The sequence below is a fragment of the Dipteris shenzhenensis genome, chromosome 24 (genome assembly GCF_047967505.1).
Source record: "Dipteris shenzhenensis isolate YYH24624 ecotype China chromosome 24, Dip_SZ_1.0, whole genome shotgun sequence".
Lineage (NCBI taxonomy): Eukaryota > Viridiplantae > Streptophyta > Polypodiopsida > Gleicheniales > Dipteridaceae > Dipteris > Dipteris shenzhenensis.
In genome coordinates, this window is record NC_141619.1 from 42,310,712 (window position 1) to 42,382,800 (window position 72,089).

Below are 72,089 nucleotides of genomic sequence, written 5' to 3' on the forward strand. Positions count from 1 at the left end.
GGTATCGCATCCTTCTGCAGATTGATCCTGTGCTGATAGAATTTGGGATCGATGCCGAGCAAATCTGTGTAGTCCCAGGCGAACACGTCTTTGAAGGATTTCAGCAATGTCTCCAATTTTCCCCGAAATCCTTTATCGAGCTTCGCACTGACACGGACGTTCTTTGGCTCCTCCTCCGTCCCGAGGTTAAGATCCAGCAGCTCGTCTTCTTTGACCCTCCGCGAGCGACGGAGTTCCTGCTCGAAAACTCTTTCCGCCTCCGCCACTCCCGCTTCGTCCGGCATGTCTCCTGTGCCTTCCGGTAGACTCCCTTCGACTGGTTCTTTAGTGGAACTAGATGACTCCTGCGTAGCCGAGGGAATCTGATGCTGATATTGCTTTAAAACGGCAACCACATCGACCTCGAACAAGCTTACCAGCTCCGTATTCCTACTGAAGTAGTCATCCTCCTCTTCGACCCCCATTCCGTCCATCATATGGATACCTTCCGCCATCGTCAGTCGGAATGGTGTCCTCAGCCCTTGTTTGGTATGTACCGAGAGCTTCAGCTTCTTTTTTCCTTTTCGAATGGTGATGCGGTCGGATTGCCAGTCTTGTTTTACACGGGCCTGCCGCAACCACGGTCTTCCGAGCAATAACGGGTATGACCCGCTAATATCCTCCATCCGGAGAATCACCGCAGCGATTTCGAACTTCACGCCGCAAACCTCCATTTTCAATCCACGGAGCAATCCTAACGGCTGCACTCTCCGTTGGTCTGCCATCCGAACGGCGAAGGGTGCGGATTCCCATTTTGTGATACCCAATGGCACCAGCATTTGTTCGGACAGGATGTTGACCCCAGACCCTCCGTCCAGCAACACCCCTCCCACACGGCTGTTCTCCAGTGTTACGGAAATTACCGGGACCGCTTCGTCAAAAACAGGAGGCTGTTCTTCCGCTTCAGGCTTTGCAGATCCGTCTGACGACACTTCCATTGTTACCGCTTCCATCTCCGACTCCATCGCCCTGACTGGTTCCGTCAATTGTTTGATGAGAGAACTCCGGAAATTGGGTACCAATGCTAACAATTGCTCCATTGTCATGTGTATTTGCTGTTTCCGCAAATCCTGCCATAAATCATATGGTTCAACACCCTCCTCGCCGGTCATCAGGCTGTCCTTCTGACTGGTAGGTAGACAAGTCGCTTCTGGCTGGTCTCCTTGCAGGCGCCTTGCCACCTTCGCACCATTCTCCGTCACCGAGACTGCCTTTTCCGCGCTAGGCCTAGGTAACACCGTTGGGGTTTTCTGGACCCATTCACCGACCGTCGACCGCACCTTTTGTTGTGCCTGCCAGTCCAACGCCGTAGGTCTCCCCTTCTCTTGCGGGGCCTTGTATTCCCGCACCTTTTCCTGGGATCGTGTGACCACGAGCACATCTCCGCTCGCACTTCCTCCTACTTTGCCTTCAACAGGGACACCCGCCGGTACTTCCGGTACTTCTTCGGTCTTCGGACTAGGCTCCTTGCTATCCTGTTGCGGACTGTCATCATCGCATTCGATAATCAGAACCGCATTTACTGCTGGTGCGGACTTGCCGTCTCCGGATCCCCGGGTTGCTTCCCTTTCCGCCTTGTGGCGCTTAAATAATTCGCAATCTACCTTTCGATGTCCGGGTTGATTGCAATAAAAACATAGGAACGTCCGTTCCCCTGCTGGTTCATCTGCACCTGTTCCAGCCGTTCTCGGCCGCCAAGGTCTTTTCGCCGGTGCGGCTGGTACCGCGGCTGGTGCTGCGGCTGGTGCCGCAACTACCGCCGCCACCGCTGGTGTCGGGGCTATTCGTGCGTTATAGCGGCAGATCTCCGTGGTATGCGTCGCTGTTTGGCAAATCGCACACCACCGCTCATTCAAACCGCATTCCTCTGCTAAGTGTCCTGCATTCCGGCACCGATTACACCAAGTATCCTTGCGAACTTTTGAAGAGGACCCTATTCCACTATCCCGGCTTTTGGCTCCGGCAGCAGATCCTTCCGGAAATGACTTCCCTGCCGCTTTTCCAGCCTTCCGCCTCATGGAACGTTTGTCCTCCTCCTCATCCGACTGATCTGACTCCTCCTCATTATCGGTATCGGAGTCTCCCTCAGCCTCCTCATACTTCACTTTTCCTTTCCTTCCCTTGGAAGTAAACAGAACTTGTTCCGCCCTCACCGCTGCTTGGACGACTTCTTCCAATGAAAGAGCTTCCAGATCCAACGATGCCAGGGACCTTTTCAATCCTTTATTCAGCCCCTCCATGAAGTAAGCATTTTGGATGGGGACTGCCGGGGTAGTTGCTGCATCGAGGCGGCGGATCAACGACCGAAACCTGGCCGCATACGCCTCCACTTCTTGGTTCTTCTGTTCCAGTTTCCCCAGTTTGGCCAGGACATGAACACGGGTCTTGTCCTCCCGAAACCGGAGCAAAAAGGCATCCCGCAGTAAATCAAACGTGGCGAAATGGGTAGCTCCATATTGCGCGATCCATACTGCCGCCTGCTTCTGCAGTGTCGGGATGAAAGTCGCCATCTTCATAAGATCTGTCGCCTGCACTGGTGGAGCCGTATTCACCATCCATGCCATCTCAAATGACAGTATATGTGCATCCGCATCCTCCTTATCCCGTCCCGAAAACTTGGGGTACTTCACCGTCATCCTGGGTACCAGTGGTGGAATAGCCGCGCTACTTACCGCCGGAACTCCACCCCCGCCTCCGCCTCCACCGCCTCCACCTCCCCTACCGGGATCTGGTGACGGACCTGGGGCTCCGCTTCCTGCAGGCACACCACCCCTCCGTCTGCTGGGACTCGGTGGTGGGGAATTCCGCAACGGTGACGCTTCGTCTTCCGGAGGAGTACCTGTTAAATCGAACGGGCTACTGCGTCCGGAGGATTCGCCTTCCTCCTGAACACCAGAAACGACTGGACCTTCCTCTCCTGGGATCAGCGGAGGTGTGTCAGAGCGGCTACTACTCTCACTATCCGTGAAGAAGCCGAAGAGAAGATCACGTTGAGCCACATATCTGTCATGCCGTTCCTCGCGGGTTGTACGTGCCGATACTGGAGTTGCAGGCTCCCGAGGCCGTGCCGGAGAGCGCGATGTTCCCCCTGGCTCACTCCCAGCGTCATTCATGCGCTAGTCCACGCACCGAGGAATCAGAGTATTACAGATGGGGAGCATCCAACCTCTCCGGGGTATCCACCGCGACAAACATGGAAATCTTCCGTGGTCGCCAAAGTGTTAGCCCTCTCTACTCTGAAGACTAACTCGAAACGCACTACTGCGACAGATTTACATGCGTAATCGTACTTCAGAACTGCGTATGAAAATTCATAGAGTAGAACAGTGATCGACAGAATCATTCATGATAAAACAATAAGGTAGATGCAATAGAATCTCTGTATTACATTTCTCCGAGCAGTACAACACCGTACTCTCTGATACATAGCACTGATCCTTGCTCCGATCCTCATCAATGAACCTCAATGAGCCCCCTGAATGATCGCTCTCTTCTCTCTTATCTAACCGGCACATATAACTCCTTCACGGTTGCCGTGACGGTTGCCGTGCCTATTCAGTTCTCCGCCTAGTCCTAGAACTTCCGTCTTTTCATATCCCACTATAAACTAGATACAACGTATTAATGATAATAATCTAAGGACTAATGATCTAAGGACTCCCCCCCTAGTTTCTCTTTGCTGTTGCTGCTTTTGCCCTTAACAGGTTAGTAAACAGAGTTGTATCTCAAGTTTATGGATTAGAATCCTGACATTGGGGAGAGGAGCTTTGAGCATTGTAAGCCTTGGTATGTTAGGAAACTCAAAGACAGGAATGTTTGTTGTTGCAAAACACACAGAATTTGACAGCAAGCTATGAATGACTTGAGATCTGGTCGAGTTGGAGCATTCCTCCATGGGGATCGATGCCGATGTCTCCTCGATGAATGTGCAGTCTGTAGGCCACCTAGAGCCTCATCATGTGTTGCAAGGGAGAGCAGATTTTGTAGCCTAAGGTCTCTATGGGAGCGAGTGGTTTGTCCAAAGGAAGGCCACGAGTGGCACTGCATTGAATGCATTTGTGGCACATGCAAGCATTGCAATCTAAAGTTGAAGAAGAAGTCATTTCATGTCTGTCCAAATGAAATGAGGGAAGACAACCATGTTGCTCTAAAATGGAGGAGATTTGAAAATGGCAATGTTGAAGGATTCGATAAAAAGAGATGGCTACTATCATATAAGAGCACTCAGCTGAGGGAGCTTATAGGTCATGTTGTTCAATCTATCCCAAAATATGTGCTTCACAATTTCACGGCTAGTTGGTAGGATAAGTAGTTCAGGACGTGCCTTGCTAATTTTTCCCATGACACTAACGTCTCTATTGTAGATTTCGCTAAAACTTATTCATTTTAAGAACAAGATGAGATACAAACTGCTCAATGGTACAACAAGTAGATAACAATTCTTGTGCATATCATGTACAATCATTTTCTTGATTCCTCTACGACTGATGCCAATCTACTTGCTGGCTCATAGGACTCCAGGTCAGTGCAACACACATACCATTTCTACATTTTAGATGATAGGGAACATGACACCTTATTTGTACAGCATGCTTTTCTATTGCATTGGGAATGGCTGAAAATGAAAACCCCAATGAAAAAAATATAAAACAACATTGGGTGTGGTTAGATGGTGTTGCCTCTCAATTTAAATCAGCCCGTGAATTCTACTGTCTCAAGGTTCAAATCCTTGACCGCCGCTTGTCTAGACATGATGTGGAATTTCTTTGCATCTACGCATGGAAAGGGTGAACATGATGGTGTGGTTCTCTTTAAATACCAATTAACCACCCTCAAGAAAAGGTCCATGATGTTGTAACATGGCTTACAACCAACCTCTCCATAGGCACACATTCAACATACAGTACAAACAAAGCCTTAAGAATAGTGTAGTATGCAAAGTGTTCCATGAAGTGAAAGCAGATGAAGTGAAAGCAGATGAAGTGCAAAGAAGCCGGCATGATTGCAAGAAAATTAAAGGAGTTCGTGATTTGCATAGCATATGGGGCTTTTCAAATTGACACTTGATTAAAATAAGAAAACTTTATTGTTTGTGCAGTGCATGCATCATAGGGGATCATGATGATTGTGATAACATTGCAACTGTGAAGACATGGGAGTGAGTTCAAATTTTTCCTCTACGTTGAGATGGAGTGACAAATAGTGGAGAGAAAACAATGACTTGCCACAGTTTGGAGAGAGTTTTGATCTCGTTTCAATAACCTCACTGACTAATTGGAGGAGGGGGATAACTTTGCAGTTGTCGCTACCTTTGGGGTGAACAACGAAGATGACCCATACTTTATGTTGTAGTGCACAAAACCTAAGCACAAGGTTGAGGAAGCATTTAAGGATGATTGGAGAATAACCTATGAGAAGTGGGATGCAATAGTTTGAGCTTTTGGGTATAGAAAAATGTCCAAGAGAGGCCACAATTACGAACTCTTAGTAAGAGCTATTAAGTTCCAGATGCAACCTACGCCACAATGAAAGAAGGACAAAGGTATCTTCAAATTGGATTTAGACATGCATGAGCACATCTTGGGGTGTCTTGGAGTAGTAGATGAGGACGACTAAGATAGTACTAAGAAAATGTAGTCTTATTGCAAGGAAACAATATTCCACTTATCTTGGAAAATGGAAAATGTATTTGAGACTACGATTCTTTTAGTAAATCCCAAACTAGCCATTGTGCTTGTTTTTGTAAATCCCAAACCATAAATCCCATGCTTGTTTTTAGTATATCCCAAACAACCACTGCGCTAGTTTTATTAAATCCCATAATGAATCCACAAATCCACAATCCTAAACGAAAGAATTGTATGCCATTCATCTTGTAATAATAGAAGCAAACCACTACACTAGTGGCAACAATTAATATCCTAGTGTGCAACCAACCACCATGCTAGCGATCACTTAACTTGGACTACTGCCGTGCTATCCTAAAATTCGTTGCAAATGCTATACTAAAGTAGTCCCCTTTAGGCTGGTTATCTTTAACTATCAGATTTCAGCCATCGAGCTACTTAAGACATCAGAGTAGTCCTATTTCATCACCTCATCCATCTCGTGTATTAAGCAATCATGTATAAGATCGAGATCCATTCGAGTTTACTTTGGTCGAGTAAAATAAGATCGATTAACAGTTTACTCGGGAAGACCTAAGATAATTTGTATATGCTCACAAAATATTATGGTCACATACTATTGACACTAAGAATAAACCAATTGTCTTTCTAGAGACATTTAAGTATTAACATGGAAGTCGGTCGACAAAAAATCAGGAGATGAAAGATTTCGATTAAAATGAGTTGAAGATTTGAAATAAAGTGGTTGGATAATGCTAATGAGAGAGGAAGAGATGTCGCTACATTGACGGTAGCACTTAGTACGACAGGAGAACACTCTCAGTCTGGAAAGTGTCAAGACACGCCAAGAACCATAATGTCAAACCAAATATCTACATATATCTATATGTCTGTATATATCCAATATTATAGATGAAGTAATTAAAGTGATGTTGTACAAACCTCCAAAGTGATTGAAGTGATCCTTTGACAAGACAAGGACCATAATGTCAGATAAAAGATTTTGAATATCTATATACATCTATATGTCTATATATTCCTATATTATAAATATTTCCAAAGTGATTGAAGTGATGTTGTAGAAAGATTGTTGAAATTTTCATGCTCTTCAATACAAACTAGTGAAGAAACAATGAAGGAACATAGATGGAAAGCCATGGTAGCAATAACATTTCTTCATCCTATTATCTTGCAAAAGATGAATCCATTTCGCAATGGGTCCCTCAACAACCCAAGATTGTCGTACAAGAGATTGATGGATTGGAGGAGGTACTTAGTGTTCCACAAGATTGACCCGAGATTGTTGTCATTCGGAAGATGGATCGATTGCAAGAGGAACTGTGGGAAGGCCTTTAATATTATAAGGACCCACAGTTTGCAAAGTATGTTGCTGAAGGCTCCTAGTGTGCTCTATGTCATGCCACTATCTTGAAAGCCTTGCATGAATATAAAGTTCTTCAAAGATGGAGCACTTGATCTCTTGAAGCTTTGGCTACTATGTTTTTTTATTTTCACCTGTCTTTTTTTTGTTTTGACTTCAACCTCAGAACCACTTTTTCATTTTGAGTGAAACCAATTCAAAATGTATAAGAGTAAATCTTGGATATACACCACCCCTCCAATATAGGATAAGTGGTCACCAATGCAATGGTTGGTTGCACAGTAGAATATTAACTGCCACCAGTGTGGTGGTTTGCTTCTGTTATTACAAAATGAATATGAATGGCATACAATTCATTCATTTAGGATTTAGTATTCGTTTACAATTTATTTCTTTAGGAGTTCACATAGATTCTTGTGACATCAGCCCATGTATTTGTGATTCTTTTTGTAACTTCCATATATGGAAGTCATTGCTCGCACATTATCTTTGCATATCTTTGCTAGAGTTTCAAACACTGATAGAGAAGACTATCCACCTCAGTCGAATGATGAGAGGTGGACATGTTAGGTTGTATGAAAGAAGAATGAGAAGGTCGGGGTCAAATGAACTCTCTCTCTCTATTTAAGTGCCGCATGATGAGAGGTGGACATGTCAGGTCGTATGAAAGACCTTTACTGAGCATGCAAGCCTGGTGATTGGTAATAAACTGCACTCTATTAATCATGCAAGCCCGGTGGTGGTAACTGGTAGGTGAGTAATTGCAAGTCCTCACAGAGATTCTTGTGACATCACCCCATGTATTTGTGATTTCTTTTGTAACTTCCATGTATGGAAGTCATTGCTCGCACATTATCTTTGCATATCTTTGCTAGGTTCCAACACGCTGACAGAGAAGACTACCCACCTTAGCCAAATGAGGAGAGGTGGACATGTCAAGTTGTATGAAAGAAGAATGAGAAGGCCAAGCTCGATGAACTCTCTCCCTATTTAAGTGCCATGCAGACACAAATAAGAGCCCATTCTAAAATCTAGCCCCAAAACTCTATACATCGATCCACCTACTGCAAATCTATGGCATGCCCAAAAGACTTTGGAATGCTCATGTTCTAGATCTAAGAACAATGTTGGATGACCTCCTCGTCGTAGAACCAGACCCGAAGAAGAGAGAGGATAATAGCTACAAGGAGGACATGCTTTGCAATTGGTTGTATAACTTGGAGTCGGCAAAGACTATGAATATTGATTTCGATGGCTATCATTTTTCCTGCTCCTTTAAGGTGCTTGTCAAGCACATGATGTAGGTTACTTTTGGTAGGACAAGATGGAGGCATGAAGTTGTATCGAGTGCCAATACCAAGATGAAGAGGACCCCGAGTGAAAGGAGGAGCTACTATGGCATACAAGTCGACAGAGGCAAGCAAGCAGTTGGTGATATGAGTGTGTTATGAGGTCTGTGATAGTGCATCAGACTAGCCTAAAGAGTTGGGAGATGCTTGTTGCTATAGAGAGGTTGATAAGATAGTCGAGAGTTTGGAATTTTCCTGAGTCGCAAAATGTCTTTGTATTTTTTAAAAAGTAAAAATCTTGCAGGCATTTCTTAGACTCGTGGACTTTCTCGGACTGCCATCATCCATGATCTATGGTGCATTATGGTCCTTGGCCTATGAAAGGACACTATCTAGTCACATAGCTGAAACATGACTTCAAGCACTTTGGAAATATTCTAATATTACATATATTTACATATACATATACATATACATATATATATATATATATATAAACAACTGCACTTACATTGAGAAATATGAAACCCCATAACTAATCTACAAATCCATAATTCCTAAACAATGAAAAGTATGCCATTCATCTTGTAATAATAATAATAGAAGCAAACCACTACGCTGGTGGTAGTTAAGTTAATATCCTAGTAATAATAAAAGCAAACCACTGCACTGGTGGCAGTTAATATCCTAGTGTGCAACCAACCTCCAAATTGCAACCAACTAGTGCTATACCAGAACGAATCACATTGTTGCGAAGTGTTATCCTAAAATGGATACATTGCCGAAGTAAAATTTGGTGAACATTAATAATTCAATGGATTACATACAAATTACATAGATCACATCTCAAAGACTCCTTTCCTTCAAGGGCTGGTTCCAATTGCTTTGAGCAGGTCACCTTTTTGAGCTCCTTGATTGTAGGCTCTCGAACCTCCTCGCTCCTTTCCTGAAGGGGGCTGGTTCCTCCTTTTAGGGGCTCGGCGGTCCCTCCCTTCATGTCGCTTCCTCTTTCCTTGCTTTGAGCTCCCTGGTTGCAAGCTCGGCCCTTCTTGCTCCTTTCTTGAAGGGGGATAGTTCCTCTTTTTAGGCTCCTTTCTTGAAGGGGGATAGTTCCTCTTTTTAGGCTCCTTTTCTTCATAGTCATTGGCCTTCTTCAATTCAAGCTCCTTGTCTTTTGCAATTTTGCCCAAATGGCAAATTTAGCTACACCATCTACTTTCTCGTCATAGATAGCTGTAGCATGTAGGCACATTTGATTTGTCCATGACTTGGGCAATGGTAATTGACATACTCTACATACCAATCTTGCATGCACAAACACCCCACAGAAAAAAACATCCATAGGGTGGTAGCACGCACGCCATCAAATCATGCAGTCATCTATGATGGGGGTATGGCAGACCATGCATTTCGAACCCTACTGCATAACATGATAGGTGTCCAATTTAACTATTATAGCCGTCAATACCACATTCTTGCTCTGTACATGATGAAGTTACTTCTTGATTGCTCATCCTAAGGCTGCGGTTCATCTCCTCCACTCTTTGCTCACTCCGTGCAATGGCTTCATCTAATTCCCTCAGCATCTCTTGAAGCTCCTTAAATTGCTCAAAAACATCAACATGAGCCATTTCTAAGACTTCCACTCTAGTTTGGAAATCTCTCACGGTGATGGACTACTTTTCAAAACTTTCAAAAGTCATTGCAAGCTCGTGCACAACCCTATCGTAGTCTTATTACAGGGTCTTGTAGCTTAATCTTTGAATGTGCAAAAGTGGTTTTAGATAACAACCTCCACTGTGGCTACTGCAACTTGCTCCACCGTGGTTGCTCTTTGCACCCTTCTTGGCCTAGAGAGCTGCCTCATTGTCTTGTCCACCATGGCTACTCTCTACCCCATCCTTCCTAGCCTTGAATCTTTCTTGCAGCTCCTACATCACTACTCTGGTTTCTGCATTCTTCCTTTTTAGCTCCTCCATCATGTGGTCTTTTTCAATGTTCAATGTATTCTACATGTTGCATAGCCATTTGTAAAGAGCCTCCTTTTTGGCTCTTTGATATTCAATATCCTTTTGCATCATTGCTAGCTCCTTGTCCATGATGTCCCCATTAGTTCTAACTTCTTCAAGCCTATCCGAGAGCTCCTTGATGCACTTCTTTTCTTCTTTTCTTCTATGCCTTTCCATGTCAACCATTTTTGTAGTGGCCTCAGCTTGCTCTTGTGCCTGCAAGGCCCTCGCTTCTGCCTCCTCCACCTTGGCTTCTGCACCATCCCTAAGAATTTTCTCAAGTTGTGTTGCATTTGTTGCATCGGTGACTTTCTCTTGTAGAAAAGTCACCTTTTGAGACATCTTATCGTATTGCTCAAAAATCCCTTTGAGGGTAGATGTCATCAGGTGCATTGCAACTCTAGCAGATTGAGATGAAAATTTGGATTTGCCATCCACACAATTCTTCAAGTTGGTTATCATGCTCTTGGAGATCGCCCTTGAGAAAGAGACATCACGTCCTTTTATTGCTCTACTATTGCTTGAACCTGCCAGAACTTCACGGTTCCTCTTGTATCAGGAAGGACATGCATTGTCTTCTTCAGCACATCCTAGAGATCTATTGGCAAGCTAGAAATCTTGACTCCACCATCTTTACGAGCGTTGGGTATAAATCTAGAAGATCCTATATCTTCCACTACTTCTCGAAGAAGTGTGCTTGCAAATTGCCTCCAGGAATGCCTAGCTCATTTTCAACCATGCCTTCAGTGATGGTAATCTTTTGACTTTGACAAACTATTTGTCCCTCCTTCATGTTCACCTCCTATACCAGCCTAGTGAAGTTGGCGAGAGCATCTAAATTGGGCTTTTTAAGAGCGAGTAAGGAGCTCCTAGATGTCAAGATTAGGGGAGGAGAGGCTCTTGCATTGTGCTACAAAGGGGGAGGAAAGATTGTCTGAGGAGCTCTTGGACTGTGCAAGGGGGGAGAAAAGATCATGTGAGGAGCTTTCAAATTGTGCAAACACATTTTGGAGCTTGATTTATCCAGGGGGATCCATTATGAGAGGGGATAGAAGTTGCAGGAAGAGTGCAAGGGAGAAAGAAATGGTCGAGAGGGATAGAAGACAAAATAGTGAAAGAAAATGGAATCATGGAGGCTTAAGTTTGTAGTCCAAGTGCAAGGGAGAAAGAAATGGTTCCAAGTGCAAGGGACAAAGAAACAGTCGAGAGGGATAGAAGACAAAACCGTGAAGGGAATGGAATAGTGGAGGCTTAAGTTTGTAGCCTGACTACAAGGAACTATCAAGGTGAGAGCCACCATGGTGGTTGGCCCAAATTTTGATTAATTCAAGGTCTTCCAGTGGTGGCATCTAAGATTACCAGCCACGTCTATGGTGACGGCTAAGATTCTGCCGGACTGGTAGTTAATTACCAGCCACCACTGTGGCACGCAATTACTCACATGCTAGTTACCACCACCAAGCTTGCATGCATGCTTAGTAAAGTGCAGTAAATTACCAATCACCGGGCTTGCATGCTCAATAGAGTGCATGCTAATGAGTGGTAATTACTGCTTGGTGGTGGTGGCTCTCATCAACCACATTTGTGGTGGCTAAGATTCCACCAGGTTGGCAGTTAATTACCACCACAGTGGCCCACAATTACTCACCTGCTAGTTACCACCATAGTTAATTACTAGTCATCGGGCTTGCATGCTCAGTCGATGGTGGTGACTCTCATTGACCACATTTGTCATGGCTAAGATTCCACTGGGCTGGGAGTTAATTACCGGCCACACCATAGTGGCCTGCAATTACTCACTTGCTAGTTACTACCACCGGCTACTTCATGATTACCAGCCATGTAATAATTAATTGCCATTGTCATCGGTGGTGGTGGCGAGGTGGCGTCTAGGGTGGTGCCTAAGATTTCATCAGGCTGGCAATTAATTTACTAGCCACTGCGGTGGCTTGCAATTAATATGGATGGAACACTGGGCCTCCAACCACCATGGTGGCTTAAACTTAATAATATATAAGATCTGTGGCATTTGGCATTTTTCTACATTGCTCTCATCTGCCCCTGCTCTGCTACTTTTCTCCACACGCTCTGCTACTTTGCTCCACACACCCTCCTCCAACTCTCTTCCACCCCTGCTCTACTTTGCTCCATGCTCCCTCCTCCAACTCTCATCACTTACCTACTCCCCTTCTCATCCACTCCACTGCTTACCCACTCATCTTCACCATGCCTATTATAACTAGGCCATCTTGCAGCACTTTACGTGCCATAATGTCCACTGCAGTGGTGAAATGAAAGCCTGCTATCTTGGAGTGGGCTTCTTTGAGCACATCAATGTATTCGTGCTTGCACACGCATCTGCACATGATGCCATCCTTGCCCATGCAGTATAGCTAGCCTGCAATTAACTGATATGGCACTGCATCTTTGAAGAGTTTGTGGGCTTCGTCTTTCTTGAGGGCTTTGTCCAAAGGCAAATCGTTGGCCAAGTAGTGGCCAATTTTGGCTACCCATTCAGGAATTATGTTAATGAGGAATAGCAGAGCAATCATCTTTAATTCCCATCAGAGCTTCTCCATTTGGGATCCTCAAGAGGTGGTCGGCTAGGATGTGGGTCTTTCCCTTACGCACCTGTGAATTAGAACTCTAGGAGGGTTAGCATCCACCTTGTGATGCATCCCATCATACAGGGCTTGTTAGCCAAATATAGTAGTGCGTGATGGTCCACAAAAAAGACGAATTTGTTGGCTAACAAGTAATGCTTGAACTTTTTAACTGCATAGACCATGGCTAGGCCCTCCCTCTTTGTTGTCATGTAATTGACCGCGGCATCGTTTAATTGTCGGCTAGCAAAGTGCAGAGGGTAGTCCAGGTTCTACTCCCCTGGTTGGGCTAACACACACTCGATAGCAAAATTGGAGGCATCTATGTGAGCATGGAATATTAGATTCCAGTCCGGAGCCCGTAATACTGGTGCTATGGCCAGAGCTAGCTTGAGGGATTCAAAGGAATTTGGACATTCCTCAGTCCACTCAAAGACTACTAACAGCTTGTACAATGGTCCACTCAAAGACTACTAATAGCTTGTAACTTTCTTATTTTAAGGCTTGTGCAAAGTATCCCGTGTGGCTCGTGAACTGCTGCACACCCTTGGCATTTGTGGGGGGTGGTAATTCTAGAATGAGCTTGATCTTGTTATAATTGTGGAGATACCATTCTTGGACACTATGTGGCTAAGAATCATGCCATGTTTAACCCATTATTGGCACTTGAGGGATTCAAGGATATACGGTACAACCAGCACCTTTCCAAGACTAGTTTCAGGTATCTCAAGTGATCATCCCATGTCGAGCTCACACACATGTCATCCAAGAAGACTTCCATGAAATCCCTTAGGTACTCCTTGAAGATGGTGATCATCAACCGTTGGAAGGTGGTGGGTGCATTGGTAAGTCCAAATATCATTACTTTGGCTGCATACATACTCACTCAATTGCAAAGGCCATTTTATGTTGATCTTGCAGAGCGATGGACACCTGATTGTATCTAGATAATCCATCTAGGAAGCTATGTCCGACCCTCTGCTAGCTTGAGCCTATGCTTGAACTTCTCCTAGCATTCTCGTACCAAGTTTTGAGTGTCTATTACGTGTTGTTTTTCCAGGGTTGGTCCAGATAGGTTCCCTTATACTAAGGTGGAGATGTGAGGCCTTGGGTCTACATTGGCTTGTTTACATCTGGGTATGGAGGCATACTCAGGTTATCTTGGGAGGGAGTTTGTCCGGAGGTAGAGGAGGTGGCAAGGGTGGCTGTCTCCTCATTGGAGCCATCTTGGATGAGCACCTGGTTTGCTCCTTTGCCCACCCGAATGGACTTCTTCGACCTAGTTTGTAAGGCTCGAGATGCCTCAAGGTTTGGGATCAGGAGCGCTTTGTCTTTCCTTACCTGCTTCTTCATTTCCATGCCTATAGCTCTGGCCTGCATCCTTGTGATGACCTTCAAGGGTATTGCTGCTACTTGATCCTGTTCAATACTCATCAGATTAATGATGGTGCTCTTAGGTAGGCTTGCTGGTCTTCTCAAGGGGCAATCCTTGAGTAAATGCTCTACTCCACCACCAGCATACAAGGGCATAGGGCTTGTTGTGGGTGGAATTGCAAGGGCAAGATCCCTATAGGGGCAGTCCTTTAAAAAATGCGGCCCCTGAAAGTGTGACACCAGAGGGTTTGTTAAGCCTTTATATGGGCACTCAGTTTCCCTGTGCGGACCTTGGCAAGTATAACATTGGATCGGGGGCCTTTGCATCATGGAGTTCATGTCTCTTGCCCTTGTAGCCACAGGAGCTGTCTAGAACACTAGGACCTATTGATCCTCATGTAAGAGGTAGTGACTTATGGTGCCACTTCCTTCCTCATAAGGGTAATAGTCAAGGTGGCTGTGGTCCTATTCTGGCTCCTCCCAATCATTAGGTAGTTCCTCCACCAACAGTTGATGGATTAGGGTTACACGACGTGAGAGAGGTTGTTGGCCCAATATGGGTGGCAATAAGGGAGCCTGTTGTGCCCTATACTACCCTAAGTCGGCTAAAGGGGCAGGGTGGGGCCGTCAGGGCTAATTCTTGGTTAATGGGTGTCTCGCTTAATAAATTGATTGGGGAAGGACCCTCGGGAATCTGCATTTGGAGGTGTCATGGTCTCCCCATCTATAGCAGTGTGCGCAGTAGAGGGATTGCCTTGCCCTAAGGTGGGGGTAGTCATTCGAGGGATGATTGCCGTTGCATACCTTGTACCACACATTGTCTCTCCTCGGAAACAAATGGGGGTTACTCGGTGTCTCCTTGGAGGTCCTTGACTTCCACTGCTGGCCCAGTTGATTTAGCCGGTTTGAGGCCAACTCGCTCATATCCAAGCCCTTGGGCTCGTTGTTCTCCTTCTTGGTATGCTCCATGCTAGAAGACCTTACCAATTGTGATACCTCTGATGGAGTCGTGGTTTTGTCCTGGACAACCTTATCCATCATATTATCACTTATACGGATAGCCACCTTGTTGCAAAGTTCAAAGGAAGTAGGATTCATAACCATTAAGTGGTCATGCAGCTTTGGGTCTACCAATCCGATAAGGAAGCAGGGCAACAATCATTCACCGCTCATCCTCTCATATGGTTTGCAACGAGATTCCTTGTCATTTTGCTTCACCTGATATAACTGGTTAATTGGACTCCACTTATGTCCATTGGGGGCGAACCCTACAATGAATGCTTTCTGTAGCGCCTCCCAGTTGACTTTCTCTTCTGAGTTGAGGGACCTATACCATTGGCCTACCTTGCCATCCAGACTAAGTCCAAACATATTAACCATTTCTAGATCTCTAGGAGCACCAAAGGCTTCACATATTTGCTCGAATCGCTCCATATGGGAGACTGGATCTCCTTCCCTAAGGAATTTGGTCATCAACTTGGAGATGGCTATGGGTCATTGACTCTTAGAGGGATTGGTGATCCTTGCTAGAAATATTGGTGTAGCTGGGGGTAGTGCATCCCCCCTTCCTATGCATTCACTAGGATGCTCATCTACACATCCAATAGCACCATTTGGAAAGTTGGTGGAGATGGCGCCATTGTAGGCCTAATGGGTCATAGAGGTGGCCTCAAGCATGGCCCTGGTGGCGGGATCCACTGAGTTGTTGGTGCGGGCATTGTGGCTAAAAAGCTTGTCCCCCCATACATTGGAGCAGTAGCTACAGGAGTGAACTGGCAGACTCCAGGACATAGCAGGCCACTAGACATCTGCATGGAGGTTCCTTGCATTGGACGGTAAGGTGGAACTTGTGGAGCTATGTAGTCAACAAATGTCAGGGGCACCTGGAAGGTAGGAAGTTCATAAAAATTCCCCCCTTGAGAGTCTCATGCATTTTCTCAACTAGGCTCTGCCCTGCGAAGTCCCTCATCCATGGTTCTTCATCCTCCATGCGTTCTAAGTCAAGATGCCTTGCAAAGGCTATGGGATCTGAGTCCACAAAGGCGGGGTCAGCAATCCCTGGCTCAAGAGCTGGTTGTTGCTGGCCTCCCCTTCCCACAGACATGCTGGCAAAGGGGTTCTCCATGTCTACTAAATCCATTTAGCCCAACCATCCAAACATGTTGGATATCATACCTCTTAACCTGGAGGCTATGGAAGGAGCAGGAGAGTTAGGTGGAGCCAAGCTAGTGTAGGGGGTTTTGGAAGCCCTCGGACCTGCGGGGTCTTGCAGTTCCTCATTCAAGCTCTCTGTCTCATTGAAGCTAGAGAGGTCCTCCTATCAAGGCCCTAACATTGAGTGAGAGCTAGGAACGGAGCTTTTGATTTGGGTCGATCCCAAACTAGCAATCCCAAACTAGGGCAAAAGGTGGGCTGAGCATAGCTCAAAACACTGTCCTCGGGCTCAGGTTCCTTGGACAAAATTCTTCCAAACCTCAAGTGCACTGATAAGATCTCCAAGGTCATACACTCTGGCTCAAATTTAATGATGTATTTTTTTGACTGTCTCAGAGATATCGCGAGACGGTCGTGGGGATAGAGCTAAGGCAACGGGTGTAGGGTTAGAGCTAAAAGCAATGGGCATAGGGATCTTGGGGGGTGCACTACTTAGGATCCCTATGTATTACATGCATTCAAGGGGTGTTACAAAAACCCCTCAACTAAAATTTTTTGCCCAATAAAAACACCCCTCTTTATTTATGAACTAAGTGATTTTTTTTCTAAAGTTGAATTAAAAACCCCTTCTGTCATTGTAAACCTGTTAAAATTTTCCAAAACCTTAAATTAAAATTTTCCTCCTTTGGAATGCACGTTGTAGACTAAAATTTTTTGAGATGAACCCCCCGAGGTAGGGATAGGAATTTGACATGTGTTGGCAGGATGGAATGCAGATGGTATGCCCATGATCGTGGGGTTAGCACTAAGGCTACGGGTGGCGAGATGCTTAGGTCAGTGGGATGTAAGTATGGAGATCGTGGGGTTGATAATAAGGCAAGGGGCGTAGGGTTAGACCTTGGGCACCGATTGGCGGGTTATTTGTCTCGGCAGGATGTAAGTATGGCAACGGGCATGGGGTTGATAGTAAGGCAATGGGTCATGGGCATATAGGCTCAAGACCATGGGTCAACGCCTATCAGACTGGTGGGATAGTAGATTTTGACACATATTAATTAGGGTGGCAGGTTAGACAACGATCAGAAGTTAGGTCATCTCGGGATAAGTTTGACCATGGGGATAACACTATGGCGACGGGTTAGCAGGTTAGCGCTATGGCAACGACCTGTGGGGATAGGAAATGTTTGGGAACACAAAATTTGCCGACTTCTATTTGGTGATTTCTGAGTTTTTGTTCTAGCTCTAAGTGTTCGTGGTGCTATGCACTACCTAAACTACCTACACTAAACAAAAAAGAATAAAAACCATCGACTTTGGGTGCATGAATGAGAAATTTCTACAAGGGTTGTCCACCCTCAAGAACCATTTTGAAATTGAGCTTCCATCCCCATTTTTGGGTGTTTTTGTTAGAATTTGCTATCACACACACCTTGGAAATCTTCTAAACTACCTTCCTATCACTTCAAAACACTAGCAAACATAAAAAGTAAGCTTCCCATGCTCAAAAATGCTTTCCAATAGAAAATGACCATTTTTCACCTTTTTTCCATCCAATCACACACTTCTTCACTCATTCCACTCCTACAACTCCACTAACAAAGCTCCAAGTTAAGCTTGAAATAATGTGCAATGGGTAAATGATGAGAGAAGGCAAATGCAATGCAAAAACATACCTTGAACTCCTCGACAACGGTGCCAAAGATGTGGTCTTAATGGTGACTCACGTGTTATGGGGATCTTGAAGGAATGCCGATGGAGCCTCCACTCCAAGCTACTCCTTGTGAGAGGAATGCAAAGCACAAGCCGTTTGCATGTGTCACACTCAAGCAGCTCTCGGATTGTTGCAATGTGTTTCCTTGAGAGAAAGAGGGAAGGAGGAGAAGGGAAAAGAGGGGGGAGAACGGAGGGAGAAGGAGAAGGGAAGAGGAGAGTGAAGGGGGATGGAGTGGCAAACACAAAGGCACTACAAGGGAAACAAGAGAACTCCCAAAGACACTCTTGGAAGAGAAGAGGGAGCTTGTATTCCAAACTTGTGCATACAACAATGAAGACCAAAGTCAACCATTTGGCCTTTTATACAAGTCACCTTTTAAAGGGAGGGCCAACCCTTTTCCTTTTTGCACTCTCCCTCTCTTTACATTCACAAGGATCTTGGGCCCATAGGGTGCCAAGGCATCTTCTGTATCCTTTCCTTCCCTCTTTCTATTGCACCTCCTATTGTTACGCTTCTCCCTGTGTCAAAAATAGCACTTGTGTTAAACATGTAAGAGTGCTTGGGACAATCCCAGAATTAGGAGGTGCTCCTGCCAGGGCATTTGGGATAAATCTGGCATTAGGAGGTTCTCTTACCCAGGTCCCAAATAGCGCTTGTGTTAACCTTGCCCATCCGAGTCCTAAGCCATTTGAGGCTCAAAACCCAGATGTGAGGCTCAAAACCTGGATTGCCGAGGTCGATCTTGAGCCATTTATGGCTCAAAACCCATATATAACTATAACCTGTAAAGCCCGAAACTATGCTCCATCCATGGCTGCGGCCGTTAAAGCAAATCATGAAGCCTAATCACCTCTAATCACTCATTACCATGCATTCTGGACTGTAGCGTGTATTCGGTGGCTGTGGCTGTGGCTGTGGCTGTTAACACTCATTGAATTGAAAAATACATTCATAATAGCACTGATACAAAGGCTAGAATTCATAAGAATGATCCCTAGAAGATAAATTGTGGATTGTGTATGGAATATGGGTCATTTTGAAATATTTGGAGGTAATTCACCATTTAGTCAAAATAAGAATTAGATGATTCTCTATCATTTGTGGCCAAGTCTCATGCATCTTGTGAATTCAAATGCAGATCCCCCAAGTCATTGTCATATAAGAAATCCTTGGAAAAGCTTGCATATTATTTAACACTCATGCATGATATGCGATAAAATATGCATTCCAAACCATGAAAATGATATCCAGAGCACATTAAACTTTTAAATAACATGGATATTAATCACATTAAGGCCTCTAAAAAGTATCATACCCATTGGACACATACACATATAGTGGAAGCACAGCGATGTATAATTTGTGCCTAGGTGGGGTGAGGATTAAAAAACAAAGACATCTATTAATGTAAGGCTTTGTAGGTTTGAATGGGACCAAATTTGGTAGGCTTATTGGTTATAATATCTTGAAATCCTTATCAATTTTTGTTCCATTTAGATCAATGTAGCCCATCTTGCACTCGATGTACCCAATTTAGTGTCTTGGCGGGATATGGATTAACAAACAATGCCATCTATCTTTTATGCCTAAATGGGACTAGACTTGGTAGGATGATTGTTTTCAATATCTTCCAAACCCTTATTAGGTTTTGTAGCATCTAGATCAATCCAGCCCAACCTCCCTTGATACACCAAAAATAGATGGCATGTATTAAAATGTGGGGATTTGTAAGTCTAAATGAGACCAAATTCGGTAGGGCTCTTGCTTTCGTTCTCTTATAAATCTATATCACCTATAAAAATACACATCTCTAGAAGTATGCTAAAGGTAGACATGCACTCAAGCTCAACAAGTATGAGATTCCAATTTAGAATGCATCCACACATGCACAGAGACTTTAACTATAGACATTGAATACACCAAATAAGACATAGGACATAATGGGTCTACATTACTTATAAATTCATAACTTTCATAATTGACTATGATTCAAATACCAACATTTTTTATTTTTGCATACAAGGTTCACATGCCATGGAACAAAATAGCATAAGATGAAGGAAAATTAGCAATAATGGGTCTACATAGTCACAAGTCAAATTGGGGGACATAATCACATGCCATAAAAGCAAATACCATTGCATTTGATCAAATTAGTGTACAAGCAAAGTCCATGTGGCAGTGAAAGGCCACTGTGCATTAACGCTAGTTATGTACTCAAACACATATATATATATGGATGACATAGAAGATTAGGGTGTTTTGCACCCACCAAAAGCTTGTGTGCTCCATTTTAGCTCTCCCTCTCTCTCACCCTCTTCCATTCCGCTTCCCTTGAGAGCACTCTTAGCTAGTATCAGAGCTCGGGTGGTCTATCTGATGTTTGTGGGTGGTCTAGCTAAGCCTGTGTGTGTGCCTGGAGTTTGGATTCTACTACTGTAGCTCTGTGTGAGTTGCCCAAGTGGTATTAGAACCTTATAGAAGCATGCAAGTGGTTTTTGGAAGTCTTGGAGTGGTTTTGGCAAGTCTCTGAGTCATTTTTTAGAAGTTGGTAGTGGTTTTCTGAGCAAAAGACGAAATTTGAAGCAGAGTGACAATTTCGAGTCTGTGAGAGATGATTTCTCTTTGCGAACCACTCTGTGCATGCTGTGGGTGTTACCATTCTATGTCTTTGACATTCTAGCTCACTTTTGTGAAGCAGATAATTTTGAGTCTGTGAGAGATTATTTCTCTTTGCGAACCACTCTGTGGATGCTGTGGGTGTTACCATTCTATGTCTTTGACATTCTAGCCCACTTTTGTGAGCACTAGCAATTTCATCAAGTTTCTCCTCCTGTGGTGACTTCTGTTACATGAACCATTCCGTGAGCTCACTGCTCAGAGTTCCGAGCCAAAGCACTTCCATATCTCTGTCCAATTTGTTAAATGTTTGCCTATGCAGCCAATTGTGTGAGGTGTTCAATGTTAAGGCACACTTCTTGGACGACCTAGTTTTGGAATATGAGGCATTGCTAGTCGGTTGCCATTTCATGCTACAAGTTGTGAAGCTTGCAATAGAGGTCCTAGGTGCCCATGTGTGTGAGGCATTGAATGCCAAGGTATGCTTTTCTTAGATGATCTGGTTCCAGAATATGAGGTGCTATTGGGCAATGGCCAATTTATGTTACAGGCTCTATTGCTCACAATAGAGGTCTTGGGTGCCAGGCGTAGATTAATGACTTCCTCACTAAGCTTGGCCTTATCATGAGTGAGTTGATATACTGCCACTCCTAGGTCTTCTTCCTACTACGAGTGTTCGGCGTTGGGAGGATAGTGGTGGCATCTTTTGAGTCAGAGGTGAGGTGGTCGGAGGTGTTTGGTATGTGCCAAGAATGCAACTTAGGTGCCTCAAGCTCCACCTTGGTTATGTCCCAGCCTGTGCTGGAGTGCCAATATCTGCTCCTTTAGGAGCACAATCCACAAGGACTCTGTAGAGGATCCTTGGGCCAAGTCGGTGAGGAGGGTGAGAGCATGTGGGAGCGGTACCTCGATTGTCATGACCGCCTTGCCCTTATCAAGAACTTTGGCCACAATTTGGGTGTTGATTGCTTGCGTGTCGCTTGTCATGACACTATCATCGTAGACCATTGTTGATGGCTTGGGCCAATCATCTGCAAGTTTTGCTTCGGGGGCACTATGGACGTGCTTGTTGCATCACCATCTGGCGTCCGAGGAAGGATCGCCATGAGTTTGTAGCCGAGGATGAGGATTTGCTCTAGCCACTCAACATACTTTTTCCACTGCTTGGCAATCTTCGTTGGCAACCCATTGGTTGTTGGGTTGCAAAGGGATTGGACTTACGCACTGTGTCCACGGAGGGGGAAAAGGCTACTGGCAGATTTCGAAACGGGAACCGGTTGCGGAGAGGTTTCTCAACCGCCATCCTCCCAGTCAGTTCCCACACCAATTCAAAAAATGGCACCATCTAATACGAGTTCTTCCCCCCCTGCTTCCTTCACCACCTGCACAGATCCTCCCTCTTCCGAAGCCGATCCTCCCATGCAGACATCATCTCTCCACTCCCCCTTCTGAAGTGGATCCTCTCTCCCCCCTCCTACGTTCCCTCTTTCTACACAGATCGCTTCTCCCTCCTAAGCAGATCATGTGTCTCCCTCCTCCTACGTGCATTGGGAGTCCCTACGACTCTGTCGCATCCATGAGTGATGCAGAGGTAGTGAGACTCTTCTCTATGGCTAGCCAGCAACAAGTCCGAGCTATGATTATCTATTTTTTTCGGGATGTTGCTTACACTTTAAAAGCATCTTCGACGTCGGTCAACTAAACACCGTGAACGAGAGCCCATTCATCGTGGCCATGCCTGGGGTTGCTTTTAGCATCCACCCAGTTCCATTACATGCTTACTTGCATGCTCCAATAGATGGAAGTTACTCTGTCAGCTATTGCTTGCCATCGTGACCAAATTTCTGAATTTTATGTGAAGCCCAGATCTCTGTTGTGGTGGAACCATTATGTCCAAGCTACTTGTGGCAATGATGAATGGTTCAGAGAGGTTTTTCGTTTGCCCATGGAATTATTTCAAGGAGCTGCGTGAGCAATTGCAGCAAGTCCCAATACCTCCATCCCTTGCAAGAGTTAGTGGCAGACTCATTCCCATGGAGAAGCAAGTTGCCATGGCTCTTCTTCGATTGGCAAGTGGCACAAGACTCATAGACATTGGTGAGCATTTTGGGCTTGGAAAGTCCACGGTATGCAAGATTGCTCACAGGTTTGTAGATGCCTTGCTTGAGCATCTTACTCACTTCATCTCTTGGCCAAGAGATTCCATATGACTTCAAAGGGTGAAAAGGGGTTTCTAACTTCAACGAGGATTCCCCAATTGCCGTGGAGCCATGGACGTAACTCATGCCAACATGGACTTGCCCAAGGATGAGAGTAGGGTTGATTGGTTTGACCACTGTGATGCCAAAAATTGATATTTTTAATTTGGCATTGGTATTGTTTTTCTCTATGTTTGATAAGAGTTTGAGTATCAAGTGATAGCCTAGCGGCTCTCACTTATTTCTATTTTCTATGATATTGTATGGGATGGAGAGGATGAGTGGAATGGCTCATTGTAAATACCATAGGTATGAATTATAAATACCTTGGTATGGGGTGAGAGTTATTTGTGTATGGGATATTATGGAGTTTTTAGAAAATAGGAAGAGTGAGTCATATAAAGAGGTGGGCTCATGTCCATGTGTTCCAATAATATAAGAGAGGCCACACGCCAAGCGTGTGGAAGGCATGTGGAGGAGTGTGAAGTCAAGAGGAATCCTTCTAGAACTCCTATGTGGAATAAGGAGGATGTGGACATGTGGAAAAGAGAGGGTCCCTATGGGCTCCATGTGAGGAGACTCTTGACTTTCTCAATATTTTAAGAGTCTTGAGCATCTTTTGATGGGACACATGGCAAGAGTAGCCAAAAAGGACATGGATGGTGACATACATGCTTATGTGATTGATGGGGAAAGGAATCTACAGGCAGCAATTGTAAATGGGTGAAGGAGGGTAACAAAATCTCTATAAAAGAAGCCCTCCTCTCCCTTGTTCATCAGAATCTCTTCCACCATTAGGCCTTATGTTGCTGTAGTTCTAGTCTCCCCAAGCCTCTTCCATGAGCCTTCTCTTCCTCTTGTAGATATTCTCTTATGTAGACTCTTGAGTCCTTCTCTCTCTAGTTTATTCTCTCTCTATGTAGTCTTGGAGCTTCCGCTCCCTCTTGTATGTATGAAACCTCTTCTTCTCCCTTGTGTTTGTAGTGTTGAGGTGGATTCTCACTCTATTTAAGGTCACTTCAGGTTCTCTCTCTCTCTTGAGTGTCTCTTCCCTTTTCTTTCTTTCAAAGCCTTAAAAGTTCTTTCTATTCGGCTGCTCACTGTGCACACATGGTCCATTTGTTTCTCGAGCCACTATGCAAACTTCTTCCCCTCTTCTAGGCAAAATCTATGAGGGGTGGATCGTTGATGAAGGTGGAGTCTTGAGGGAGCATCCTGCTCAGGCGAAATTAGCCTGGGTGGAGGGTAGTTTTCATGACAGTTTGACCCCCTGTTAGTGTTTTGCTCATAACTTTCTGCTCGGTAGTGAGTCAATAGTCCGATTGTAATGAAATTTATATCAACGCAAAGCTCTCATCAAGGCGCATGTTCTATATAATCAGATACTGCTGCAAAAAGTTATGAGTCTCTGTGTTTGACAGTCTGTTTTCATGACAGTTTTTACCCCCTTCCAGTAAACTGTCCATATCTCTTCAACCGTCTATCTGTTTTCAATGAAACTTATATCAGCGCAAAGCCCATCTCAAGGCACATGTCTTTGTGTACTTGAATCTTTGATATCATGTCTCTACTGAAAGTTATAGGCCTCTGTGTCTAATGATAGTTTGTAGAGTGTTTTGAGCTAAGTATAAAGGTGTCTATGAAGGAGGTGCAATGTTTCCTTGGAATCTACCCATCCGACCTAATCAGCCCCTTCAAACTCCTCAATATATATCAGTTCATGTCATGTTGAGCCACAAGATCTTCTTTCAACAACGTATCGCTCTTCTCTTTGGTGCAGATCGGCTCACTGAGATTATGGCCTCTGCTGATCCTTTCCTTCTCCCTATGCTTGACTACAACATCACTTGGAATGTTACCATCTTCATTCTCATCTAAGGGAGGAAAGTATGGTGTGGTATCTTGGCATAAAAGCTTCTTTCTATTGTCTCATTCTCAATGATAAGTATCTTTGGCAGTCAGTTCGAATGCTGCAGGAAGTGAAGAGGTGCGTGATGTTTATTACCCCCAACTTCATGTCACATCTTTTGGTGGAGACGCCGGGTACGTTTGGTATTGGATTCATCCCACCTTACTGAACGGTCTCAGGTGTACTTGATTGCATGTTATGTATAGGCATGTGTTTTCTAATGTGATAAAGAAGATGCCTGGAAGAACTCCATTAGAAGAGATTGCAGCCCGTTTAAGAGAACTTGAAGATTGTGAAGGTGATGCTCAAGCTATTCGCACAGTCACCATGATCATATCCTTTATGTTTGCATTGTTGAATATGTTGGTGAATCGACAATGCCGGCAGTAGGCACAATGATAAATTGGGGATTGATCCATGCACTGGCAGCTTGGTGTGAAGAAGAGTTGAGTCTTTGGGTAGTTTTCGACTATAACAGTGGAGTGGTGATTCTTAATGCTTTCGACTTCTTTTGCTATGCAAATGATGAAGATTACAATATCTTGAAGCTTTTATGTGCACTTCCTATTGTGAGAAGGGTGATTCTAGAATGCATGTATACACAATGTTTTCATGGTGCTGGTTGGTCACTTATTTTTGAAGATTTTGTTGAGGATCACATTGTGGAGGGTTTTTCAACAAGTGGTTATGCATAATAAGTTGGTCTTGGTATACTAAGGCTCTGTGGGATCTTGTTCAGATCTTGTTTGGGATATTATTTGGATCTTGGTGTTTCCTTTTTGTGTTTTCATCATGGTGAAGATTCCAGTGTTTCGAGGGACCCAAGGGGAGGACCCGGAGTCTTATCTTCGGGATTTTGTTCGAGGATGCCGGCTTTCTGGATGGTCCATGAAGGATCGGGCGGAGATTTTGCCTAATTTCCTTAAAGGTGTAGCCTTGAGTTGGCATGAGACCTTGCCGAACTCTACCAAGGAGGACTGGGACCAAGTGGTGGCAGTAATGAAGCAGAGATTTGGGGCAGTGGAGTCGCCAAATGCTTTGATGTTGCAGTTGGACCAGTTCTGTCAAGGAGAGGGTGAGTTGGTCTCTGCATTGGCAATCTGATATGAAACTTTATGGACAAAGTATGAAAGAGCAGCTTTGCGAGCTGTGGCATCGGCATTATCGGCCCCTCAAAGTCTCTCAGGGATGGAGCACTTAAAGATGAGCAAATTTGTTATGGCTTTGGAGCCTCGTCTTCGCTCAAAGGTAATGAGTAAAGATCCAACAACATACGTGGAGGCGCTTCGCATTGCGACCAAGAAAGAAGCTTCTCTTAAGATCGAATCCTTTTTTGTGTCTTCAACAGCTTCAACTTCTAAGGTGGAGGTAATGGGCACTCCTTAGGTACCAAAGTCCTCTGAGTTAGATCATAATATCTCCCAATTGATGGCAGAGTTTGCTGATTTGAAATTGCATTTGGTTAATGGACGACAACCTAGAGCACCAAAGAGTGAAGATAGGCCTCGAGATAGGAGTGGGGTCACTTGCTATGAATGTAATAAAAAAGGTCACTATCACCCCGAGTGTCGTAGATTGAGAAAGAAAGAAGAAAAACAAGTATCCTTGTTAGAAGCTTCTTCAGGGGATGAGGAAAGAGAGGTAATGATGGCTAAACGGGGGTGTGGTAAAGCAAAAGAAGAAGAAGAAAGTAAGGAAGAAGTAGATGAGGAACATCAGGAAGAGGAACACCGTAGTAAGAAAAAGAAGGCATCTAGAAGGAGAGTTAGCCAATCAGACTTTCCTTTAGGACAAGGAATTGGAAGCTATGACTTGTTGTCCGACCTTAAAGAAAACGAAGCTCATATCACCTTTGGTCAATTACTTGCTTTGTCTCCAAAACTACGGAAGGAATGGGGAAAACTAGCAAGCACAAGAGTGTCAAAGAAGAAAAAGAAGAAAAGTGCCATTCCTGTTGTTCAAAAGGTAGATATAGATGTTGGTGATGATGTACCTGTGGTTGATGTGATCATTGATGGTCAAGTGATTTCTAATGTGTACATTGATGGAGGTGCATCGATTAATGTCATGAGTGAGAAGACCATGATTGATGCTGATTTAAAATACTCTAGTACTACCTCTCCTTATCGCATCAAATTGGCTGACAACACTAGGGTTAAGACCTTGGGAGTTGTGAAGAATCTAGAAGTGGATGTATGTGGAATTTCTGTGCCGACTACTTTTCAGGTGATCCCTACCAAGCCAGATGCATGTGCCTATCCATTGATTTTGGGAAGGCCTTGGTTACGCAAGGTGAAGGCTGTTCAAAAGTGGGATACTGGAGAATTGATTTTGCAGGGAAATGATAAGAAGGTGCGCTACAACATCAGAAGCCACAAAAAGGAAGTTGTCAAGGAGGAGTCTTCAACATCAAAGAGTTCAAGCTCTGACTTAACCGATGAAGAAGAAGAGACAGGGTGTAGCTCCGAGGAGTCCAACTCAGAGGGTGAGGTGGAAGGAGTGGCCTTTGGTCTTTGTCTTGGTGCTGATCGGGATGAGTCACGAAGGAACAAGGTGGTGGTGTAAGAAGATCCTGTAGAGACACTTCATGTGGAGGATGTGGAGCACACTAAACGACGCCAATGCAATGAAGAGCTTCTTGGTGATTCTCTATCAGGTAGTGAGAAGCTCCAATACTTAGATATGCTAGATGATTTTCCATGTCTCTTTGCAACAAGCTATTCACAGGTTCGGCCGGTCTCTCTTGTGGAGCACAAGATTGAGTTGAAGCCAGAAAGCAAGCTAGTTGTGCAACGCTTAAGGTGATTGGGGGTGATCCAAGCTGAGGCACTAAAGAAAGAGGTAACACAACTACTTGAGGCGGGATTCATCTTTCCTGTTGATGAGTCACACCAAAGAAAGGAAATAAGTGGTGAGTCTGTGTGGACTTTCGTTCTTTGAATGCATGCACTAAGAGGGATCATTTTCCTTTGCCATTCCAAGATGAAATACTAGACCAAGTAGCAGGGCATGAGATGTATTCTGTATGTGATGGGTATTCTGGGTACTTTCAAATTCGTATTCGGGAGGAAGATCAAAAGAAAACATCATTTGTCACACCTTGGGGAGTTTTTGCTTACCGAGTGATGCCTTTTGGGTTGACCAATGCACCAGCTACATTTCAAAGGTTCATGAGTCAAGTTCTTGAGCCTTACTTGGGAAAGTTCATAAGGGTGTTTTTGGATGATTTTTGCATTTATTCTCGGCGCATAGATCACATGGAGAAGTTAAAGATGGCCTTAGCTAGGATTGATGAAGCAAAAGGGTGTCTAAATCCTAGCAAGTGTCATTTGGCTCAAACAAAAGTAGTCTTGTTGGGGCATATTGTGTCTCAAGAAGGCCTGCAAATGGATCTTGACAAGGTTCAAGCAATCATGGCATTGCCAAGTCCTGAGAGTGTCACTGGTGTTCACAGAATTCTAGGAAAGAGCAAGTATTATCAACGCTTTTGTGATGATTTCACAGAGATAGTGCATCCCATGAACTTGTTGACAAGAAAAGGAGTTTCTTTCCAATGGGGTATGGAGCAACAAGAGTCTTTCCAGCAACTTAAGGAGGCCATGAGTAAGGGCCCAATATTGAAGCCCCCTGATTGGTCTCAAGACTTTTGTGTAAATCCAAGTGTATCTTTGCATTCAGTTGGTGCTGTATTGCTACAAAAAGGAGAGGCAGGTAGAATGCAACCCATCTATTATGCCAGCCGATAGCTTACAGATGTGGAAACAAGGTATGAAGAAATGGAGCAGCAAGCTCTCTCTTTGGTGTTTTCTGTCAGAAAGTTTCGCTCCTATTTATTACCTCGACCATTTTTCTTCCTTACCTCTCAGTCTGTATTAGCATATCTAGTTCGCAAGCCTAATCCTGGGGGGAGACTTGCAAAATGGTTGTCAGAGCTTCAAGAGTTCTCTTTCTCTTTTGTCACTGAAAATACCACTAGGTCCACTATGGCAGATTTGCTCACAGGGCGGGAGGATCTAGGAGAAGAAAAGAAATGTAAGGAGAACATTAAAGATGAAAGGGATACACCACCAACAGCTTTTGTTTTGTATTTTGATGGGGCTTTTAGTCCTTCATGCCAACAAGGAGCCGGGGGGATAGTCTTGATGAATCCTGAAGGTCAAGAGGTATGGGCAAGAGGACAAGAGCTTTTAGGTATCACAACTAACAATGCAGCTGAGTATAATGCTTTGATTCTTGGTTTGGAGGGTTGTCTTCAAAGTCAAATTAAAGAATTGGAAGTAAGAGGAGATTCTCAGCTTATTATAAAGCAAATGCAAGGGCATTACCAGACAAGAAGTACTCATTTGAAGGAGCTTAATCAAAAGGCTATGGCACTATGTAGTCAGTTTGATTTTTGCAAGTTTGTTCATATAAACAAAAAAGAAAATCAAAGGACAGATGAGTTAGCTAAAGCCATTGTAGTGCCAGACCGGGGGGTGGTTTTTTGGGTAGACACTGGATGGCCAAAACTACAAGATGTTCAGCAATATGTGGAAGAAGGCATGTTTCCTCGAGGGTTAACTCCACAACAGAAGCAGAGATTGGTTACTTTTGGCCATGCCTCCATAAGGATGTATATGAATGTCACGAATGGAACCTATCAGCTTGAGGATGTTGATGGCATGGTGATGTTGAGATATCAAGCTCTACCCCCGATATATCTCCTGGATGACTATCATTTATGTCACCGCCTATGTTAGTTGTACTCGTGGTGTAGTTAGACTACCACGTATGTTTTTGGTTTGGGTTCACATATGAACCACGTATTCTAGGTTTTGACATATAGGGTATTTCCCTCTTCTATTGTATGGTTGTTGATGGTTGTTGTGTGCAAAAGTGAAGAAAGGCTTCACCCTCCAACCTTGTGTCCTCTCTCTTTTGTGTGTTGTGAAGAAAGCTGAACTTGAGTCTCCTATCTCTCTCCCTTATTCTTTACATGGTATGAGAGCCTTGTTTGTGGTAAGGAGCTCAAGAAAGCAAGCCAAGTTTGTGGTGTCCTGGTAAGAGGACCAGTGTTGCTTTCCTATTTCGAGTTTGGGAGCAAATCTATGCAGGTAGCACAGCCAGAAGTGTAGGAGTGCACTGTTTCATATTGAGAGGCCCTTCGCGGTGTGGCTTTATTTTTTTGATTTGAGGCCGTTTCGGGGCCCATTTTGAAGGCGCAAGTTCTTCGCAAGCACTCAAAAAAAGGCCCTGTTTTTCGCTGTGCGACCACTGCGCGGCTAGTCGGTGGAAAGGTGCCACAAAAATTGCATCGTATGCCTATGTGCAGAGATATTGGGAGATGCAGATTCATGCCTGTTGCCTGTTGATGAAAATCGTCACTAGGAAGTGACTGTGTGGTGAAATACCACTTTCGTCAGTGTTGCAGATCTGCCCCTGTGAGGCTTTTTGCAGAAGTTTTGCTATTTGCCCTTGTGAGGCATTTGCTGTGTTACAAGTTGCTATTGCAATTCGTGATTTGTAAAATGTCTGAGAATCTGTCTACCATTGTCAGTGAGAAGCTTGACAAGAACAACTTCCAAGCATGGAAGTTCAGGATGACAAACTTCCTTATGGGAAAGGGAGTTTGGGATTACATCAGTGGTGAAACTGCAGAACCAGTTTTGGGTACTACTCCCACTCCTGCTGAATTGAAGGCCTTTAAAGAATGGCATGAAAAAGCCAGAAAATGCTTGTATTGGCTGTCTGTTAGCATTTCAGATTCTATGATTGTGCATATACAGGATGTAGAGACGCCTAAGGAGGCATGGGATACATTGGTGAAGCTGTATAGCACAAATACCAAAGCACGAAAGATGCAGCTAAAGCAGGAGTTGCACAATGTGCAAAGGAAAAATATGAATATAAATGAGTATTCCTTGAAGGTGAAAGGCCTTGCAGATTCTCTTGCCTCCATTGGAGCACCTGTTGATGATGAGGACTTAGTGTCCGTGACCTTGAATGGTCTTGGGAAAGATTATGCACAGTTTCGGACATCCATTGGAGTCTGTGAAACATTTCCTGATTTTCAGGAACTTATTGCTCTCTTGTTGAGTGAAGAGCAAAGGAATGGTGGTTCAGCCACCTCAACTTCTCAAGAGACTACTTTCTACTCGAATACAGGTAGAGGCAGGGGTAGAGGAAGAGGTCGTTTTGGTGGCCGTGCAGGAAATCAGAACCAACAGTAACAACAGGAAAACCAGTCCTATGGAGGAGGACGTGGTAGTTCTAGAGGCAGGGGGAGCCAAAGAGGCCGTGGTTCATGGCAAAGGAACCAGCAAGTAAATAGCAGCACAGAATGCTATTATTGTGAAAAGCCTGGACACAAGGAGAATACATGCTATAAAAAGCAGAATGACATCAAAAGTGGGAAGTTGCAGCAAAGCAACTATGCATCATCAAGTGGGCATGGTGACGACAGAAATGAGCACCTTTTTTTGATGCAGCATATGGTTAACTCCATGTCAGGAGATGCTGCAGCTTGCAATGATGTTTGGTTGTTGATTCAGGTGCCTCTAACCACATGACCAGTCATGGTGAGTGGTTTCATGATGTTAGAAATTTGGATAAGCCAGGTTATGTTGAAACAGGTGATGATACTGCGCACCCAATTACGCAGGTTGGTAAAGTGCCATTGGCTATGCAGGATGGCAAAACGAAGTACTTGGCAGATGTACTTCATGTTCCAAAAATCATTAAGAACCTGGTTTCAGTTGGCCAGATGGTTGAGCAAGGTCTGCAGGTTAGGTTTAATCCTGATGGATGCTTTGTTGAGGACTTGAAAAATAAGTGCTGCTTGGTTGCGAAAGGCAACAAAAATGGCAGAATGTTCACCTTGGATGTTGATATGCCTGAAGTGAAAGCTGCTATGTTTGCGCATGGGAGAGGTGTCATTGCAGATATTGAGATATGGCACAAGCGCATTGGGCACGTGAATATACAAAGGCTGAAATCTATGCAAACGAAAAACATTGTTGCAGGTTTGCCTAAATTCAGAGTTGAGGGAATGCAAAAGGTATGTGAAGCATGCCAAATGGGTAAGCAGGCCAGACATGCATTTCCCAAAAATGCTAAGGTGAGCAGAAGACCTTTGGAAGTGATCCATTCAAATGTTTGGACAACCAAAACTGCTTCTATTGGTGGATGCCATTATTATGTGACGTTTATTGATGACTACACTAGGAAGGTGTGGATTTATTTTATGAAGCACAAAAGTGAAGTGTTCAGCCATTTCAAGGCTTTTACGGCCATGGTTGAAAAAGAGAAAGGTGTGCATATTAAAGTGCTAAGATCTGATGGAGGGGGAGAGTACTTTTCAGAAGAATTTTGTGAATATCTGAAAGAACAGGGAATTCAAAGGAAGTACTCATGCAGGTCTACCCCTCAGCAGAATGGGGTTGCAGAAAGGAAGAACAGGCATATTGCAAAAGTAGGACGGGCGATCCTAAATGAGAAAAACATGCCTGATTATTTTTGGGCTGAAGCAGTAGCAACTGCAGTTTATATTATGAACAGAACCCCCACTGCAGCTGTCCATGGCTTGACGCCTGAAGAAATGTATACAGGCCAAAAACCAGATATTTCTCACTTGAAGGTATTTGGTTGCATAGCTTATGTTCATGTTCCTGATGAGAAGAGAACAAAGCTGGATCCAAAGGCAGAAAAATGCATCTTTATTGGATATGCTCTGCACCAGAAAGGGTATCGCTGTTATAACCCTTCCACCCGCAAAATGCAAGTGAGCAGAGATGTTGTTTTTGATGAAATGAGCAGCTGGTATGCACCAACTATTATGGTAGGAGATGCAGATGCAGGAAATGGGAATGCTGCAATAAATGCAGAGCAGCAATCTCAAGCCTTGAGTGGACCCAAAGAGTCCTCTACTAGTGGATCTAATGCATGGACAGGGAGATTGAGATCTAGTGAATCGTCACATGGCAGCCCTGATAGTGTTGTGCAGGTATCACATAAGGGAAAAGAAAAAGTAGACCATGCTCCAGTGTTTGATGTGTCTGCTGGTAGCTCTCATGTTGATGGAGAGTCAAGCGGCTCTGAAATGAGCCTTGATGAGGAACTTGGGATTCCGTCTGTTGTTACACCTGGTGCAAGGAAAAGCAGGCATGATTTAAAGACTCCTGCAACTGATCCAGTTGTACGGAGGTCCACTCGTATTAAGTATCCAGTTGACAGGCTGAGATATGATGGGTATACAGCACATCACTATGCTTATATGGTCAAGGTTCTAGAGGAGCCAGAGCCCACATGTTTTGAGGATGCAGCAGGGCATAAAAATTGGGAAGCAGCTATGGATGAAGAGATGGCTGCCTTGGATGCAAACCACACTTTGGATTTGATGCCTTTGCCTCATGATAAGAAGGCTATTGGCTGCAAGTGGGTTTAAAAGTAAAGCACAATGCTGATGGGTCTGTTAGCAGGTACAAGGCAAGATTGGTTGCCAAAGGTTTTGCGCAGACATATGGAATTGACTATGAGGAAACTTTCAGCCCAGTTGCAAGGATGGCAACCGTGAGAGCAGTAATTGCTATGGCTGCTGCAAAGGGATGGTCTTTGCATCAGATGGATGTGAAAAATGCCTTCTTGCATGGTGATTTGCAGGAAGAGGTTTATATGATGCAGCCAGAAGGTTATGAGGATAATTCACACCCCGATTTTGTATGCAGGTTGCACAAAGCCTTGTATGGCTTAAAACAGGCGCCGAGGGCATGGTCAGACAAGATAGGGCAATATCTTGTCACTATTGGATTTCAGATTTCCAATTCAGATTTTTCACTTTATGTGAAAAGGACAAACAGAGGGATTGTGCTTATAGTCATCTATGTTGATGACTTGATTATTACAGGTGATAGTGATGCAGACATTAATGAAGTGAAGCTGCTGTTGAAGCAGAAATTTGAGATGAAGGATTTGGGAGAGCTGCGTTACTTCTTGGGCATTGAGGTTATTAGATCCCCGAGTGGGATATGGCTGTTGCAAAGGCAATACGGTTTGGACATGCTGTCCAAATATGGGATGACAGGCTGTAAGCCTATCTCTGTTCCATTGGAGCAGAATGTAAAGCTCAATGCAGAGACAGGTGAGCTTCTTGAAGATATTACTATGTACAGGCGCATAGTAGGTAGCTTGATCTACATGACTATAACCAGACCAGATTTGAGCTATGCTGTGGGGCTGGTGAGTCAGTTTATGCAGGCACCGAGGAAGCCACATTTGGATGCGGCTAGGCGCATACTACGGTATGTGAAGTCCACATTGCATTATGGACTGTTTTATGAAGCTGGGTGTGCATTACAGGTACATGGATACACAGATGCTGACTGGGCTGGTAGTGTCTCAGACAGGAGATCTACTAGTGGTTTTATGTTTTCCCTTGGGAGTGGTGCCATCAGTTGGAGCAGCAAGAAGCAGCCAACAGTTTCCTTGTCGAGCACAGAGGCTGAGTACAGGGGTGCAGCAATGGCTGCATGTGAGGTAGCTTGGTTACGGAAGCTACTTGCAGATATGGGACAGTCAATTCATGCAACAGTTGTCATTCATTGTGACAACATTAGCAGCATCATGCTTGCTAATAACCCAGTTTATCATGCTAGAACGAAGCACATTGAGGTGCATTATCACTTTGTGAGAGAGAAGATTCTAGCTGGTGAGATTGATCTTGTCTATGTCAGCACTGAGGAGCAGGTGGCTGATATTTTTACGAAGGCATTGGGTACCGAGAAGCTTCGCAGATTTAGGAGCTTGCTTGGTGTACGTGAGATGGATTTGAGCTTGAGGGGGAGTGTTGAGATATCAAGCTCTACCCCCGATATATCTCCTGGATGACTGTCATTTATGTCACCGCCTATGTTAGTTGTACTCGTGGTGTAGTTAGACTACCACGTATGTTTTTGGTTTGGGTTCACATATGAACCACGTATTCTAGGTTTTGACATATAGGGTATTTCCCTCTTCTATTGTATGGTTGTTGTGTGCAAAAGTGAAGAAAGGCTTCACCCTCCAACCTTGTGTCCTCTCTCTTTTGTGTGTTGTGAAGAAAGCTGAACTTGAGTCTCCTATCTCTCTCCCTTATTCTTTACAGGTGATACCTGGATGCACCAATGAGTATCGCCTTAAATTCTTCTATGCTCGACCACCTTGAGGGCCAGCAGACCCTCTCTGTACTAGAGAGGATCTGCTGGGGGGGGAAAGATGTGACGCCAAAAATTGATATTTTTAATTTGGCATTGGTATTATTTTTCTCTATGTTTGATAAGAGTTTGAGTATCAAGTGATAGCCTAGCGGCTCTCACTTATTTCTAATTTCTATGATATTGTATGGTATGGAGAGGATGAGTGGAATGGCTCATTGTAAATACCATAGGTATGAATTATAAATACCTTGGTATGGGGTGAGAGTTATTTGTGTATGGGATATTATGGAGTTTTTAGAAAATAGGAAGAGTGAGTCATATAAAGAGGTGGGCTCATGTCCATGTGTTCCAATAATATAAGAGAGGCCACATGCCAAGCGTGTGGAAGGCATGTGGAGGAGTGTGAAGTCAAGAGGAATCCTTCTAGAACTCCTATGTGGAATAAGGAGGATGTGGACATGTGGAAAAGAGAGGGTCCCGATGGGCTCCATGTGAGGAGACTCTTGACTTTCTCAATATTTTAAGAGTCTTGAGCATCTTTTGATGGGACACATGGCAAGAGTAGCCAAAAAGGACATGGATGGTGACATACATGCTTATGTGATTGATGGGGAAAGGAATCTACAGGCAGCAATTGTAAATGGGTAAAGGAGGGTAACAAAATCTCTATAAAAGGAGCCCTCCTCTCCCTTGTTCATCAGAATCTCTTCCACCATTGGGCCTTATGTTGCTGTAGTTCTAGTCTCCCCAAGCCTCTTCCATGAGCCTTCTCTTCCTCTTGTAGATATTCTCTTATGTAGACTCTTGAGTCCTTCTCTCTCTAGTTTATTCTCTCTCTATGAGTAGTCTTGGAGCTTCCGCTCCCTCTTGTAATTATGAAACCTCTTCTTCTCCCTTGTGTTTGTAGTGTTGAGGTGGATTCTCACTCTATTTGTAATGAAGGTCACTTCAGGTTCTCTCTCTCTCTTGAGTGTCTCTTCCCTTTTCTTTCTTTCAAAGCCTTAAAAGTTCTTTCTATTCGGCTGCTCACTGTGCACACATGGTCCATTTGTTTCTTGAGCCACTATGCAAACTTCTTCCCCTCTTCTAGGAAAAATCTATGAGGGGTGGATCGTTGATGAAGGTGGAGTCTTGAGGGAGCATCCTGCTCAGGCGAAATTAGCCTGGGTGGAGGGTAGTTTTCATGACAGTTTGACCCCCTGTTAGTGTTTTGCTCATAACTTTCTGCTCGGTAGTGAGTCAGTAGTCCGATTGTAATGAAATTTATATCAGCGCAAAGCTCTCTTCAAGGCGCATGTTCCTATATAATCAGATCTTGAATCAGATACTGCTGCAAAAAGTTATGAGTCTCTGTGTTTGACAGTCTGTTTTCATGACAGTTTTTACCCCCTTCCAGTAAACTGTCCATATCTCTTCAACCGTCTGTCTGTTTTCAATGAAACTTATATCAGCGCAAAGCCCATCTCAAGGCGCATGTCTTTGTGTACTTGAATCTTTGATATCATGTCTCTACTGAAAGTTATAGGCCTCTGTGTCTAATGACAGTTTGTAGAGTGTTTTGAGCTAAGTATAAAGGTGTCTATGAAGGAGGTGCAATGTTTCCTCGGAATCTACCCATCCGACCTAATCAGCCCCTTCAAACTCCTCGATATATATCAGTTCATGTCATATTGAGCCGCAAGATCTTCTTTCAACAACGTATCGCTCTTCTCTTTGGTGCAGATCGGCTCACTGAGATTATGGCCTCTGCTGATCCTTTCCTTCTCCCTATGCTTGACTACAACATCACTTGGGATGTTACCATCTTCATTCTCATCTAAGGGAGGAAAGTATGGTGTGGTATCTTGGCATAAAAGCTTCTTTCTAATGTCTCATTCTCAATGATAAGTATCTTTGGCAGTCAGTTCGAATGCTGCAGGAAGTGAAGAGGTGCGTGAAGTTTATTACCCCCAACTTCATGTCACACCACAACAAGAACTATTCCATGAGTGTGTAATGAATTGTTGATATGGATCTTAGATTCATGGATGTCTTTGTAGGATGGATGGGATCGACCAATGACAAAAGAATTTTGAAAAATTCTTTTCCTGCATTGTGTGGAAGTAGGTGCCTACTTGAATGGGGATCCCTTTATTGCAGGAAACTTCTCCATACGTGAGTACATAGTAGCGGATGGTGGCTACAAGCTACGAGATTGGTGCATGGTGCCAGATACACTTCCTCGCACTGAATTACAAAGGCAATATAACTTCTTCCTCTCTTCTACTCGCATTGTAGTGGAGAGAGCATTTGGAAGATTGAAGCAAGTTTGGAGATATCTCAATGGCAAGATCTTGTGCCATGAGCCACATAGACTTTCCAAAATTGCCGTGGCTTGTTGCATTCTTCATGACATCTTACTTGACTTGGACATGGATGAGGAGAGCCACTATGAGGAGGAGATGGCACGTCCTATTCACATAGTGTCATGGAGGAATCCTAAGGTCCTTCGAGACTCACTAGCTCATTATGTTTGCGAAGAATAGATTCCTTTGTTTTGTGCATTGGTTGCATGTACTCATTGTCACTTTTTGTTCCTGATCCAAGATATGTATTAAACCTTGACTACATGGTTGCTTCTGTCTAAAAAATATGTATCACTTTCAGTACATAATTTTGAAGAGATGCTTTTATCATAGTGTTGTTCAATTCGACTATGTTTAGCTTTGTTTTTGCTCTTGTAGCTTTATGTACATGTTGCATCCACTAGGTGGCAATTGTGTGAGCTCCACTAGTTGAATGAGGTAGCAAAGGTGGGTGAGTTGATTGATGATGAAAATCCCTTGTGTAGAGTCTACATAATAAGGGGCTCTCATCATGGATCAACTCACCACCCTTTGCCACCGTGATCATCATGTACTTATATAGGCCAAATCAAACCCTTGGGCAAATCACAAAAAATACGTCAAGCTATATAGCTTGACGTATTTTTTGTGATTTGCCCAAGGGTTTGATATAGCCTAGCCTATTAACTTGTCTAATTGACCAAGCTGGGCACTATGAAGGGACTCTCATGAAGGAGGAAACTCACACACCCGTTGCCAACATTATCATCATCTAGCTCAATAGGCTATATCAAACCCTTGGGCAAATCACAAAAAATATGTCAAGCTATAACTCACACCCGTTGCCAACATTATCATCATCTAGCTCAATAGGCTATATCAAACCCTTGGGCAAATCACAAAAAAGTATAGCTTGACATATTTTTTGTGATTTACCCAAGGGTTTGATATAGCCCTGCCTATTAACTTGTTTAATTGACCAAGGTGGGCACTATGAAGGAGGGAACTATAAAGGGACTCTCATGAAGGATCAACTCACCACCCTTGGCCACCATGATGTAATTCAATAGGCTAAAATCAAACCCTTGGGCAAAATAAGGGTTTGATTTAGCCTAGCCTATTAACTTGTTTAATTGACCAAGATGGACACTATGAAGGAGGAAACTATGAAGGGACTCTCATGAAGGATCAACTGGCCACCATGATCATTATGTAGTTCAATAGGCTAAATCAAACCTTGGGCAAATCACAAAAAATATGCCAAGTTGTAGCTTGACATATTTTTTGTGATTTGCCCAAGGTTTGCCCAAGGTTGATTTAGCCTAGCCTATTAACTTGTTTAATTGACCAACCTCGGCACTATGAAGGAGGGAACTATGAAGGGACTCTCATGAAGGATGAACTCACACACCCGTCGCCAACATTATCATCATCACAAAAAATATGTCAAGCTATAGGGTTTGATTTAGCCTAGCCTATTAACTTGTTTAATTGACCAAGCTGCGAGGGAACTTATAGCTTGACATATTTTTTGTGATTTGCCCAAGGGTTTGATTTTAGCCTAGCCTATTAACTTGTTTAATTGACCAAGCTGTGAGGGAACTATGAAGGGACTCTCATGAAGGATGAACTCACACACCCGTTGCCAACATTATCATCATCTAGCTCAATAGGCTATATCAAACCCTTGGGCAAATCACAAAAAATATGTCAAGCTATAGCTTGACATATTTTTTGTGATTTACCAAAGGGTTTGATATGGCCTATTAGCTTGTTCAATTATACATAGTAATGAATAGTGAATCAATAAAAAATTAAACATGGCTACTTGTGTTAATATCTATATTACAAAAAAATGCACCATATTACCAAGGATATGGTTGTATTTATTTGCTTCTTGAGTAAGATCCATACTCTTAACATTGAATCTTGCAAGCAAGCATGTAAGGATATATCTAAATTTAGCCTCTATTTTAGATCCCATTAGAGTTATAGTTCCTCACATATAGGTATGTACTACAAGGTCATTCAAATGGGACATAGTAAGGGTATGTAATAGGGTTTATAATTCTTGGAGCCAAGAGGTGTGAAGGTTTAAGAGAGAAGGGCTAGCTCACATGCTCCAACTACCACAATCACTATCGAGAGCTATCTTATTAACTTCTACACATGATCAAACGTTTAGGCTATATCAAACCCTTGAGTAAATCACAAAAAATATGTCAAGCCATAGCTTGACATATTTTTTGTGATTTGCCCAAGGGGTTGGTATAGCTTATTAACTTGTTTAATTATACAAGGTTAGGACTATGGAGGGACTTCCACCAATGGAAGACATCTTAAAAGGTTGCATGGATGAAACTTATCATCTTTCTCCATTGTTTAAAGATGTTTCATTCATGAAAACGAAGAATACTATGAAAGAATGAATGGTTGAGGGAAAGAGGATAATTCAAAGAATTATGAGACCTACCATAGGAAGAACTAATCAAAAGCTAGACACATGTTGACAGAATGGGATTGTAGAATGTAAGCATCAGCCTAGAATTAGTGGATTCAAATAAATGTATCTAATGGAAGGGCCTCTTGTGAAATGGAAACTTTAGAGGTTCCAATTTGATAAGATGTATGGTAGTTGCATGAATAATGCGAGAATAATGCTTAGCCCCAATTATAAGCTTTTCATTAGGAAATATTTAGAGGTAAGGAAATTAAGGTGAGAGTATGGCGTAGCTGCAATGTATTAGCTCATTAATAAAGGTTTACTGATATGGAGCTAATTGGGATTAACCAAATCCTTTTATAGGGGGGAATGTTTTAAATCCCTTTATAAGGGGGAATGTTCGTAGAAATGGATCCTCCCGTGTAAGATACTACTCTAATAGAAAGGTTGCAACTATCTAAGTATAATATCATCTTCTCCAATAATTTGCAAAATCCAAATTATGTTAAATTTAGACTAAGCTAAATTCAGATTATGTTAAATTCCAAGAATTTGCAAAATTAAGATTTAGAACCCAAGAAAACAACGCAGAATTTCCATGGGATAAATTGCTCTAAGGAATTTCAGAAATCAAATAATGTTCTTAAGCACCAATAAATTGATTATGTTGAAGAAAATATTCTAACCCAAGAATAACATAACATCATAGTATTTTCAACCCCTATGCTAGCAAAAACATGGAAGCACAAATGTGATCCGAAGTCGAATTTATTATATGTACAAAGACAAAAACACAAACTCAAAAGAGCCCAAGGTTTTGCTATTAGTAGAATGGCATCCATAGTGCCAACATCACATCTTCAATAAGCATCAAAGCTTCCAAAAAGCAAAAAAATGTAGTTCAACTGCTTTTTCCCTTCCACAAAGCCATAATAGATCCTAAAGCCATAGCAGATGCTGAAAACATAGAAGGTTTAAAGTAACAGTAGATTCTGACATCACTCTAGAGAGGTCCCTCCAAACCCCCTCCAAACTTAGAAGAGAAAGATTGGATTGCAGATGCTATCTGGAAGAGGGCCATGTTCCCCTGGCGTTCGTTCTCAAGTCTCTCCTTGTTGATTCGGTGGCTTTCTTCAAACTCCTCTCTGGTTATCTCTACGAGGTCTTGCTGGCACTTCATACGTTTGTCCTCCATCTTCTCAAAAGAACCTAGCAAGTTTACTTGGTTATCTTGATTTCTGCCCACTGGTGTTCTCCTTTGTGCCTAAGCCTTCGTGAACAAGGTCCTCATCAACCATGGGTTGCTCAACAGAAGCACCAGTAACAACTTTTGCAAAACAAGAACAAAACAACAATATGCTCATGACCTGCAAAGCCACAAACCAAAACAAACACGATACTAATAAAGAAACTCCTTCTAAAATACCTTTGACACTATTAGACGTGTCGATCAACAAATCCCCATGTCGATGAACGTGGCACTCCAGAGGCCAAAGGGATCCAAGGAAATCCCTTGAACCCCAACCACCACCCGATGGCTGCCTTGGCCACCCCAAATCTGCCACATCCCCGCATACATATGCGGCCACTGCAGGGGTGTGGAAATAGCTCGTTATGGGTTGAGAAGTAGGGCGCCATATCCACATGTTGTTGGAGAAGGCCGTCAAGCATCCGGACATCCCTCGGACATGCTGCGCTTGGTGAGCGAGGCAAATTCTTGTGACATTTGCTTGATTCAGTGTTTGAGCTGCTCCCTTTGGATTGTTGACTATTGGGTAGTGCTGGTCAAGGTGCACAGCCAATCCAATTATATTGGAGATAGTCCATGTCCTCAATGGTGAGGAGCGTGAATGAGTATCTGGCACACTACTAGTGGACAACCTAGAGAGTGGGGTCTTGGAAGTTGGGGTAGTTGCACTCGTAGGGCATCGGGCTACGAGTCTACTAACCTTTCTAGGTGAACTGCAATGGCAAGGGCAGATTGCACCTCCACCTCAAATTTCTGATGTTTGGAGGTTTGGACTGCGTTGTGTCCGCGATTGTGTCCGCGATGTTGACCTTGCACTTGATGTGCGTGATGATGGAGCTACTGAGACCAGAGGGGGTGGGAACCGAGGGCTTAGTGGCATAACGGTAGAGACAGTAAGATGCAGAGCTAGCTCACTAGGCAGGGGAGCAAGGGCTATAGTGTACACAGGCATAGAGGTGGTCACAGGGGTAGAGGGCATAGTGCCAGAAGAGAAAATGGTTGGAGTGGTGTTGATCGAGCCGCCGACCAGGGTAGAGAGCCAAAAGAGGCTCACGATGGGCAAGGGCGCTGAACTACCCACGAGAAATATCCCCATATCAAGGGAGGAGAACACTATGGGGTCTAGGTGATTGGTGTCAGTCGAATCGGATTCGTCTCCTTCAATCAGGTCGGAGTCCTCTAGATCTAGAAATCGAGGGGGGGGGGTACGGATGTCCCTTCTATTGAAGTCCTTTGTTGCACTTGGACTTACATCACTATGCTGCATGGAGGGAAGAGGCAAAAAGAAAACAACCAAAAATCGCGCACCAAAACAACTCATGACGGGTGGTAGAGATTACCTTTACAGAGGGTCCATTCGGATTTGTGGGAACGGGGGCGTTCACGTTCGTTAGAGGAGCCAAGGGTGCGCGTTCAGATCGTGCAAGAGATGCACATGCAGACTTAGTCTGTCAACGATCGATTCAAGCTGGCTTTGGAACTGGGTGCTCAAAACAAAATCCTCCAAATCCTCATCTTGACTCAGGGACTCGTTCAAGTCAAGAAAGGATGCCATGCTCACCTATAGATACACTGACAGACAAGCACAGAGAACCCGAACAACAATGGTCTGATTTATAGGTGGTGAGGTGAGAGGGAGAGGACTCAGAGGACAGCCTGGGTGGTTGGCAAATCTGCATGTAGACTGGGGAGGGTGCCCGAATGATGGTCGAGGTAGTGAATGCGTCATCACGAAAAGGAATGGAAGGGATCTAGCATTGGGGGGTGGGACTTTGAGTGTTTTGAGCGGGGAAGGCAGAGTCGAACCATGCAGGAGCTGAGGGGAGAAGGGGCAACCGGATAGAAGATGGAGGAGAGAAGGAGCATTTGACTAGAGGTGGAGAAGGAGCAGAAGGCAAAGAGAGCAAAAGGGAAGGGGCTACAGTGTGAAAGGGAAGGAGGGAGGAGCGTCGCACCTGGAGAAGCAGAGGAGGAGTTGGTGCAGAGATAGTAGAGGAGGAGGAGATGCATTGGATTGAAGGAGAGTGTGAAGGCATGTAGAGGAGAGGCAGCCCTCCTCGGTGTGCGAGATACGCATGGCGAGTGAGGATTGGCGGGGTTCACTGCCCAAGTTTGGAGCCCACGTGTCGATGAACGTGGCACTCTGGAGGCCAAAGGGATCCAAGGAAATCCCTTGGAGCCCAACCACCACCCGATGGCTGCCTTGGCCACCCCAAACCTGCCACATCGCCGCATTCATATGCGGCCACCACAGGGGCATGGAAACAGCTCGTTATGGGTTGAGAAGTAGGGCGCCATATCCACGTGCTGTTGGAGAAGGCCGTCAAGCATCTGGACATCCCCCGGACATGCTGCGCTTGGTGAGCGAGGCGAATTCTTGTGACATTTGCTTGATTCAGTGTTTGAGCTGCTCCCTTTGGATTGTTGACTATTGGGTAGTGTTGGTCAAGGTGCACAGCCAATCCAATTATATTGGAGCTAGTCCATGTCCTCGATGGTGAGGAACGTGAATAAGTATCTGGCACACTACTGGTAGACAACCTAGAGAGTGGGGTCTTGGAAGTTGGGGTAGTTGCACTCGTAGGGCATTGGGCTATGGGTCTACTAACCTTTCCAGGTGAACTGCAATGGCGAGGACAGATTGTACCTCAACCTCAAATTTCTGATGTTTGGAGGTTTTGGACTGCATTGTGTCCGCGATGTTGGCCTTGCGCTTGATGTGCGCGATGATGGAGCTACTGAGACCGAAGGGGGTGGGAACCGAGGGCTTAGTGGCATAGTGATAGAGATAGCAAGGAGCGGAGCTAGCTCACTATGTAGGGAAGCAAGGGCTAAAGTGTACACAGGCATAGAGGTGTTCATAGGGGTAGAGGGCATAGTGCCAGAAGAGAAAATGGTTGGAGTGGTGTTGATCGTCGAGCCGACCAGGGCAGAGAGCCAAAAGAGGCTCACGATGGGCAAGGGCGTCGAACTACCCATGGGAAATATCCCCATATCAGTCGAACCGGAGTCCGCGAACCGGACTCTATCTTCTTCAATTGGGTCGGAGTCCTCCAGATCTAGAAATCGGGGCGGGGGGGGTACGGATGTCCCTTCTATTGAAGTCCTTTGTTGCACTTGGACTTACATCAACGGGCCGTGGGGGAGATCTTCTTAGTGCTATTCTTAGAAGATCTTCCCCACCCGAGTCTTGATGTTGTTCTTCTTAGGGAGGCACTTGATTTTGTTGTGGAAGTGCTCCATAAGCCAGGTTGACTAGCCATTGGGCTTGTGCCATTTCACCTAGAGGATCTAGACTGTGACTATCAGAGAGATGTTAACACGCTTGTTTTGTAGCTACATGAGCTTGAGAAAGAAGTACTAATAGGGTGTGTGTGCTTGCGTAAGAATTTGCTTGGGAGGTGCTCCACCAATTTATCGCGGAAGTACCCTTCCAACTCTACAAGGAGCACTGAGGGACCTATCTTGTGGCTGTCCTTGGGTAGGCAAAGTTGAAGCGAGGCCCAATTTTCACTGAGGAGGTATTTCCTGTGAGCGATGCGAACGAGGTTGCTCCTATTCAAATGGGCAATGATGTTGTCAGACTCAAGGTGGATGGGGTGGTACTCTATGGCAACATGGCTCCTTCAAAAAGTTGTGTGAGCTGCAACCAATCTTGAACAGGAGCAGGCTCTGTGTCAAACTTTGTGAAGGTGTTGTAGATCACCATGGCACCCAGAGCGAGCATGCAGATGAGGGGCATGCAAGAAGGCAAGGGTTGTGAGCACAAAGAGAGCGAGCAAGCCACAGAGGAGAGGTGTGGGAGCGACCGAGGGCAAGCACGTGAATAGGAGGAGTAATGAAGTGAGCAAGAATTGGGTGAGAGAGGGCAATGAACTGTTGCTCACAAGGACATGAGGGAGGCACAGAGGAGACGATGACTGCACGTATGCAATACCATGATTACTAAATTTAGAAATTTATGCCAACAAACTGCAGTTATCTTTGTTTGGGAAACAATGTGGGTGCCAGATAATGATGAGTCAATATTCGACAGAATAATGTCCACACATGTCCATGTGATAGCTGTCGCTTCCGGCTACTCCATGAGAAACAAAAAGGGTGGCATGGGGCCAAAACAGGTACTAAGCCGATAGCCATCAATTGGCTTCTTGAATGTATTGCCCTATAACGTGCTCAATAAAAATTTGCCATCATAGAACCGATACGGTCCAGCCCACCAAAGCTTTAATTTACTGGGGTGAAGGACCTGCTAGGACCGAAACAGGAGTACTGCGTCCATTTCTTTGAAGGCTCAAAGTTTGGCATGTCGGTCTCCCCACTTTTTCCTACGGCACTGCACGATATTGGGGACATAAGTTGCTATGAACCAATATACATCGAGCTTGTCGAGTTGGTCCATCCAATGCATAAGGGACTCTTGAGGGCCATAGACAAATTTGGCTGTAGAAGCTTCTGAATTGTCCCCCTCACTATGTGTGCCTCAAACCACTTCGTGTAGTGACTAGTGAGTGATAAAAGTTGTATCTTGATGGCCTCTACTTTTTCGATTTGATTGGTGAGACTTGAGTCTTGAGTCTTGACTTGTTGGGCTTTACTCATTTTCTTCTTCTTCTTCTTTTTTCTTTGATGGAATTGCAATGCGAGCTTCCCATCGCCATAGCCACCTTCCTCCTCCCCCTTCCATAGCTCCCCTCCTCCTCCTCCTCCTCCCTCCATAGCCACCTCCTATGGCCTCCCTCACCACCACCCTCCTCCTCCTCCTCCCCCTCCTCCTCCTCCCCTTCCCTTCCCCCTTCGCCCTCCCTCCCTCCCTCCGCCCCAAGAATATCCACGTCTCCCTCCAGGCCAAATGGAGCAGCACCCCCTTCCTCCTCGAAGCCGCCGAGCTCCTCTCCTCCTACCGCGACGACTTCTTCTGGTCTTTCCTGCAGCACTGGACCTCCTTGGAGAGTTTTCCCGATCCCCCCACCGATGAGTCTTGCTTCGACAGGATTGTGGATGCCGGTAGCTTCATCCTGGATGGCCCTTTGCAGTCTGTCTTCCATTTGTCTCTGCTGTTGCGATCGGCGTCGCCCAAGCTTGTGGTTTACCGGCAATTGTCTCTGGAGTCCCTCTTCCGGCACCAAGGCCTGCTTCAAGAGTCGTGCTTGGAAGAATCGCTCGATGCTCCCCATCAATGTGGCCTCCTAGATCGGTGGTCTACTGGGAAAAATCCCACGGCTCCGGATGGCAGGTGTTGTTGGGTAGATGTGGGTGCCCGTGTTTTGTTCGAGGAGTCCGAGCTCCTGGGCTGGTTGGAGGCTTTGGAGGCAAAAGAGGAAGAGCCCGAATTCGCCAAGGTGTTTGATTTTGATCATGTCTATCCTGGATCGGTGAGTACAAGCCCCGTTGCCATTTTATACGGCGCTTTAGGTACTACTTGTCTAAAGAAATTTCACTCGGCCTTGGCCGATGCTGCGAAGCTTGGGCATGTTAGATATGTACTACGTCCTGTGTTAGCAACTGGCTGCGAGCAGAAAGCAGAAAAATGTGCTTTTGTTGGTGCAAATGGGGCATTGGATCTAGGAGGTTATGGGGTTGAGCTGGCCTTAAAGAACATGGAATACAAGGCAATTGATGACAGCGATCTGAAGAAAAGCGATGTTATGGAGGAAGCTCGAACTGACGATTTGACCGAGGAAGTAAAAGGCTTCATTTTCTCTAAGCTTTTGGAACGGAAGCCGGAGTTGTCGGATGAACTGATGACCTTCCGTGATCATTTACTGTCCTCGAGCGTTTCCGACACAATGAATGTTTGGGAGCTGAAAGATCTTGGGTATCAAACAGCACAAAGAATTATTCATGCTGCAGAGCCTTTACGCGTGATGCAGGATATCAACCAGAACTTCCCAAACTTGGTGTCCTCTATTTCTCGGTTGAAGCTCAACCAGACAATCAAGGATGAGATAGTTGCCAACCAACGGATGATTAACCCAGGGAGGAATCTGTTTGCTATCAATGGAGCTCTGATCAACCTTGATGGCCTTGATCTTTTTTCTTTGATTGAATTGGTGCTAGGAGAACTCTCTCTTGCAGATGTGATGTCCAAACTGAAGGTTCCTTCGAGGTTTGCTAAGAGCTTAATGCAGATACCGGATCCAGCTGAGCTCAGTTCCTTCCGAGTAGATTTTCGGTCTGAGCATGTGCATTATCTAAACAATCTGGAGGAAGATGTCATGTACAGGCGGTGGCGAAATAATTTGCAGGAACTGCTAATGCCAGTGTTTCCTGGACAGCTGCGTTACATCAGAAAGAATCTTTTTCACGCCGTATATATCCTAGATCCAGCCTCTCCGTCAGGACTGAAGGAGGTGGATACAATGCTGTACTACTATGAAAACAGTGTACCTATGCGGTTTGGGATCATCTTGATATCTCCCAATATGGTTAAAAATATTGCTGACAACGGGGGTGAATTGCCTACAGATGGGACGCAGAAGGATTCTCTGCTGGATTTATCTAGCTTAGCAGGGAAACTATTTCTGTATATCAAGGACAACTATGGAGTGGTAGCAGCTTTTCGGTTTCTAAGCAGGATAAATGAGGCTAGAGGTGGTGATATTGAAGGGCAGAATGATGAACCAGTTGAATTGAGCCACATTGAAGAGGCCTTTTTTGATTCTGTGAAGCCAAGGGCCAAGTCTCTACCACATGAGATATTGCTAAGCCTTGAAAAGGGAACTGAATACATGGAGCAGGTTTCACAGAACAATTTGTTTGTGTATAAGCTTGGGTTGCATCAGACGCAACCATGCTTGTTGATGAATGGTCTGGTATATGGATCAGGTCAGCTACAAGGGGGAGCTTTAGCAGCTATGAATGAGGAGCTTCCCAAAATACAAGAAGGTGTGTACTTTGGTCACATTAACTCTCAAACTGATGTTCTGGACAAATTTTTAAGGGAGAAAGGGTATCCTCGATATAATTCACACATTGTTTCTGCCCGCAAAGAGGATCTGAGACATGTATCTTTAGCAAAAGCTGCAATGGGGGAAAATTCACTCTTTGCGAGGATGCAATTTCTGCACTCACCAGGTACTGAGGACGATGTGAAACCAGTAACTCACTTGCTTTGTATTGATGTTTTAAGTCAACAAGGATTTCAGTTGCTTCAACAAGCAGTACGGTACCTAATAAATGGCTCCAAGAAAGGCCGGGTGGCAATCTTATTCAATGTTCCCAATGTGTCAGTCATTGGAAAACCATCATCTTCCTTTCTTCTTGTCAGGATTTTAATGGCAGCATTGAAAGCATCGGGTGGGTCAAGAAAAATTGTCCCATTTTTGCATAGCTTTCTTTCCTGGCATGCTGCACATAGTCTTGGGGCCATGGCTGACAAGCCTGATCCTCACCTCATTCTTAAAAATGCGTTGAGCCTTTCTGAATCAGTGAATCTGAAGTTAGAGCTATCTGAGAATTTTCTCTCAGACCCAGTTTCCATTGAGCTATGCCTAAAACAGATTTCAGAAGAATCTGATCATGTCTCTACTTATCTGGGGGTTCAGCCAGGCCTAAATGCTGTTGTGACAAATGGCAAAGTTTTTATCCAGGGTCAAGGGGGAGGTTTTATTGCGGAGGATTTCTTACTGTTAGAATCTGTTGAATATGATCGTAGAGTGAAGCCTGTTGGTGAGATAATTGAGAGTGTGGAATGGGATGGCATTGATGCTGATGACTTGACCAGTGAGTTCTTGAGCTCTGCCATAATGGTCATCTCATCTGCAATAGCAGTGCGAACCAGAGGGTCAGAAACAGCTCGCTTTGAGGTGCTACAGTCAGAGTTTAGTGCTATTGTCCAGCAGTCAGAAAATGCTACGGTCCATGTAGACGCCATTATTGATCCTCTGAGCCCAATGGGCCAAAAACTGAGTCCACTTCTACTTTTGTTGCAGCACTGGTTTCAGACAAGCATGCGGATTCTTTTGAATCCCATGAACTCCCTCGCTGATTTGCCATTGAAAAACTTCTATCGATACGTGGCCCCAGGCAGGAGACCCTTTAATCCTGATGGTAGTCTGACTCCTGGTCCCACTGCTGTATTTTCCAACATGCCACCAACCAGGACGCTGACAATGAACCTAGATGTGCCGGAACCTTGGCTTGTAGAGCCTATCACAGCTATTTATGATTTGGATAACATTGTACTGGAAAAACTTGGGGATTCAAGAACTATGTATGCAGTTTTTGAGCTTGAGGCCCTGATGCTTACAGGACATTGCCATGAGCAGAATAATGGTCCTCCTCGAGGGCTTCAACTTTTACTGGGTTCAGAGCTGCAACCTCACATGGTGGATACCATAGTTATGGCCAATCTAGGTTATTGGCAATTAAAGACTGCCCCTGGTGTCTGGACACTAAGCCTTGCACCAGGGAAGTCTTCTGAATTGTATACTTTCCATGGGCCTGGAGAGGGAGATTCAGAAGGGCCAGTATCTAAGCAAGTGGTGATAAAGGATCTAGGGGGGAAATTGCTTCACCTAGAGGTAGTCAAACGAAAGGGCAAAGAAAATGAGGCAATCCTTAGTGAAGATGAGGATGGTGATGATGAGCACGATGGGAATGGTTCAAGGAAGGGAAAGAGAGGTTGGAATCAAAATCTCATGAGATGGGCGACAAATCTTCTTGGAAGTAGCAAGCAGCCTGAGACAACACATCCTCAGGAACAAGGTCAGGGAAGACAGGGCGAGACAATAAACATCTTCTCAATAGCTTCTGGACACTTGTATGAGCGTTTTCTAAAAATTATGATGCTTAGTGTGCTGAAGAATACAAGGCGACCTGTCAAGTTTTGGTTTATAAAAAACTATCTTTCGCCACAGTTCAAGGATTTCATCCCACATATGGCAAGAGAGTATGGGTTTGAGTACGATCTTGTGACTTACAAGTGGCCTACCTGGCTTCATAAACAAACAGAGAAGCAAAGAATTATCTGGGCATACAAAATTTTGTTTTTAGATGTCATCTTCCCATTGTCATTGAGGAAGGTTATTTTTGTCGATGCTGATCAAATTATACGTGCTGATATGGGAGAGCTTTATGACATGGATTTGAAGGGTAAACCTCTTGCTTACACCCCTTTTTGCAACAACAACAAGGAAATGGATGGTTATCGATTTTGGAATCAAGGATTCTGGAGGGATCATTTGCGGGGCAAACCCTACCATATCAGTGCTCTATATGTAGTGGATCTTGCAAAATTCCGTCAAACAGCTGCTGGAGATAATCTACGAGTTTTTTATGAAACTCTTAGCAAGGATCCTGGTAGTCTTTCAAACCTTGATCAGGATCTGCCAAACTATGCTCAACATCAGGTTCCAATCTTTTCACTGCCACAGGAATGGCTGTGGTGTGAATCTTGGTGTGGCGATGGGACAAAAGCAAAGGCTAAGACAATTGATCTCTGCAACAATCCAATGACCAAAGAGCCCAAATTACAGGGTGCTCGAAGGATTGTTTCAGAATGGCCAGCACTTGACGAGGAGGCAAGAGCATTGACTGCACGGGTGCTGGGAGATGAAGCAGACTCAAGCTTGACTGTGAAATCTCAGACCAGAGAACAGTTATCAACTGACAGTGCATCTGCTATTGAATTTGATACGGAGACAGCTTCTGAGTTGTGAAGGTAGGGACTGAGCTGAATCAGTTTTTTAGAGCAGCCTTTTAGGCTACGTGGACTATCGGCGATATAGTTGATTCTCCAAGTATTCATCCGGGAACATTCAAAAGATATTCTTCCTTGTGAAAAGGGAGAAGCTGAGTGATTACAATTTTCAAAGAAAGGATCAAATACAAGCAGCCCTTCTCGATACTGACTTTTGCTGTCTGCTGCAGCTTTCAGTGAACATGAGCAGCTAGGTGTTGATCAAATATCCATGGATCACAAGATGTCACATGGATGTCCATTAGATAGATGTTGGCCATGTGTTTTAAGTTTAATTCTCTCTTTTATTTATCATTGCACTGGCTCTCTGTCCACATGCTTGATCACTTATATGTATTAAGCTATTCTCTCAAATTGCAATCTGGACTACAAGATTAAGCACAGGCCAGCATTCACGTGTTTTCCAGAGAGACACTGACAGGTAGCTACTGGAAGCAGTATTTGTACTACAAGCAACAATTGGAAGTATTGCTTCTTTCGCAGACTAGTACTTAATTTGGACAAATGGAATAATGTGGGGATGTCTTATTTTTGTGCACTGCACTTCCTGGGGATATTTTAATGATGGATTAAAAGATGGGCAGAGATTGATGACTGAGGTACATGATTTGATGTCCTGGATTTATCTAGTCTCACTTATTCATTATGTTTCTACTTTTGAAGGTTTAGAATAGAATATCGATTTTGCGCTTCTATATTCCTCTACTATATATAGAGATTCTTGCTGTAAGCAGGGCGGTGATTTAATAGATGTCAAGCTAGGAATTTCCTGCAGCAATCATGGTCCCTTTCTGGAGCAGTCATGTGTGAAGATGTTAGAGTTGTCTACCTTTTTGTCACTTGCAGCCTCAGCACATAGCATATGTGCATAGATATCAATTTTATTTCTAAAGAAATTGTGTTGCGCGTGTTCTATGTGTTTGTACGTACTGGAGCCAATCTTAGATTCCTTCTGGATTTCAGTTTATAGATATTGGCCTGATCATTGGCAGCACACAGTAGAGTTATTCATGCGTGCATAGGAAATTTTAGTATTGTGAAGACGCTAGAGGTGTTATCTTTTCTTCACTTGCAGCCTGCATTTGTTAACACTATGGCCTACACCCATGGCTGGGTGCTCATAACGTTGGTGGGGATGTCATAATAGCTAGTCCCTATATGTTCCCATGAACAAGCAAATTTCACGTTGTGAAGTTTTTGTCCATGTGTGGCCTATTGATACTATTATAAATTCTTTGCATCTTAAGTAGCATGTGTTTCCCTATCAGCTCTTTATCTTTTCTAAACATTTTTTGCTTATTGCTTGTTTGCGAGACACTAGACTGAAATACTGTAGTCTAGCTTGAATGAAGAGAATGTAGGCTACTTTTAGCCTTCTACCTTTGTTACTGCTAAGGCTGTCGTCCACCTCCGAAGGGCTAACAAAAACTCACTATGAAGACTATTCTACAAATGGATGCTCGAGGTGTGGGGGTGTGTGCATATGTATGTGAGAGCATTTGTTTTTCTAACAAAAACTCAGTATGAAGACTATTCTATAAATGGATGCTCGAGTGTGTGTGGGTGTGTGGATATGTATGTGAGAGCATTTGTTTTTCTACTATGGCTTACGCTCATTGTCGGACACAGATGATGTCAGTGGGGATGTTCTAGTAACTAGTCCGTGCTATGGATGATGGATTCTATGGTTTTCAATCTTTTGAATGATGGTCATGAGATTGAAAGTGCAATATTTGTTGTGTTTTCAGAGGATGAGTTTGTGCGTGTTCCTAAATTCATCTAGATAAATGTTGCTATTGTATTAGTGGCATGCAAATTTTACATTGTGAAGTATTCGTCCATGTTGTGGCTTGTTGATAGTGCAAAAAATTCTATCTTTCTTAAGTGGTCATTTTTTGCTAGAATTGTTTTTGTCTTATGTTAGTCTATCTCATACTCCTATGGGATTTTCTTGTATTATGTCCTTGCTTATCTACCTTGGCTTGTTTTGAATTGGGGCAAGTTGTTAACTTGTCTCTTGCTTTGGGTCACCTTCTTTTGAATTGAGGCAGGTGGTCATCTCTTGCTTTGGGTTGGTTTTGAATTTGGGTGGGGATCATATCACTTGAATGGAGTGACTTCTTTTGAATGTGGTTACTTACAGCTAATTATACAATTTCACCAAATTACATTTTGTAATGTGCCAATAGAGATGGTGGAAGACTTTTTTAAATGAGCTGAGAGGGAGGGTTGAAGGCAACAAGTGGCTGGGAACGTGTGAGAGAGAGAGAGAGAGAGAGAGAGAGGCTACACATGATGGTTGTAGTTGTGGCCTTATAGCACCAATGAGTCTGTCAGAAAGGGTAGGGAGGGTATGAGGCAAGTATGTGACATAAAGGTGGGTAAGGGGAAGTGGGCGGTCATGGGAGTAGCCACCAGAATGAGTGTGTGTGTGTGTGTGAGAGAGAGAGAGAGAGAGAGAGAGAGGGGCGGGGGGTTAGGATTCTTGAGGCTATGGCCTCAAGAATGGATGTAAGTGGGAAGTAGGTGGGAAGCAGTGCGTGAAAGAATGAGGGTGGGATAACAAACGATATTGCGGCCACAAGAATGGATGTGAGAGAAGCAATCGGGAGTGGGTGAGAGAGAGGAGGGGAAGAGAGTAAAGGTGGGATCGAAACACGGACAGGATCAGCAGCCACAAGAATGAGTGTGAGTGAGAAGTAGTTGGGAGAAAGTGTGTGAAAAAGTGGGGGAAGTGAGTTAAGGTTCATATAGAGGCCGCATTAGTGGCCATGAAAATTGGTGTAAGAACTAGGTGGGAAGGTGTGGGTGAAAGAGGGTGGGAGAGAGAGTGAAGGTGGGATCAAAGCACGGCGACGACCACTAGTAAAATTTAGGTTGGTGGTGGTGCGAGTTGTGGCTCCGGAATCCAAGAAAAGAGGGGACTTGATCAAAATGCGAATAGATATCAATTGATGCTGCTTGGAAGTAGAACAATAAAGGTTGTTTTACTAATAGCGTAGCCCTTCGAAAGGTCTACAAACTAGGTTCTAGCTTCATGCACATCTTGCTATTGTAGGCCCTTTCTTGAGGTAGTTTGTGCAATGGTGTTGCACTGTGGCTCTGTGCGATTGAAGACGATTATTGGCAACCAACTCATCAACAATGCTGGAGGGAACAAGGCTGGTCACATTTTAGCTCGAGGCAACCCACAAAGATTTGGTGTTACATGCATAGCCTTCTCGTTTCCATGATAATGATCCCTTGCTTGAGACCTTTCCATGATAGCTTTCCCTTGCAGGAGAAATCCCATCCTTAGGATGATGCTTCTCTTGCTTGAGAAATCCTATCCTAGCTAGTTAGAAGTCATCCAACATTATAGATTATACCACTAATAAATGATTCATATAATTAGCTCAATTCCATTTAAAAGCAAATTTAGGGCATAGATACAAATTTGTATAAATGAAAATGAATATACCCAAATCATGACAAGGCGAATATAAATCTAAATTCTCAATATAATTTTAAATTGACAATAAAATTATGACAATGAAGTAGACCAATTGGGCTACAATGCCAATTGTGGAGCAACCCAAATGGCATAGCATCATGAACGTCATTGCATCTCTTGGGTTGAGGACCCTTCATCAAGGATCTTGTTTTCCCTTGCTTTTGGGTTGGAGGAGGAGAGCCACATATTGCCCTTGTTTCTAATACTCTGTCCTCATGAACAATTTTAGCAAGAATGTACAACTCCTTTACCCACATTTATGCAAGGGTAATTAACAAAGTGTATAGTTCTATGTTAATTTCACATAAATCCCAAAGAAAATAGATGTTAAGGGTGGCTACACTAGGGCCATACTCATCTATAATGTGATGCTTGCTGCAACATGAACCATAACCACCTTGGAGAAAGGAAAAAGAATAATGTTCAATATGGTATTATGAAAGTATCCATCCGCTTTGCTTATTGGCAAGCTATTTCTTGATTGTTACCTCCCTTTATTGCATAAGCCTTGAGCAACCTACTTGTAGGCATCATATATAACAGAGCTTGCAAGGGAGCCATTCTATCTTCCATTGAGAGGATTGCTTTTGCAAACTACCAGGCGGTGTGAAAAGATCTTAAAACATTAAATGGTATCCCCATTGTAGGAGATTGAAGTCATGCTCCATTGTGGCTGCCCTCTATTGCTACCCTCTACCTTGAATCCACATGTTGTGTGGCACTCAAGCTTTCATTTAGCTCTTGCATCATGACTTTGGCTTTCTCATTGTCCTACCATCGTTCTTAATCTTCAATGCTCTACCTCTAGATTTCTAATATGGATTTGAGCTTAGCCTCTACCTTCTTTGCGTCTGTTGCAATGTCTTTTAGCAAATGATTCACGCACTTGACGTAGGCCTTTGCTTCCTCTTTTCTTTGCATCTCCTCTTGCACTAGATTTGGTAGCCCTTTCTTGGTCCTCAACAACTTATCATGATCTTATGCTTACAATGCCTTTGTGCCTTCAGACACTAGTTGCTCTATATTTCCTACTTTGCATTGGCTTATGACTACTTTGCCTTGGCTTCTGCACCTCTTGTGTTCTTGCTCATAGTTTGTAGGCCATGTTGCATCATCATCTCTCCTCTTTAGCACTCTCATCTCCTCTTCCATTGCTTTATCGTCACTCTGAGTCTAGTACCCACTAGGTGTGGTCCAATATTCATTGACCCATCTACCTTGCATTGCTTCTTGACATTGATGTGAGATGTATAGCCATATAGTATCAAGAGGTGCTTCCCCTTTGGTAAAAGGAAGGTGGGACAATACTTGAGGAAAAGCTCCAACCATGCAAGAACAATCTCCTTGGTCTGGCATGGAAGTTATTGTCAATATGAATTCTTCCATTGTGACCCATATTAGCATAGACTGCCTCCTTTGTTTTGCAGGTAGGGCTTTCTAAATAGAATGAGACTACATGGCACCTTGTTTACAGAGAGTATATATCGATGCTAGAATTTGGTTTATCCCTTGTTGATAAAGTAAATAAACATCAAAACCACACAAATTCATCCAATGACATTTTTGGGTATGGACAATGATGAAGTGTTTTAACATCCACAAGAGACCAAACACAAAATAGCACAACAACTAGTGTTAGCCACTAGCTTTGAGTTCATTGCTCGCTCTTTATAGTCAAAATTCTAAATTACCAAAATGAGTGTCATGTAGTACTTAAAAGAAAAAGGAGAGAAGCTTTGTACACAAGGATCATAAAAAGGCTCATCATCTATGATAGCTACAAGAAAGATACTTCATTGAATTTTGTACACAAAGGAACCTAGATATTGGTAATCATCTATAATAGCTAACAAGGAAGACAAGATTAGAGAAGCAAGACTGACATCCGATTCCAAAGGCTAGGCTTTCCAAGCCAAAGTGATAGATGCTCAAGGAGAGATGGAAACAACAAGCCATAGGAGGCTTAAGGTGCTACCAGAAGGGGACATGTAAGGTGGTTTTTCGTAAGATTAGTATTTGTTGGTGTAGTCGAGTTTATTTGTCATTTAGCTTTGGTTTCAATGGGCCTTTTGGGTGGATTTTCACCTGCATTAACTGCTACATGTTTCATGTTCAAGTTAGAGAGGTCTGGATAGCCTTGACTTGGTTATTTTGAGGGTAAGCTCTCAATCAGACTCATGAAATCAAAAGCTAGTAGAGATATTACACAGTCTACACCCCTCCACTAAAAGGATGATATTGAACCTGATTTGATTTTGGGCTTGTCATGTGGATGGAGGTCTGGATAACCTTGGCTTAGCCATTTTGTAGGGCAAGCTCTTTGTTGAACTCTTCAAATGAAAGTTAGTAGAGTACCAATAGTCTGCATCCTTCTACTAAATGATGATAATGAATTTTATATGAGTTTGGGACTATTGTGTGGATGATTGTAAAATAAATGCAAAATTTTGTTAGGGGTCCATCACTAGGGATGTCTTGATGGGCAAGAGGGCTCAAGTAGGCTACTTAAGGTATACTATGAATAGAATGATGCAAAGGACATTAATAGTAATTGTTTCTTGTCTTTGTGCCATGTGCACCCATTTATCATCAGTTTGCTCGTTTGTCATTCTTACTAGTTGTTCATTTTGTTACCTATGCTTTCTATGTGTCACACTTGTCCTGCTTGATTGCCTACCTCTCTCAATTATCCTTGATTGTTATTAGATGTGTTATTCTCCTAGTCAACTTTGCTGACTCCTCTACCCATAGTTTGCACTTTTACTAGATTTAGCCAAAGCCTTGACTACACCTTAACTTAGCTAAAGGAAAACCTACTCAAGGTTAGTCTAATAACCTAACCAAATATCAAAGGTTGGTCTTCAAACAAGTAAGTTTTAATGTACAGAAAAAGCTTGACATGTGTAACTTCATAGTCTTCTTTGTCCTTGTTTTGGGCTTTTAAATCCACTGGACCAGCAGCAAAAATACCTAGTCCCTCTCTGCCCAGCATCTCTCTTTGCGCTTGTAAGATAGCCTGAGCCTCGGCCTAATTTAGCTAGTCTGCTAAATCAGCCTCTTGAGACACAAAAGCACCTTGTGGGCCCTCTTGGACTGGAGGTTGCTCTGGTTAGGGAGGATCTTGTGGGAGAATGTTCTCTAAGTTCTCTCCCTCCATGCTCATACTTAGTCTAAAAAATGACAACAAGATAAAATTAATTTGTAACCACAAATAATATTAAATATTTAAACAATATTAAACAATTAAATAATATTAAACCTATACAAACAATATTTAAATATTTATTGTCACATCATTGTCACTGAAGTGAGTTTTGATGAGTTGTCTACTTACAAACTTTTTGAGATTCCAACTCTTCATGTTGTTAACTCTATTTTCTTAGTTATCACTAATGTCGTGCACTTATCTCAATGTAGGTGTTTGAAGGGTCTTGACCTTTTTGCTCTTAAAGACCAAGCTAGGGCATTCTTCGACAATGTCAATAGCAAGGTCAAGCGCCATATTTCCTAGTATGGTGACCCTTTGACTCATCATTTTACATGTTATGATGACCCTATTATGCGAGACCCTCTCAATGGCTCGTATTGAAGGGCCCATTCTCTTGATGCATAAATTAATGCGGAGGAAGTGTCTTTGGTACTTATACATAAAGTAAAAAAGGTGTTGCATTTACTTGCACTATGGGATTTGGAAGAACAAATAGTGTTAAACTAATATTTTCTTGTAATTACTTAAATTTATATTCCAAGAAGCTAATCAACATTCATTTGTGATGCATGTACTTAATTGTGAGGCAACAAGAGGGAATTGAAAGACGTGACTGTGATGTATGTGAGATTGAAGGATAGTGCCACCATACATGTTATCATTATCTAGGTCACAAAAGAACTTGTAGCAACGGTAACTTCCTTGTTATCAAAGTATTAAAGGGAGAATTTACAAGCTTATGTGGCCATGGGCGACGATGCCCTATTTATTGGGTTTACTTTTCAAAAAAGATATCTAAAACATAGGGTTCAATTTGAGAAAAAGCATACACAGACTTTGCATAAAGGGACCTCATGGGCTGCCTAAGCCTATTAGTTTCGCTTACTTTCTTATTTTCAAAATGAAACTTTAAAGTAAGTGCTCTCTCTCTCTCTCTCTCTCTCTCTCCCCCCCTCTCTCTCTCTCTCTCTCCCTCCCTCCCTCCCTCCCTCCCTCTCTCTCTCTCTCTCTCTCTCTCTCTCTCTCTCTCTCCCTTGCTCTCTCTCTCCCTCCCTCCCTCCCTCCCTCCCTCCCTCCCTCCCTCGCTCTCTCTCTCTCGCTCTCTCTCCCTCCCTCCCTCCCTCCCTCCCTCCCTCTCTCTCTCTCTCTCTCTCTCTCTCTCTCTCTCTCTCCCTCCCTCCCTCCCTCCCTCTCTCTCTCTCTCTCTCTCTCTCTCTCTCTCTCTCTCTCCCCAATGTATTTGGCTCTCAAGTCCCCCTCCCAATCCACCATGAGGCATAGCTCATCATCCTCACATTTATCTCCCTGCTAATTTCAAAAGTAATAAGGAAGGTCAACCAATGATTTGCAGCTAGATTTTGGGCTTAAGCATACAATTGCTCGCCTTTGATGAATATATGTTAGCGATATGAAGTGGTCAATCCATGTTTGATAGTAGAGCTACACTTGGGTCGATCAGGTGAAGGGAAACACATTGAGAGAGAGAAAGAGAATTACACGCGCATGCGAGAGAGAGAGAGAGAGAGAGAGAGAGAGAGAGAGATCACTATTGTGTGTTCACAAAGAACAGAGGTTTAATTGGCAAAGTTTGGAAATGAGCCTTCAAATTTGAAATTAAGTGATTTTAAAACTTGCAAAATTCAAGGCATTTTAGTTATACTAGTAGGGGACCATGCTTGTACGTAGTTCCTAGAAGCAGCAACAAAACCCATGTGCATTGCACTTCTTATGTGACCACCACATCTCCTGAATTACTTAGAAGCTTTCTCCAAAATCCAAAAATGGGAGGGTGAGGGGTGGGAGCGTGTTGGGGGAGGCTAGAGAGGGTTCATGCCACTTCTTGAGTTTTTTTTCTTTTTTTTAAAAGCTCATTTTGGGAAGCTTTATGAAGGTGACACGTGTGTAGAGAGATTGTGTTGAGTTCTAGAGAGAGAACAATGTCACTTTAAAAAAAGGGACATACTAGCTCTCTTTTTTTTAGAAGTCCATTAATTAGTTCATAGGAACATGCTCATCCTTAAAGCTACCCAAAAATTAACCTACGCAGCAAAAATCACCCCCTCGCCATCTCTCTCCCTCCTTCTGCTTCCCCTGTGCCATCTCCCTCTCTCACCACCTCATCCCCTCTACATCTCTTTGTCGCCTCCCCCACTCAACCCTCGCATCTTCCTTGTTGATCTCCCTCTGCTCAACCCTCTCTCCCTCCCTCTGCTCAGCCTATCTCTCTCTTTGCCGCTCAGCTTGCCTCTTTATCCTCTCTTCCTCCCTCCGCTTAGCCTGCTCCCCCTCCACTCAACCCGCCTCTTTGTCTGCCTTTATGTTTAGCTTGCCTCTTTGTCCCTCTCTCCCTCCCTTGTTTAGCTTGTTGGGAGCTTGGCCGGGTAACTTTTCCCTCCATAGTGCGTGTCGCCTGTGCTCCAATGCTGCCCTTGCCTCTCCATCAATAACCCTGCCCCACTACTCCAACATTGCCCTTGCCTCCGCATTGCCTCTGCCTCCGCTCCAACGCTACCTGTGCCCCTCCAGCATTGCCCCTACCTTACATAACACAACTTTCACCTAATTTTATGAGGAGGTGGAGTTTAGGGTTTAGGTTTTTGGGTATGTGCGTTCGATGAATGGCGAATTTTGAAAAATTGACCTGCAAATTTGAAAATAGAAGCTTGCAAATGTGCAAAATTTCAAAAGAATCCTTTAAAATTCTGAACTTGGAAGGTTTGTATTTGTTAAGAAAAATGTTGTTTCGGGTTTCGGGTAATTAGTTGATTGTGAGTTCTGGTTGTGGACTCTGTGGTGAATGGCAAATATATATTGGAAAGTAACCTTCAAATTTGAAAAAATAGGTTTTAAAACCTGCAAATAAAATTTCAAAAGAAACCTTTGAAGATTCTGAACGTGAAAGATTTGTAAAGTCCTGTTAACATATCAGTCAGAGAGAGGAGGGTTTAGGGTTTAGGGTACTTACTTTGCTGTGCTCTGCCAGTTCCAGCCCATTCGATTGTGAACATATCAGTCTCAGAGATGACTTACAGTGGAGATTAGGGTTTAGATTTTTGTGTACTTACTTGTGAGTTCTTGTTATGCTCTGCCAGGTCCTGCCCATTCCATCATGAGGAACTTGAGGACTGCCAGCGTTGGAAACCGGCGGGTGCAGCTTCGCGCAGAGCCCCTCGAGCAACTGCAGTTTGCAGCTTACGATTCCACTCGTGAGAACATTGTGTTTGCAACTACCTCCAATTCGCTTCTATGTATCTCCTTAATATCAGGCCAGGTGAGCATCGTTGGATTTGTCATGCCTGAAGAGAATCGCGTTCTTCCATGAATTGATGTGAGATTGAAATTATTGTTGAAAGATAGCAGAATGATGTAGATAGGATGAATGACTTGTAATCTCTGACGTCTTGATCTCGTAGGTGTCCTGGACTCTGGCTTTGGATTTGTCGAGCGATGTGATGCAGGACAGGATCGTGGGCCTGGAATTCATGATGGAACATGAAGTTTTGGTGGTAGGGACGGAGAGCGGTGAACTACTCTCAGTAAATACTTCCACGCAGTCCGTAGAAGTAGTCGGGAAGGTGGACGGTGGCATCGTACGAATGTCATCAAGTCCCGATGGAGAGCTTCTAGCTCTGGCAACAGGGATTGGGCTTCTTTTGCTCATGACTCAAGACTGGGAGGTACTATATGAGATTTCTCTGGAAGGACATGATGTTCATCAGGTGAGTGCTGTCTGATGCTTCTGTTGGGAATTTATACTGTTTGCCTAAGACGATAGCAGCAATGCTGTTTGCGAGTTTAGTTCCTATTCTGAGAGCTTGGCTTTTCTTGCACCTCCAATTAATAGGGAGCAGTCACGGATACATGTAGGGCAGAAGCACAGACGTCTCTGAACACTTCAACAGTCGAACAAATGAGCCCATACAAATCACTTGGCGCGGGGATGGTAAGTATTTTGCAACGCTGGGAGGAGATCTGCAACCCAATGGGACTAAGGAGCTTAGAATATGGGAGAGAGATAGCGGGGCTTTACACGCTTGCAGCACACCCTTTCCTTGTACGAGTATGGTGTTAGATTGGATTGCAAATGGAGCTCGACTTGCAACTGCTTGCAGTCACAGTCCAGCTGGAGCATCAGCTCGTATACTTTTTTTTGAAAGGAACGGTTTGGAAAGAGGCTTTGTCGACATTGATGGGCCTGTAAATACCACTATAGACCAGATAAAATGGAATAGTAACTCGGAACTTTTGGCTGTGTTGCTGAGGTGTAGTGACTGGGATGCCATTCAAATCTGGAGTTTTAGCAATTATCGCTGGTACCTGAAACAGGAATGGCGGTATTCAAAGGGTCACCATGTAAATTTTTATTGGGATCCAGAAAAGCCCATGTGCCTCGTCACCTGGACTGTTTCAGGATTAGTGCAGTTGATCAGTATGTGCTGGGACAGTGCAGTGACTAATGAATCTGTATCGCTGGTAATCGATGGCTCATGTCTGCTTGTCACCCCTCTAACTTTAGCTTTGATTCCTCCTCCCATGAGCTTTTTCAAGCTGAAGTTTGAATCACCTATTCAAACCGTGGCACTTCATAAACTGGGAGATGGACACATTTTTATTGCTGCTAGCCTATCTGATGGTGCCATAAGCCTCTCCGCACTTCCGAAAATTGAAAATTGGGATACGCTCGAAGGGACAGAAGCTGTTATTTTGAATGCTTTAGTTTTGGAACAACAGAACACATTTTTCTGTATGCGGCTTCTTGGATGGTTAGATTCAGGCAATCTTCTTGGTGTGATGAACTGTAGCCAGATGCAATTGCCTTCCATAAATTCTATCTCAAATGATCATGTACAAAGCTTGTCCAACCCAAATAGCTCAAAGCAGGACAGCTATTTAAGTTCTGAGGTTTTAGTGGAGATAGAGGTTCATTGGAATAGACAGGACTTTGTTGTTGATGGTGATTTGCGCATATCGGATTGGTTAATCAAATCCACCAAGCAGTCCTTTTTGGATAAGGCGGTACTGGCGATTGCAGACCACCCCTCAGGAAGTGGACTTTTAGTTCATCTGGAGGATGGTTCGGTATTCTTGTACACTATAAAAAGAGGTTTCTCTAGAGATGAGATAGCAGATTCTATTCAGAGCTTGTTTTCTCCAAGTCTGTGGATCCGAGCACTGTCAGCTGCTGGCTCAAAAAATGTAGTTGTAATGGCTTTAGATGCAAAGGGAAGGTTGCAGGTTGAATCCCAAATACTTTGTTCTGATTGTACAAGTTTCACGGTACATATCGCCTGCATAAATGAAAGAAAAGTAATTCACATTGTTTATACAACGAAACAGGATGTTCTTCACATTGTCAACCTTGAGGACGTTCTAGGAATTAGTGAAGGTACTGGCACAGTACAGAACATATCTGAGCTATCCTCGGGGGAGACTGAGGATTCAGGGTTTGAGAAAAACAAGACATCTAAAAAGGAGAATATAGACATGTTGAAGGCGCACACATTATGGGAGAGGGGTGCAAAGGTAATTACTGCTCTGGGGGGACGTAGTGTTGCTGTTGTCCTGCAAACTGTTCGTGGAAACTTGGAAACAATATACCCAAGGAATCTCATACTTGGCTCCATAGCAGCAGCCTTATGCCAATGTAATTTTAATGATGCAATCTTATTGGCAAGACAGCATCACATCAGTTTGAATCTAATTGTGGATTTTAGGGGTTGGGAGGCCTTTATACAGGTTGCCACAGAGTTCATCAAACAAGTGAAAAATCTAAACTATGTTACAGAGTTAATCTGTGCAGTTAACTCAGGGAATGCCATGGATGGCATTTACAAAGATCTTCTACTTTCATATACAAAGGAAGTATCGATGCCAAGTTGGGAAATGGGTACAATCCCTCTAAAATCTTCAGATTCTCAAAGTTTGACTGAAGGCAATAAGGTGCGATGCGTTTTGCATGCAATTCGCAAAGCTCTTTTGGAGGAAGTTGTTGAAAGCCCCAAGAGGGAGTTGTGTATATTGACTACAATGGCACGCAGTGATCCGCCTGAGCTAGGAGAAGCACTACAAAGAATCAAGAAGCTGCGGGAGGAAGAGATGGAGCACCCGATTGAAGATGTGGATGTGGGTTTGTCTGACCATGCAACCAAGAGACTTAGAGCAGAAGAAGCTTTAAAACATTTGTTGTGGCTTTCTGATTCTGAATCTGTCTTTGACGCAGCACTGGGTCTTTATGACCTACATCTTGCAGCTATGGTTGCCTCAAGTTCACAGCGTGATCCAAAAGAGTTTCTTCCTCTTCTGGAGGAGCTGGAGAAAATGCCCTCTCTCATAATGCGGTACACTATCGACAAAAGATTGCAAAGATTTGAAAGCGCTTTGAAAAATCTTGCTGCTGCAGGCAATTCCCACTTCAATGAATGCTTAGAATTGATACAAACTAATCCCAAGCTTTTTCCTCTTGGAAAACAGCTTTTTAAGGAGGCACCTGAGAGAATGGCAATACTGGAAGCATGGGGGGACCATTTGGTCGGTCAAAAAAGATTTGAGGATGCAGCAGCTGCTTTTTGCTGCTGTTCTCAGCTGCAGAAAGCAATGGGGGCATATCGAGCTGGTGGCCTTTGGGAAGGTGTTTTAGTGGTGGCAGGGATGCTCGGGCTTCCCCATGAGCAGATAATTAAATTGGCACAAGAGTTACGAGAAGAACTTAACGCTCTTGGAAGACCAGCAGATGCTGCCAAAATTGCTTTAGAATATTGCAAGGATGTAGAAGATGCTGTCCATTTGTTCATAGAAGCCCGTGAATGGAGTGAGGCTGTCAGAGTTGCCTATTCTCATTGCAAAGTGGAGCAAGTGAAGGATCAGGTTCAACCTGCAGCTCTTGAATGTGCTAAGTCCTACATGTTAGAGTTTGAAGAAGGTCTAGAGAAGGTAGGGAAATATCTTGCGAGATATCATGCTGTAAAGCAACGGCGGCTATTTCTTGAGATGAAATTGAAGACGGATACTGCAGATGAGCTTGAGGATGATGTGGCTTCGGATGTCAGCAGCAATATCAGTGGCATGAGTGCTTACACTACTGGGTATGTTGTGGTTCCCTGTTTCTTTCTCTCCTTTTGTGTGGGTCCTTTCCGGCCTTGAAGTACTACCATTAACCTGATTTTAATTGATGAAACAGCACAAGATTCTCCAAGGTGTCAAGCAGCACAAGTACAAACGAGCCTAAACAAAGTAGACGAAGGCAGCGTGGTGGCAGGATTCGTGCTGGCAGGTAAATATTGAGTGTTTTCAAACTCTCCTCTGCCCCCTTTCCTTGTTTTTTTGTGTTGCACGTGTGTGCATGGTGTGTGTGTGTGTGTGTGTGTGTGAGAGAGAGAGAGAGAGAGAGAGAGAGAGAGAGATTTTGTCCAAAGCCTGACGTTTGTAATCTTTTAGTCCTGCTGACTTTGTATGTGTGAGAGAGAGAGATATTGATCGAAGCCTGACACTTCTAATCTTTAGTCCTGGCGAGGAGATTGCCCTTGTGGAACACTTAAAAAGCATGGAGCTGACGACTGGCAAGCTTGAAGAAATAAAAAAGCTGTTACACATACTTGTCCTGCTTGGACACAATGCTATTGCAGAAAAGCTGCAGCATCTGGCATTTCAGTTTCAGTCTTCACAACAGAAAGCTGTGACAGAAGTAGATGGCAATGTGGAAAGAAATCATGCCAACATCTTACAGTGGTTTATGGAAGTCCTGAGTACTCCTCCTACGGCTAAGTAGGGTAACATGAGCAGTTACCCGCCATGCAGAGACATCCTGAGATGTGTTTTGAAATGCGCTTCTTATTAGTGAAAATTTGTTGTAAACTGCACTTGCACTTTCCTAATCTTTATATGTTCAAGAATATGCATTATCGCTTTCTTCTCAAGGATAGCTGACAAGTGACAATAATTTCATTGTTTGATCCTTTTTAACTCACTGTTAAAGCTTGGTGCCCTCTCTGTGACTTTTATACTTGTTTGTATCTTAAGACATGTGTGGCTTTTTGTCAGCAATCTCTTTGGGGTCTCCTTCTGCTCAAGAAATTCTCCTTAGTTAGACCAATAAGAGCTCTTAATTGGAAACACTAGCAGCCCGATGATGCACCTGCAATTGATCAGGCCGTCTAAGAAAAAAGTAGCTTCATGAATGCACTGTGAATCCCCAATATCGGTGATTGATTGGGATCCCACTGTGGGTGTTTTAACACATTTAGATGCTGCACAGTTTTTGTGTACTTGTGACTCTATTTTGTTCTCTTGTTGCTCTTTCCTTTTGCCCATCCTTCTCACGAAGTATTCTTATGCAGCATGGAAGTAACTTATGAAGATAAATTTTATCAACTAGCTACTTAATCCTATGTAGTGCTGCAAATGAGTCTTGTTAGCAAACCTGTAGGCAGAGATATATGGCACATGTTTGTGAGTGACAACTCTCAAACCCCCCTTCCATTATGGATCGGATGTGTCCAAAACGTGATGAATGTTTAAGTGAAATCTTATATAATGTAAGCATTGTGCTTTAAAAGTGTGCCATTCTGTGAAGCTTGCTGAAATTCTGACTGGTGGACTCTACAATTGGTTGGCAGAGGCAACTACGCATGCATAGAGATTAGGCGCAGATCAAGAGAGAGGAGTCACAGTACTTATTCTGGGTAAAAGAGAGAGTGGAAGGGGAAGTGTTCATGGAAATGTATATAGGGAAGTGCTGTATTGCAAACGAGTAGCACTTGTAGTCCTTGAGCGCTAAAGCTTGCATGCCATGTATGTGGCTGCTTGGCCTTCAGATTTTATAATTCAGGCTAGTGCCCCTATTCTTGACTTGATGCATTGCATCATTAAAGTAAAAGATACATATGTTCGGTTCGTCCCGACCGATAGGCTAGATAAAAAACTGTATTTAGTGTTGATGACAGCTTGTTGCAAATATCTAAGCCAGGTTGTCGGTTGATAGAAAAATAATGATGGCTGTGTATCTTGAAGCTTAGTCTGTAATGTTGTCACATATGATTGTATGGCCATAGTAGTATAGATTGCAGGATTTTTGTCAAAAAGTCTGATGTTGACTTAATCATTAAAGTTTTTTTTGGGGGGGGAGAGACAAAGAGGGTTCTTTTATTACTGGATCAAAAAATAGTTCATTGTATATACATCTCCTTAAACCAAAACTGTAGAAATCAGTGTCAGAAACAACAAGAGTAGTGCTGAACATGATCATCCAAGGGAGGGGTTCTGCAGCAATCGGAGCAGCAAAAGTAAAGTTCTCCACACAAAATTTTGAGAAATTAGGAAGGATTCCATCTTCAGTCTTGCCTTTTCTTCATTCGGGGGAGGGAGTACAGCATCATACATGTTCAGCAGCAAGTTCCACACCATCTTTGTAATAACCATGTGCTCACAAGCAAGAGCCGAATCTTTCTTGACGTTATTTGTAATCTTGTTAATAAGAGTCTAGTCCATCAATATAAAATTTTTCGGCTTGTAAGCATCAACAAGTGGATAATGGGCTGAGCAGCATCAATAAATTTGCCTTCAAACAATAAAGACGTTCTTTGAAACTAGACAAACCACAACGATTGATTCCTGAGGATCTTCCATTTCCCCAAGGGTGAGTGGCCAAGTAGGATGAAGGAATAGTGCGAGGGGAAGAAGCCAAACAACAATCTAGCCTTGTTCCAGATTGCTAGAGAAAGGCTGTAGTTAAAGAAGATGTGGGAGATGTCCTTAGGAGACCTCTGACAACCTTGACAGATGCTTGATCCCCGTCGCTCTAGTAGTAGTCCAGGCTGCTCTATGTAGGATAAAGCAAGAATGCTTTTCTAGTATGTCAGGGTTCCAAATTCTATGAATCTCTTGTCAAACATGCTGGCCATCATGTCTCAACCATATTTTGTTTAGAACCCATGCCAAGTTGATCGGATGAAAAAAAATCGACACATGAAGAAGTCGTTTTGTGCCTTTCCAAGTACCATTGATAGAGTATGATTTTTTCCCAAGCTCAAACCCATGAGCTTATAGTTCCGAGCTTGATTCCAATGACCTTTCATGATATACCCTTTCCTAGAAAAATGGTGTTGTGCACCCTTTTGATGCTTCCACCCCATACCCTCTAGGTTTGTCTCCAAGGTCCGCACAAATACTAACCAACCACGTAGCACCAAAAATACAATAACAACATAGAATGTGCACCCAAACCACAAACCACAAAACACTACAAATATGGCATTATTCTTGTCATACCACAAGTACATTGCTTCCAGCACATATCAAAGATTTACACTTGCGTATTGTAGTCATGATCATATCCATGCTTCAAAAACAAACAAAGATATCATAGTCAAAGTGTTTTGGACAACATGCAACTAACCATTACATTGGTCAATTGAAAATAGCATAAAACCATAACATTAGAGATGTACCCTAGGGTATGGAGTCCCAACACACCTTAAGGACTACTGCATACCACCTAACCCTTGAACGAATGATTAATGTGCGCAAGGGTATTCAAGGATATTAATTTGAACTAAAAACCCTCCATTTGCTAATGATATCTCCCTCGCTTGCCAATTCAAAGTTGGCATCATTGGCCTCCAAACCAATGTGATCCCCACCTATCTCACTATCGTCTACATACTTGAGGCTTGCTCTCCTCCTTCTCATCATTATGTTGGTCTTCCCCCTCAATATCATGGAGAAGCTCTTCATGTGTCCCACTAAATTGGGTAGTTGAAGTCCTCTTGCTTCCACTCTTATTAGAAAATGTAGTATTTAATCTTCCTCTTCCTATTCCTCTAGAGGAAGAGTCTCTTTTGGTGCAGTGCATCATGTATATACTCATGTTTGGCATGCTAATCCTCTCTCTCTCTCTCTCTCTTTTATAATGTTGGGAGGACCAAGTTTTTTTATTAAATTATATTGATCATTTGGTTAGATAGAGTTTTATAAATACATCATTTGTCCTTTTTATAGTTCATCAATATGAGCTATAGTTTGAGAGTTATGACCATCATCACGTCTCCATGAACCCTTTTGCTATTGAAAGGGTCTTAGAAAGATGCCAAAATTTATTTTTGAGTACACAATCAGATACCACACAAAGTACATCACATTATATTTCTACATCTCATCAATCCAAGCTATGGTTAGAGAGTTATGAGCACTTTTGTTAACCATCATCATGATAACTTTCCATGGTTTTTGAAAGGTTACCTCCATTTATCATACCTCCCTTTAATGGAGGGAAGATCATGAGGTGAAGGTCAAAAGGGGGGGTGAAATGGATGCTCCAAAAGAGAAGCGATGCAAGTTGCAATGGAGAAGGGCTAGTAGTACATAGAGAGTTGATCTTAAATTAAGGTCTTAAAAATACCTATAGGACCCTTTTGTTGGCCAAAGGGTCTCCTGGACTTTTTCTTTGTTGTATTGAGTTTCAAGAAATGCATTGCTAGATGGATCACAAAAATTACATTGCTTTTTCTTTTTATATCCAAGCTACAGTTTGAGGCTCGTCACATATCCATGGGCCCTTTCACTGGCGAAAGGGTCCTAGAAGGATGCAAAATACTACTTTTGACTACATCTTGGCTAAGAAAAAATATCTCCTCGGATCCTTTCAAATAATTTTGTTGCCCAAAGAGTGAATAAACCAAAATTTCATAAGTTTTTTAGGATATAGCAAAAGGGTCATTTGAGCTTTTTTTGGACGCGTTCAAATTGAAAATAAATAAATGAATTTTGGTCTTTAAAAAGCTCATGATATTGGATGAAAGAGTCCTATGAGAATTTTTTTGTTGCATTCAAATAAAAATAAGTCAATAAATTTAGTTCTTAAAATGGTCGAAGTGAACCTTTAGCCAGTGGAGGGGTCCTATGAGCAATTCCTTTTTAATAATTTGAGGCATAAAGCAACAAAAAGGACAAAGGACTCTTTTGACGACCAAATAGTCCTATGGTCTTTTTTTAAACCAAACTTGCCAGCAAAAGGGTCCATGGAGACATGATGGCGGTGAAAAAATGGCCATAACTTTGAAACCATAGCTCGGAATGATGAGATGTAAAAAGGAAAAGTGACTTTATTTTTATTCTCTATCTAACCGTGCAATCAAAACTAAGTTTTTTCATCGTTCTAGGACCCTTTATCTGGCGAAATGGTCCATAGAGCTGTGATGAATGTAAAAAATGGGTCATAAGTCTCAAACCGTAGCTCGGATTGCTGACCTGTTAAAAGAAAAAGAGATGTAATTTTTGTGCTCCATCTAACCATGCAATTAAAAATAATATTTTTCATCCTTTTAAGACCCTTTTTCCAGCGGAAGGGCCATGGACACGTGATGATGGTGAAAAAAGGGTCATAACTCTTAAATCGTAGCTCAGATTAACGAGCTGTAAAAGAAAAAAAGATGGAATTTTTGTGCTCTATCTAACCATATAATCAAAAGTAAGTTTTTGATAAAGAAAAAGTATGTTATTGTTTTTTTCTATCTAGCCATGAAATCAAAATTAAGTCTTTGCATCCTTCTAGTATCCTTTCGCCAATGAAAGGGTCTGTGGAGATGTGATGAGAATTAAAAATGGTCATAACTCTCAAACCGTAGCTCACATTGATGAGATGTAAAAAGATATATTTATAAAAATCTATCCAACCAAATCGTGAAAATAATCTTATAGGAAAAAAAGTTACCTCCCAACACAAAAAAAGAGCTAGAGAGGGTTACATTCCAAATATGAGTATATGCATGGTGCGCTAAGTATATGTATAATGAAAAAGATAGATAGTTTATACATGGTGCATTGTGGCCTTTTGTTAATGTGAAAGGGGTCATGGTGGCATCCATTTTAGAGCATGGATTTCCTACAACCACTGGATTCCAAGAGGCTCATGTGCATTACAATCATTTCCCTTGATGCTGTGCTACCAAGGATTTCATGGTGAAACATATAATACATTCCAGTAGGCTCATATAGTGCCCTTGCCACTAGAAGCTTAATGAAGTGTTCAACATACCTTTCTCTAGAAAAAGGGGTGAAAAAGGGTTCATCCACCCAAGCAATACAAGTCATGATGATGAGGCCCAACAACAGGGGTTTCAAGCATTAATAAACCCCTTTTGCTAGCAAAAGGGATGTAAGGGTTGCATGTCTCCAAGGACTCTTTCTAAAACCATGGAAAATTAACATGATGTTGTTATCCCTTGTGACCCAAGAGTATTAATCTAAAGTCCTCTCTCTCTCTCTCTCATGTGTGTTCCTTTTATTATAAGTTATAGGTACTATACAAAAGTATAATGCATGTGTAAAATAGTAACCTTTCACCCAAAGATATCAGCAGTATGAAAAACTTGTGTGTGTGTGCGCACGCACGCGTGCATGCATGCGTATCTGTGTGTGACACACACACACATGCATGCACACGCACGTGCAGACATACAAATTTGAGTACGCAATTTGAGTTAGGACTCATCTTGTTCCAGAGACATCCTATGATAATTACAATAGTAAAGGGTGACTCTTGGACTTGGGTAAGACTCCAAGACTTCAAGACTCACATTGCACATGGTTGAGTACTTCCTTCAAAGGACATATATTTCACCCTTTTTCCAAGAAAGAGTTGTTTGGGTGGCTCCTTTCTGAAGATATCTTGGCAATGCAAGCTCGAAGCTTGAGGGTTTAGGCTCCAAAAAGGGAAGCCCCCCCATTGATATTACCATCGATAATATGATCAATAGTTTTTCCTTATTTCTTTTTTTGCTGTCTACCTACCATCCAGGTTACTATCTTTGAGGAAGAGTAAATCAAAGCAGTTAAGACGGTAAAAGTTGTAATATTTGATCCTTTTTCCAATTTTGTTCTCTGTCCCACAAGTCATTTCAAACCTTTATTTAACCTCAAAGCATCTTACAAATCCCCATCCCTTGCGGGGGGGTATTCTTTCTATTAGAGAACCAGAAATAATCTTTTGAGGTAAAGGTACCTCTTTTCCTCTAGAGGCCCTTCTATCTTAACTCGGGTCTGAGTAAACTTCCAAAGTCTTGATCGCCTGTTAACACACTTTTCGTGTCCAACTAAAGATGAAATTTTAGGGTACCCCTTTCATACTTTGCATCTCTCAGCCCTGGTGTGGTTCAAGTTTCTTTTGATCAATATCGACTAGATGTGTTTCTTGTTTTGAAAAGCTTTTGAAAATAACCAATTCCCCATGAACCTGGCAGTGGACATTTCTATGTCTACAAGACCAAGAGCACCCTCATTTTTTGGCAAAGAATGTGGAAGGATATCCACAAATTTGTAACAAAATCTCTTACATGTTAGAAAGAAAAGTATGAAAAGGCCCCTGATCTTTTGATGCCACTTTCGATACCCTGGGCCCCATGGGGACTATAGCCATGGACTCTATCTTTGATATTCCTAGGTCAAAGAATGGAAGTGATGGGATTTGGACCATAATTGACGGGTTCGACAAGCAAGCTCACTTTATTCCTTTCACGAAGGCCATCAAGGTGGACCACATGACAAGATTGTTTTTGGCACAAGTTTTCAAGCAGCATGGGATGCCTAAGTCTAT

At 43.3% G+C, this 72,089-nt stretch overlaps 2 protein-coding genes across 3 annotated transcripts; both read left to right on the forward strand.

Moving 5' to 3' along the window:
• The first annotated feature begins 45,739 nt into the window (after positions 1–45,739).
• EBS1 (EMS-MUTAGENIZED BRI1 SUPPRESSOR 1) lies at positions 45,740–51,286 on the forward strand. Its single transcript, XM_087395145.1, has one exon. It carries the CDS (start codon positions 45,832–45,834, stop codon positions 50,761–50,763), a length of 4,932 nt encoding a protein of 1,643 aa, XP_087251271.1. The 5' UTR covers positions 45,740–45,831; the 3' UTR covers positions 50,764–51,286.
• A 9,159-nt stretch (positions 51,287–60,445) lies between these two features.
• Positions 60,446–65,476, forward strand: ABO1 (IKI3 family protein). Of its 2 annotated transcripts, XR_015543298.1 has the most exons (6): positions 60,446–60,776; positions 60,919–61,224; positions 61,373–64,435; positions 64,518–64,587; positions 64,683–64,775; positions 65,006–65,052. XR_015543298.1 is itself a non-coding variant. In XM_087395376.1 (5 exons), exons 1-5 carry the CDS (start codon positions 60,615–60,617, stop codon positions 65,268–65,270), a joined length of 4,041 nt encoding a protein of 1,346 aa, XP_087251502.1. In that variant the 5' UTR covers positions 60,446–60,614; the 3' UTR covers positions 65,271–65,476. The 2 variants fall into 2 exon arrangements, 1 of the variants encoding a protein (XP_087251502.1); XM_087395376.1 differs by having other exon boundaries at positions 61,373–64,587; positions 65,006–65,476.
• The last annotated feature ends 6,613 nt before the right edge of the window (positions 65,477–72,089 follow it).

What these genes read in the sequence shown, in the direction of transcription:
- ABO1 (XM_087395376.1), top strand. Translation starts at nt 60,615, where the DNA reads ATGAGGAACTTGAGGACTGCCAGCGTTGGAAACCGGCGGGTGCAGCTT. An exon ending in TCTCCTTAATATCAGGCCAG is followed by an intron (nt 60,777 to 60,918) that starts GTGAGCATCGTT and finishes TTGATCTCGTAG; the next exon opens with GTGTCCTGGACTCTGGCTTT. An exon ending in ATGAGTGCTTACACTACTGG is followed by an intron (nt 64,588 to 64,682) that starts GTATGTTGTGGT and finishes TTGATGAAACAG; the next exon opens with CACAAGATTCTCCAAGGTGT.
- EBS1 (XM_087395145.1), top strand. Translation starts at nt 45,832, where the DNA reads ATGGCCTCCCTCACCACCACCCTCCTCCTCCTCCTCCCCCTCCTCCTC.